The sequence below is a fragment of the Salvelinus namaycush genome, chromosome 30, assembly GCF_016432855.1.
Source record: "Salvelinus namaycush isolate Seneca chromosome 30, SaNama_1.0, whole genome shotgun sequence".
Lineage (NCBI taxonomy): Eukaryota > Metazoa > Chordata > Actinopteri > Salmoniformes > Salmonidae > Salvelinus > Salvelinus namaycush.
Window position 1 is genome coordinate 13,360,661 of NC_052336.1, and position 60,094 is coordinate 13,420,754.

Below are 60,094 nucleotides of genomic sequence, written 5' to 3' on the forward strand. Positions count from 1 at the left end.
TTTTCGTCCAGATTAACTAGCCATAGAGATGGTGTTCTTCTTCACATGCGCCCAGGTGTACTGCCTTGTGCCTCCATGTTGGCTCCACCAATATCACATAGTTCACTGTGTTAAAATAAGGCGTTTTTAAAAAAGTCCTTGAAGCTATATGAGGTTCTTGGTGATTTCTATCTAAATCGCTGACTGTGCAGTTGAAATCCCCAGCAATAAATAAATAATCCTCTTTATTACATTTCTCAATGGTATTTGATAATGTCTCTAAAAAACATACCCTCTCAACTGTCACCACTGGGGCATATACATTTATCATACACATAGTGATGTTTTCATACCTTGCTTGATTTAATAACCTCCCCTCAACTATCTCCTCAACCTCATAAGACAAAGGCAAAAACCCTTTTGAGAACAAAATAGCCACACCCCCACTTTTTGAGTTTTTATGACTACACACCACTGTCCCCCCCACTCCTGTTGCCACAAACTTCATTTTCCAAATTACTATGCGTTTCTTGTAAAAAAATTATGTCACTTCCCTTTCCCCTAATTAACTCATACACCATGGCTCTTTTTTTACCATCTCTTCCCCCATTTACGTTTAAAGAAGAAATCTAAAACTGCTCATGTATGAAAAAAATATACAGAGGATGATACCGCCACCACATCTCTTTACAGAGTTAAAACTGCAACTAAACTCTTTAATTTTCTTTCGAATTTACATCACTTATCACTCTCGTGACCACTTTCTTTAGTCTAGCAATTTCAGGGCTTTCAACCCTCCTCCTGTAATTTTTGACATCAGAAACTTGCTGATTCAATAAACAATTCACTTTCAGGGAAAAAATCAGTTACATTGTAATCCTGCATATATTTCTTCCCTTTTGTCACCTTCAGAAAATGACGTATCTTCTCAATTCCATATCTCCCTTCCACCCCATTTGTCTCGCTATATTGTTGTGACGCGTCAGATGACTCACTCTCGCTATCCTCCCCAGAAGAAAACTCCACCATCTCTACCACTGTTCATCTTCAACTGTCTTATCACTCTCTACCTTCTCTTAGAACTAGACCCTTCACCCCCCCTACATTCTCTTCCTTTTACTCCTCGGTATTTTGAAAACATCTGCTTTTTTTCCGTTATTTCAACCTCCTCTTGCCCTCCAATTTCATTCTCCAGCACCACCTCAGCGACGGCAGTCGCAATCTCACCACCTGTTTCCCCTCCCTCTTTTTTCTGATCTACCACAATTTCCACCTTATCCACAATGCCTTCTTCTCCTACTTTTCCAACCACATCTGCCCACCTTCTCCCTTCCCCTGCACCCTTAGCATTTTCATCCCTTCGCGTTGGTGCGTTATTTGCACCAGCACTATAACTACTACCGGTCTCAGCGCGCTCATTCTCGGGACAACTGCGCACCAAATGCCCCTCTCTTCCACAACCAAAACATTTCATTGATTCAGTCGAAGCGTAAAATACGTAATCAAATCCATCAATCTTAAAACTGAACGCTAAATTCAGTTCATCAACGTCCTTTTTTAAGATCATATGCACTTGCCTCCTATGAGACACGACATGTTTCAGCAACGGAGATTTGCATCCAAAAAGAACCTTCTTTATTGTAGATACGATTTGACCATGACGAGATAACTCTCGCTGCAACACTTCATCTCTAACAAAAGGTGGCACGTTAGAAAGTATCACTTTTTTCGCCGGATTCATAAGCGGAAACACCTGCGTCTGTGTCTCCCGTAACACAACACCCGTCTCAACTATTTTATTCACCTTTTCAATAGAATCTAAGAAGATCACTACTGCGCTATTCATCCTTGAGGCTGATTTTATGCTATCATACCCAATGATAGCACCCACAGCAAGACTACATTCTTCTACTGAACACCCGGCCGCGGCTGGAATCTTCACTCCATGCCTCCGACTAAGTTTTTCAAACTCTACACTTCCGCGAGTGGCCATTTCAACCAGCCCCACCCGCTGGTTGTGCCCTCGCGAAAAAACACACAAACAACCTCAACGATCCCACCACCCTTATACGTGCTTAATGATAGTTAAACAATATACCCTTAAAACAACTAAACTAATCAATATATATATATATACATACCAAAACCCAATAGAGTGAAAAGAATTTCCATTCGCTCTCACAAACACTCCTGCTTGACGACTCACTCCCAGCATGCACTCCGAAGAGAGAGAGAGAGAGAGAGAGAGAGAGAGAGAGAGAGAGAGAGAGAGAGAGAGAGAGAGAGAGAGAGAGAGAGAGAGAGAGAGAGAGAGAGAGACAGAGACAGAGACAGAGAGAGAGAGAGAGAGAGAGAGAAAGAGAGAGAGTGGAGGGGGGGAGTCAGAGAGAGAGAGAGAGAGAGAGAGAGTGGAGGGGGGAGTCAGAGAGAGAGAGAGAGAGTGGAGGGGGGGAGTCAGAGAGAGAGAGAGAGAGAGAGAGAGAGAGAGAGAGAGAGAGAGAGGAGGGGGGGAGTCAGAGAGAGAGAGAGCTAAAAAAAGAGAGACGTCTACTTTAGGCCAGATGTTTAATTTAAAACATTCCATTGTGACTGTGGCCGGGAAACCAGTAAGAGATCAAATAAAACAATGGGAGCAATTCAAACAGGCACATCTGCCATTTACTGAGAAGAGAGAGGGAGGAGACTGGGATGACACTTAAAAGAAAGAGAGATGATCAGTAGGAGTAAGAGGAGGAAACAGAGACAGAAAGAGACAGGAGGGAGAAATGATAAGAGTGAGGAAGCAGAAAGGATATATAAAGAGAAAGGTATGGAAAATGTATCCAAAAATAGTAAGGGAGAGAGAGTGAGCAGGAGAGATAGAGAGATAACGTTAGAGAGAGTGATCTCTCCCTAGCCCCCTGTGTTCCACTCCATCCAGTGTGTGTGTGTGTGTGTGTGTGTGTGTGTGTGTGTGTGTGTGTGTGTGTGTGTGCGTGCGTGCGTGCGTGCGTGCGTGCGTGCGTGCGTGCGTGCGTGCGTGCGTGCGTGCGTGCGTGTGTGTGTGTGAGACTGCGTGCCTGCCCTGCTGCCACCTCCACATCCTGTCAGGCAGGAAGTCAGGCTGTACGTGCCAGTGCAGGAAGGTGACAGGAAGTACACCAACCATTAGGTCAAAGGTTACATCCCAGATGGGCAGTCAACACTGGGGTTGAGAGTGGAGGGAACTGTCTTAGTATGTACATACACAGCTCTAGAAGAGAGTGATACTGTGGGAACTGTCTTAGTATGTACATACACAGCTCTAGAAGAGAGTGATACTGTGGGAACTGTCTTAGTATGTACATACACAGCTCTAGAAGAGAGTGATACTGTGGGAACTGTCTTAGTATGTACATACACAGCTCTAGAAGAGAGTGATACTGTGGGAACTGTGTGACACTGTTTTTTTAAACATTGGACGAAGATAATGAATGCCAAATATTTTTTTTTAAATGAACAAATGTGTTCCTTTGGAGCAAATGCTATCAACAGGAGAAAAATGTCAACACACACCACGGGTTGAGAGAAAGAGAGAGAGAGAGAAACCCGTTGGCTGAGGAGGCCAGACTTTCTTCTAATCATTTATTGATTTGTTTATTTTCCAGGATCTCTTGGCAGGGGTGAAAGGTTGTGTGGAGGAATGTGTTCCCTAGAATAAAAAACACAAACATTCAAACTCCAGCTGATGCAATGCCAGTTAGGGAGAACAGAGAGAGATCCAGCAGCCTTGTATAACTGTCCTGAGCCTACATTACTGTTATACTGCAGGATTGCTGACTGGGATAACTAGAGAGAGGGGGTTACAGAACAGGTCATTACTGATAAACAAAGACTACAGTGTTTTAGACCGTCCAAGAACAAATTGTATCAATGCATTGCATAAAAACAGAACTTGTACAAATCTGTCAAATGAACAGCATAGGCCATAGGAAAGCTAGTATGGTATTGGTAGTACATAGTGGTGATATCAGTGCAGTGATGCAAGTGTGTGAGGTTGCTTCCCTCGCTCCCCCTTCTCTACAGCTGTGTTTGACCTCTAACCCCTAAACCCCTGAGAAGCCTAGCCCTGTGTGTGTGTGTGTGTGTGTGTGTGTGTGTGTGTGTGTGTGTGTGTGTGTGTGTGTGTGTGTGTGTGTGTGTGTGTGTGTGTGTGTGTGTGTGTGTGTGTGTGTGTGTGTGTGTGTGTGTGTGTGTGTGCGCGTGCGTGCGTGCGTGCGTGCGTGCGTGCGTGCGTGCGTGCGTGCGTGCGTGCGTGCGTGGGTGTGTGTGTGTGTGTGTGTGTGTGCATGCGCGCACATGTGCGTGTGTGTTAGCGGATAATTTGCACAAGCATTACCCAGCCCACCACTCCGGCCCTCATTCCCCTGTACCTGTCACTCATCAGACCCCTCCTAAACCCTGGGACATTCCCCCTTCCAAGACCTTGAAACCCTGACATGCCTCTACAGCATTCCTCCATCCACAGGTCACCATCAGAGAGGAGAGCAGAAGGAGAGACGGGGGAGGAAAAGAGAGAGAGACAAATAAAGAAAGGTGGGAAAACAAGAGGGGGTGAGAGTAGGTAAGAGAAAGAAAGACAGAAAGAGGGGAAAGTGCAAGAGAGCGAGAGAGAGAGAGAGAGAGTAGTAGGGAGAAGGGGAGGGGGGGTGGAAGACAACCAATAAAAGCCTCTGCAGGTGTTCCTCTGCTGGGCCATCAGACAGCGGTGCGGTGCCTGGGGAGCTGGAGGTCTGGAACACCTGTTCACTACAGCAGATGTTGTACAGAAGAGGAGGAGAGACACAGAACAGAAACACCTCTCTCTCTCTCTCTCTCTCTCTCTCTCTCTCTCTATTTCTCCCCCCCCTCTCTCTCCCTCCCTCCCTCCCCCTCTCTCTCTCTCTCTCTCTCTCTCTCTCTATTTCTCCCTCCCCCCCCCTCTCTCTCTCTCTCTCTCTATTTCTCCCTCCCCCTCTCTCTCTCACTCTCACACATTCTCCTTTCTGCAGATATCTGTCACTGAGAAACTGCAACCAAAGAGTTTTGCACACCTGGATTGTACAATATTTGCCCATTATTCTTTTAAAAATTCTTCAATCTCTGTCTAGTTGGTTGTTGATCATTAATAGACAGACATTTTCAAGTCTTGCCATAGATTTTCAAGCTGATTTAAGTCAAAACTGTAACTAGAAAACTTAGCCCTATTCTTTTTACCCCCAAAAACTCTCTAGTCCTTGCCAATAACAAGCATACCCATAACATGATGCAGCCACCACCATGCTTGAAATATGAAGAGTGGTATTCAGTGATATGTTGTGTTGTATTTGCCCCAAACATAACACTTTGTATTCAGGACAAACATGCATTTCTTTGTCATTTTTTTTCAGTATTACTTTAATGTCTTATTGCAAACAGGATACATGTTTTGGAATATTTTTCTTCGGTACAGGCTTCCTTACTTCACTCTGTCATACAGGTTTGTTAATTACAATGTTGTTGATCCATCCTCATTCTCCTATCACAGCCATTACACGCTGTAACTGTTTTAAAATCCCCATTGGCCTCATGGCGAAATCCCTGAGCGGTTTCATTCCTCTCCGGCAACTGAGTTAGGAAGGAGACCTGTATCTTGATAGTGACTGGGTGTATTGATACACAATCCAAAGCTTAATTGATAACTTCACCATGCTCAAAGAGATATTCAGTATCTGCTTCTTATTATTTTACCCATCTACCAATAGGTGCCCTTCATTGTGAGGCATTGGAAAACCTCTCTGGTCTTTGTGGTTCAATCTGTGCTTGGAGTTCACTACTCGACTGAGGGACCTAACTGTATGTGTGGAGTACAGAGATGAGGTAGTCATTCAAAAATCATGTTAACCAATATTATTGACGCAATACATTTCAGCTTTTCATCTTGAAATCATTTGTAAAAATGTCTCAAAACAAATCTCCCCTCTGACATTATGAGGTATTGTGTGTCGATCAGTGACACAAAATCTAAATTTTAAATTCAGACTGTAACACAATAAAATGTGGAAAAGGTCAAGGGGTGTGAATACTTTCTGAAGGCCCTGTACACAAAGTATTCAGACCCCTTGACTTTTTACACATTTTGATACGTTACAGCCTTTAAAAAAAATGTGATTACATTATTTTTCCCCTCATCAATCTACACACAATACCTCATAATGACAAAGTGTAAACAGGTTTAAAAAACAGAAATACCTTATTTACATAAGTATTCAGACCCTTTGCTATCAGACTCGAAATTGAGCTCAGGTGCATCCTGTTTCCATTGATTATCCTTGAGATGTTTCTACAACTTGACTGGAGTCCATCTGTGGTAAATTCAATTGATTTAACATGATTTGGAAAGGCACACACCTGTCTATATAAGGTCCCACAGTTGACAGTGCATGTCAGAGCAAAACCAAGCCTTGAGGTCGAAGGAATTGTCCGTAGAGCTCCGAGACAGGATTGTGTTGAGGCACAGATCTGGGGAAGAGTACCAAAAAATGTCTGCAGCATTGAAGGTCCGCAAGAACACAGTGGCCTACACTTAAATGGAAAAAGTTTGGAACCACCAAGATTCTTCCTAGAACTGTCCGCCCGGTCAAACTGAGCAATCGGGGGAGAAGGGCCTTGGTCAGAGAGGTGAACCAGAACCCGATGGTTACTCTGACAGAGCTCAGAGTTCCTCTGTGGAGATGGGAGGACCTTCCAGAAGGACAACCATCTCTGCAGCACTCCACCATTCAGGCCTTTATGGTAGAGTGGCCAGACGGAAGCCACTCCTCAGTATAAGGCACATGACAGCCCGCTTGGAGTTTGCCAAAAGGTACGTAAAGGACTCTCAGACCATGCGAAACAAGATTTTCTGGTCTGATGAAACCAAGACTGAACTCTTTAGCCTGAATGCCAAGCGTCGCGTCTGGAGGAAACCTGGCATCATCCCTACGCTGAAGCATAGTGGTGGCAGCATCATGCTGTGGGGATATTTTTCAGCGACAGGGACTGGAGTACTAGTCAAGATCGATGGAAAGATGAACGGAGCAAAGTACAGAGAGATCCTTAATGAAACTCCAGAGGGCTCAGGAACTCAGACTGGGGTGAAGGTTCACCTTCCAACAGGACAATGACCCTAAGCACACAGCCAACACAATGCAGGAGTGGCTTCGGAAAAAGTCTCTGAATGTCTTTGAGTGGCCCAGCCAGAGCCCGGACTTGACCATGATCAAACATCTCTGGAGAGACCTGAAAATAGCTGTGCAGCAACGCTCCCCATCCAACCTGACAGAGATTGAGGGGATCTGCAAAGAAGAATGGGAGAAACTCCCCAAATACAGGTGTGCCAAGCTTGTAGCGTCATACCCAAGAAGATTCGAGGCTGTAATCGCTGCCAAAGGTGCTTCAACAAAGTACTGAGTAAAGGGTCTGAATACTTTTGTAAATTTGTTATTTCAGTTGGGGGTTTTTTCTATACATTTTCTTAAATGTCTAAAAATCTGTTTTTGTTTTGTCATTATGGGGTATCGTGTGTAGATTGATGAGGGGGAAAACAATGTAATCCATTTTAGAATAAGGCTGTAACATAACAACATGTGGAAAACGTCTAGGGGTCTGAATGCGTTTAGAATGCACTCTATTAAATCACTCTGCAATTTACTGGTTGATACAATTCCAATAGTTCTTCTAATTTCAGTTAATCTGACAAAACAAGGAAGTATAGTGTAGAGAATTAGTTTATGATCTAAACCTCTGTGAAATATATTTTCAAAACCCCAAAATATTGTATTTTCAGCTGTGTGAAGCTGGTGTTCAAAACTGAAAGTAAAAGACACAAAAACGAAACGTAAGCACAGGAAGCATAGAAATAGCACTCATAGAACAGATCTATGGCTTCTTAGACTTGTTTTAAATGAGAATGACAGATCTATAACTCACATTTCTATGTGAATTTGGTCAGAACACCCAAAAAGTTACATATTGCAGCTTTAATACACAGATACAAACATGCACACATATCACCCCACACCCAAAAAACTCACACTTCCAATCACATTAGAGTTAAAGACATGAGAACATTATGAATATGATCAGGCTGTAAAAGATCTGTGTGGCATTAACATGGCAGAGATAAGGCATTACTGATGTGGTCTCTAAGGAAACACTTTACTCTCTATAACAGCTGTGAGTCACAGAACAGTGAGCTGGGAGAGAGGAAATGACTGTTCACTGACACGCACGCACGCACGCGCACACGCACACGCACACGTACACGCACACGCACACGCACACGCACACGCACACGCACACGCACACGCACACGCACACGCACACGCACACGCACACGCACACGCACACGCACACGCACACGCACACACACACACACACACACACACACACACTCACTCCAGCCCTAAAACTCAGCACACTCATTCACAAAATGCAGAGAAGTTAAAGATAATTCATCTTTGTTAAAATCTCGTCATGTTGGACCCAGGCCAGGTGAGCTGTTTTAAAAGGACTGAAACTTTAGCAGACCTGTTGTCACACACACACACACACACACACACACACACACACACACACACACACACACACACACACACACACACACACACACACACACACACACACACACACACACACGATGTCTAATAATACAGAATAATAATGAGGATGATCTGTAAAAGGTAAATCCTGGGATGGCGCTGCTGGTGAAGGGGATTGTGGAATAATGGGAATGGAATGTGTTTTAATGACTCCTGGGGGACCAGCGCCTACTGAAGGCCCTCTGGCTCAGGAACAACAGACGGGAACGCTCCGGAGCGCCAGGCACACACATCAGCCTCCCTCTCTCTCCTCTCTCTCACCCCCTCACCTCTCTTCCTGTACCGACCTACTGGAGTCCACTGTTGTTGTTGGCTGCCTGCCCCCTTCGGAAGAAGCGTTCCCCCCCTCCACCTCCCCTCCCTCTTTCCCTCCCTTGTTCCTTCCCTCCCTGCGAGCTGCTGGGGAAATGCTGATGACATGACATGCTCGGAGACGTCCCTGGAAAAAGTGATCACCCTCCCCCTCCTCCTCCACTCCCCCACCTCCAATAATCCATCCACCCCCAGACCTCAATGCAGCCCTCCTCTCCAAACCCACACATAAACCCAACCAGAATCCCACCCACACACACACACACACACACACACACACACACACACACACACACACACACACACACACACACACACACACACACACACACACACACACACACACACACACACCCACACACACACTCCCATACCCTTGAATCATCCCTCCCTCACTGATCTCTCATCATGGGACAGTTACCACACAGCAGCAGCTAGAAGCCAAAGTGTGTGTGTGTACAGGAGGTACAGTGGGGCAAAAAAGTATTTAGTCAGCCACCAATTGTGCAAGTTCTCCCACTTAAAAAGATGAGAGAGGCCTGTAATTTTCATCATAGGTACACTTCAACTCTGACAGACAAAATGAGAAAAAGAAATCCAGAAAATCACACTGTAGGATTTTTTATGAATTTATTTGCAAATTATGGTGGAAAATAAGTATTTGGTCACGTACAAACAAGCAAGATTTCTGGCTCTCACAGACCTGTAACTTCTTCTTTAAGAGGCTCCTCTGTCCTCCACTCTTTACCTCTCTCATCTTTTTAAGTGGGAGAACTTGCACAATTGGTGGCTGACTAAATACTTTTTTGCCCCACTGTATGTGTGTTTCAGATGTTATACTATATGCCCTCTGCCCTAAAATGCTTTGCTCAGCTTCATGCAAAAACACACACACGCACTTCTAAAGCCTGACCCGACCCTACTGAACCATAAACAATATGCAATGCCTAACACTCTACACAGTCAGACTGGCTACAACAATACTGTCCATGTGTTCAACACTGTGTCTAGCATCTATTTCCCTGTCTCTTCACCATCTGGCAATATACCTCCTGTCTTCTGAAAATCAATGGTGCTGGAGATTTCTTTGTGTGTGTGTGTGTGTGTGTGTGTGTGTGTGTGTGTGTGTGTGTGTGTGTGTGTGTGTGTGTGTGTGTGTGTGTGTGTGTGTGTGTGTGTGTGTGTGTGTGTGTGTGTGGTGGTCTTGAGCATGGGCTGGCTCATTTCCCTTGGGTGGAGGAGCTGCTGGCTGATACATGAGGTGTCTGACATACACACACACACGCACACAGACACACAGACACACACATGATCCAGCATGGTCCACACGCAAAGTAGTTTGACCACAGAGTACCATCCACACACGAAGAGAGGTTTGAACACATATTCAATCCCAAAAGTGATAACCACAGGGTTGGCTGCAATACAATGCAGAATAGAACACTCTGAGGCTGTGTTCTGGCAGAGCACATTACTGACGTCTACTGATGAGGTGCTTAGAGAGGGGAAAGGAAGACAGACAGAGAGAGACAGAGAGAGAAGAGGTCAGAGGAAAGGACAGAGAGATAGATAGTCTTCTTGACATCCACTATTACAGCCCCAGCCTCACTTCCTATTTCTCCTACATATCACTACTGTCTCTGCCTCTACCTCGTCCTCCAGCCAGGTCACCCGTGATACAAGTCAGTATTCAACGTCCATCCATGTCTGAGGACGTCGGGAGATGATGTTGAAATCGGCCACCAGGGGCAACAGTGAGTGCTGTTACCTTCAAGTAGGTTTCAGTTATGCAATGATGTTGTGGACAGGGATGGTGGATGGACGTTAGCATCTGCCTCCGATTCCAAAGTTCAAATCCAGCGATATAAAGTTGTTTTTGATACTTTTGTTTTAAGCCTATCCCAAACCTTAACCCTTACCTTAACCACTCAGAGTTAACACCTAACCTTAGAACTATGGAGTTTATGCTTACAATCAACCTTAAACACTTCGAAATTTGACGTTTGAGAAACATGGATGAACGTCTAATTCTGACATGTGACTGTGAGAGCTGGTAGCAGCCTCTACCTCCCCTCCTCTCTCCTCTCATCTTCTCTCCTCTTATCCCCCTCCCCTCCTCTCTCCTCTCATCTTCTCTCCTTTTATCCCCCTCCCCTCCTCTCATCTTCTCTCCTTTTATCCCCCTCCCCTCCTCTCATCTTCTCTCCTTTTATCCCCCCTCCCCTCCCCTTCTCCAAACATCTTTGGGAGACCCAGAGACAGAGTGACTGGGTCGGAGCCTGCGTTAGATTCAGCCTCTTGGTGCTAGCTTGCTACGCTACAACCCCCGGCCTCCCGCTGCCAAGGTCATTAAACTATAATGTGCACCATGCAGTCCCAGGAGCTGGCTAAGAGGAACACAGTTGGGAAGCAGTTGTGTTGTGCGTTTTACAGCCTTCTGGATATGAGGAAGCTGAGTTATGTCCCACTCTAACAGTAGTTAGATATTGTTGTAAATATTATTCGACACACTGCTTAGCAGGCCATATGAATTCATGATATAAAAAAGACTATGCATCTTTCCTTCCTTACTCCCTCTCTCTCCTTCCTCCTCGCCTTTCCCCAGTCCTGGCCAGTGCCACTGGCTGAGCCTATAAAAGCGAGCTTATAGAGCAGAGAGATAAAACTAACAGCAGTAGGTTTCTCTAGAGAGCAGCACCGCTCTCATCTTTCCCTCCCCCCGTTCCTCTGCACTCCTCCGAAACGACCTATTTCACAATCCCGCTCTCCCTCTGACTGTGGGCCATAGGCCAGGGTCCTGGTTTAAACCCCTATATATTTTTTTCTCTCTCTCTCTCTCTCTCTCTCTCTCTCTCTCTCTCTCTCTCTCTCTCTCTCCATCTTCCTCTCTCTGCCTTCATGTTTCTCTCTCTCTCTCCCTCTCTTTCACTGTTGCCCCTAGTGACCCCCCCTGTTTGTCACCCACATCTCTCTCGCTCTCTCTCTTTCTCTCTCTCCCCATCTCTCTCTCTGCCTCCATGTCTCTCTCTCTCTTTCTCTCTCTCCCCATCTCTCTCTCTGCCTCCATGTCTCTCTCTCTTCCCATCTCTCTCTGCCTCCATGTCTCTCTCTCTCTCTCTCTCGCTTTCTCTCTTTCTGAAGGGACCACACCATTCCAGAGTATGGAAACTATGGGATCACATGTCCTCTCTATCATTCTTCTGTTCTTCTTGTGCAGACTGCAGCTTTTTCTGGTCCGCTTGTGTTCCTGGCTCAATTGAGCATCAGTAGACGGTTGTACCTTCACTACAGGCAAATAGCCCATAGTATGAGGGTTATGAAGGGATGGGAAGAGGGGCATTTAAACCTTCTCCTCTGTCCCTCGGTCAGCCCCCAAAACTGCTTGAAGTAGATGACAGTCAATCACCACCATATCCTCAAGAACATCTCCCAGAGTTCTCCAAGTTCAAATATCTCTCTGCCTCTGAGATGTCCTCTGCCAATGTTTCCATGTCATAGCTATATATCTAACCTTGTCATATATATCTTACCTGCGCCACTCCTCCCGGGTGGCGCAGTGGTCTAGGGCACTGCATCGCAGTGCTAGCTGCGCCACCAGAGTCTCTGGGTTCGCGCCCAGGCTGGGCTGGGTTCGCGCCCAGGCTCTGTCGCAGCCGGCCGCAACCGGGAGGTCCGTGGGGCGACGCACAATTGGCATAGCGTCGTCCGGGTTAGGGAGGGTTTGGCCGGTAGGGATATCCTTGTCTCAGTATGTAAAAATGTAATGAAATGTAAAAATGTAATAAAAATGTATGCACTCTACTGTAAGTCGCTCTGGATAAGAGCGTCTGCTAAATGACATAAAAAAATAAAAAAATAAAAAATAGCTATATATCTAACCTTGGTGACACCTACAACTCAACACACAGTATGCAGTCAAAGTCCACGTGGGGATATGACTTCATCTGATCTACATAGCTTCTGATGTATGGCAGCGGAAAAAGTGAATCTGTGGCCAAACTGCTATCTTCTCCTATGTGTTGTACTGCACAATACAGAGTGAAAGGCTGAACAAGTCATTATACTGTCTGTCTGTCTGTCTGTCTGTCTGTCTGTCTGTCTGTCTGTCTGTCTGTCTGTCTGTCTGTCTGTCTGTCTGTCTGGGAGTGTCTCTTTCACCCCTATCCTCTTTCTGTATCTTTCTGTCTGTCTCTCTCAGGTTGGCATGGCTCTGCTGCTGGTCTGGCAGGGGATTGTTTTCATTTTATTTCTCTATGTCTGTCTGTCTGTCTGTCTGTCTGTCTGTCTGTCTGTCTGTCCTCACACACATAGGCTAATCACATAAACATACAAATACATACCACTTTCTCAGAGGTCAAGGACAGTGACTGAGACACCGTGCAGTTCAGCATGTCGCCACTGTATGTCCTCTGTTATATTAGCTGTAATAGATATCAAATGGGAAACACTGATTTGATGGAAGTGATGTGTTCAGCAGACAAATAGGGTTGTATTTCACAAGGTAGGATCATTCAGGCAGCCAGCGACCTTGGTAAATACTGGAGTTGTGTATGGCCAGAGGAAGGTATCAAGTTCTAGCATGACTGCTGCAAGCCTTCAGTGGACTGTGTGATGCTCTGGAGGACGTTGTCTGTTAAAATGTCTCATGTGTGTTTGTAGTCCCAGGCCGTAACATAACTCCATTCACCATGAGCTTGACTCATCCTGTATCCTCATCTATGAGGGTGGGAGGATGGGGGAGTTGGAGCCAGGTTGTTTTAATCCATTTAGATTGCTCTGCAGTAGGTTGTCTGAGTGTCTGATGAATGAACATATGCATGTGTGTGTGTTCGTCTGCTTGTGTGTGTGTGAGTGCACATGCATGTGCGTGTCTGTGTGTGTGTGAGGCTCGGTCGAGTAGTACCCTGTTGGATATGACTCCTAAATCTCTAAGTGTGTGTGCATGTGCTGCATTTGCTGCATGAATGTGTGTGTGTGTGTGTGTGTGTGTGCATGTGCGTGTGCGTGTGCGTGTGTGTTTGTGTGTTGTGTGTGTGTGTGTGAATGCATGTGTGAATATCACGGTGTATGTGCATATGTGTATATGTGTGTGTGTTCTGTGTGTGTGACTGTGTAGAAAGGTGCCTCACCTCAGCTCTCCCACAGCTTCCCGTTGGCCTTCCCAGGATGAAAGACTGTGAAACCCCAGACTGGTGGGGCTCCACAGCCAATTAGGAATGTTTATTTAGCCAGCCACCGCTGCCTGCCTGCCTGCCTGCCTGCCTGCCTGCCTGCCTGCCTGCCTGCCTGCCTGCCTGCCTGCCTGCCTGCCTGCCTGCCTGCCTGCCTGCCTGCCTGCCTGCCTGCCTGTCTGTCTGTCTGTCTGTCTGTCTGTCTGTCTGTCTGTCTGTCTGCCAGGGAGTTTGCCTCGATCTCCTCACTCTCCATCCTCTCTTCCTTCTACTCCCTTTACTCCCCCACCCCTCCCTTCTCCTAATGCCTCCACTCCTCCTGCCTCTCCACTCCTCCTGCCTCTCCACTCCTCCTGCCTCTCCACTCCTCCTGCCTCTCCACTCCTCCTGCCTCTCCACTCCTCCTGCCAATCCTCTCCTCACTTTCTCTCTTTTCTTCTCTTTTCCGCTGCTCTAATCTGATCATTTCTTCCTTCTCTCCACCCTCTACTCTCTTTATCCTTCTTCTCTCCTTTCCCTTCTCTTTGCCCTGTCCTCCTGCTTCTTCCCTCCTGTCTTTCCTCTCCTGTCTTTCCTCTCCTGTCTTTCCTGTATCTCAGCCACTAATGAAGTGTTAACGAGGAGTTAGGTTTGGAGGTTCTTGTTTTAATGGTTGTTTGTTTGTCTGTTGTTCTTTTTGTTTACACTGGTGGCCATGGTTACTTCTGAACCCTCCGTCACCTTCTCTGAGAATGTGCGGTCATAGACAGATCTACCTCCTTCTCTATCTATCTAACACACATTTATTCTACACATTGCACTATCAAGATGTCTCACAGACACAGAAACACTCACAAAGATGTACTATACTCAGACACACACACACATTCATGTGCACACATTCTCGCACACATGCAAAAACACAAAACATGTACTCTAACTCTCTCCTTTGACTTTCCTTCTAGTTTTCTCTCTTTTTCTCTATCTTTCTCTCTTTCTGTCTGTTTCTCTCAGTCTCTGGTAACATAATAGGTCAGTTGTGGCCAGGCCTGTCAAAAACTGTTACGTTTTCACCCAGACCAGACTCCGCTCTGGTCCACACTCCTATTGTTCAGCGCTAACTCAAGACAGTATTGCGGTTTATACTTTTACTGATCTTGGACCAGCGTAAATTCTTCAGCTTTTCTCCTGTTTTTACTACACAACACTGACATGGTGAGTTATGTCTGTACCTGGATTCTCACGCATACTGGCCCAAACCCAGCTAGGGTCACGATGTACTCTCTGTTACATTTACATAGCAACAGGCATACACATGTACATACACACGAGCGCACTGACACACACATGAAAGCGCACATGCACACACACAAACACACGTATGTGCACACACACACACATGCATGCATGCATGTGCACACACACACACACACACACACACACACACACACACACACACACACACACACACACACACACACACACACACACACACACACACACACACACACACACACACACACACAACACAATACCTGTCATAAGAAGGCATCCTTTCCTCTTCCTTTATTCCTACTGTTTCTCACTAGGAGGTATGTGTGTCCTTATCCTTGGAGACCCACACCCCACTCACTCATGGAAGGGCAGTGTGAGGGTCAGCTCAGAGTCCCAGCCATCGATCACCAGACCCCCCTGTCCACACCCCTAACATCCCCTCTCACCCCCACCCACCCCTCATCCCATCCAGGTTTCATGTTTTGGTTGAAAGATTTTTGGGGGAGAAAGGAAAATAAGTGTCACATAGCGTTCTCTCTCCCATTCATCACAACGATCAGTTCTGTACTCCACTACCGGCTCCACTAGTGAGGACACAGTCAGACTGATGGATCTGCTCAACCCCTGATGACTGAGGGGACATGGGTGGTGGAGGGAAGGGGCAAATTGGGGAGGGAGGGGGCAAATTGGGGAGGGAAGTGGCAGTGGGGAGTGAGGGGCAGTTGTAGGGAGGGGGAAAATTGGACAGGGAAGGGGCAGTGGGGAGGGAGGGGCAGTGGGAGGGAGGGGGCAAATTGGGGAGGGAAGGGGCAGTGGAGAGGGAGGGGCAGTGGGACGGGGGCAAAGGTGGAAGGGAAGGGGCAAAGGTGGGCTTATATAATGTCCCACACAGTTACAGTATGTCTCTCTCCTACCACCTAGGAGACATCCATACTCTCATATATCCCCATTGTAAACCTTGTAACTCTACACTGTAAACCTTCTAACTCTACACTGTAAACTTTATAACTCTACACTGTAAACCTTCTAACTCTACACTGTAAACCTTCTAAATCTACACTGTAAACGTTATAACTCTACACTGTAAAACTTCTAACTCTACACTACAGGGAATAATTTAATGCATCTCTCTAATGAATGAACCAACCCTCCTCCACCCAGTCACAACACACACACACACACACACACACACACACACACACACACACACACACACACACACACACACACACACACACACACACACACACACACACACACACACACACACACACACACACACACACACAGGCTGTTTGTTGACACTGCCTCTGAGGTGCGTGCTCTGGCATTAATCACAGGTATGAGAGAGGGGTCGCCTTGCTGGCAAACAGAGAAAACCCCCTCACAACGGGAAACTCTGTCCTGGGTTACATCCCAGACCTTTCCACTGAACTGGCTGTGGAACACACACACACACACTGGCGCCTGTGGGCCAGCACTTCCAGAGTAGAGTAAAATAAAAATGATATTTGTACACCTCTATGTCAGCTAGGCCAGGGCCAGACTACACTCAAAAGGGTTCTTTGGCTGTCCCCACAGGAGAACCCTTTTTGGTTCCAGGTAGAACCCTTTCTACAGAGGGTTCTACATGAAACCCAAACGGGTTCTACCTGGAACCAAAAAGGGTTATTCAAAGGGACTACACTCTTTGGCTGTCCACTACACTGTGGACAGCCAAAGAACCATTTTAGAATCTAGATAGCACCTTTTTTTCTAAGAGTGTAGGAGGTAACCATGTATAGTTAGAGTCATGCCCAGACATACACACAGTGATTAGTCCAATGACTTTCATCAACAGGTAGATCCCACTAAGGTTGGCATCCTCTCACTAGACAACAGGTTAACCTAGTCAGAGTCCGTCCTTGCCTCATATTTTTCAGTAATAGTGTTCCTGCCTCATAGCGCTCAACATATTCATACAGCAAGTCCCACAGCAATAAAATACAGTTTTCTGACTCAGTCAAAAAGGCTGCCTGTGGTTTTGGCTTGTCGTACCAAGAGCTTGTGATTTTAGTAACAGCCTGGGGGGAAACTCATTAAGCTGGTTTACCTCGTCTGTGTCGCCTCATCTCCTCAATCACACTCCTAGGCTGTGACATCAGTATGAGACAAACTGGCTCCTCAGAACAGGAAGTGGGATGATGTCATTTCCCACATAGGAATTAACGATGAGAATATAAGGATCTATACAGATCTGAATGAATGGAAGCTTCAATGAATATGACTGGAACTCCAGCCCACAGTCTATGTGTGTTTTGCATGTGTGTGTGTGTGTGTTTTTGTTAGCAAGTGTGTGTCGCAAAGTGAGTCTGCCCTGTTCTTTGATTCTGCCTCTGGGTGACATGTGGACTTCCTTCCTCTGTCAGCCCTACAGACCTGCTCTGGGGGATGCAATTGGCCATCACCCTGTGGCTATTGTGTGGTGTTTATAGAGACATCCGATAATTATTTTTGGTGTGCGTCTGTCTGTCTGTCTCTGTGAGTTTAATTCAGACTATGTCTCTTTCACCCCTATTCTCTTTCTGTCTGTCTCTCTCAGGTTGGCATGGCTCTGCTACTGGACTGGCAGGGACATTGTTTAATTTCCCTTCACTAACTAACGCCTGAGGGGAGAGGAGGGGAGAGGTTGAAAGAAAGAGAGAGAGGGGGGGCAAAGTGAGACGGAGAGAGGGAGGGAGAGAGAGGGAGCGAAAGACAGAGAGAGAGGGGGGGGACAAAGATAGACAGAGACATGGAGAGAGAGAGAAAGATAGAGAGACAGAGAGAGAGGAGGGGTGTGGAACCATCTTGGGAGGATCTGTTGCTGCTAGACAGCGTGTTTATCACAACAGCTGCTATCCACAGGGGAAACTTGGCAGGCTACATCAAAGCCCTATTCACAGCCCACCTCTGCTGGCTGACACATACGCCCACACACACACTATATTAAGTGCAGCATACAATAAAACGTTTATTCTCAGGTAGGAAGAGGCTGTGTTACACTTTACAGCTGTGAGCTGCCAGCAGTGAGGTCTGTTTTTTGAATTGTTTGAGTTTTTGTGTAAATGAATTAAAGTTCCATTTGAGTGGCGCCCCTTGTATATGCCAACACATTCTTCCCAGAGAGAGTTGAGAGCTGGCCTCTCTTCAACACTTCTCTTACAGCCACTCGTTAACAGGCTGGACCTCTTACAATCCCTTCTGAGAGCACCGTGTGTGTGTGTGTGTGTGTGTGTGTGTGTGTGTGTGTGTGTGTGTGTGTGTGTGTGTGTGTGTGTGTGTGTGTGTGTGTGTGTGTGTGTGTGTGTGTGTGTGTGTGTGTGTGTGTGTGTGTGTGTGTGTGTGTGTGTGTGTAAGTCCGTAAGTACGTGCGTAAGTGCGTGCGATGAAGCGTATGAGTGAGTGAGTCAGAGAGAGAGCAGAGAGAGAAAGAGAGAAAGAAAGGGTGAGAGTGAGTTTTTAAAACATCAGTTTTACCACGCTCTTTAAATAGACCTGAGGGATGGGGTTACGTTTTATTATTCTGTAAGGCTGCCTTGTAAAGCCTGTCTCGTCTCCTGTCTGGGTTTATGTTGCCAATGAGACGCTGCTGCCACCATGTGGCCATAACCATCACTTACACACCAAACCTCACTCCTCGGTGTTGTCGTTTCTATAGCAACAAACTAGCTCGTAACCTAGGGCAGGCGAGAGCTTGGCTTTGGCAAATAACGCAGCTAAACAGTGAGGTGAAGTGACGCTTGAGCAAATTCAACATGAACACCATCTTCTCAAGGTAGGTGCCCTCGTTACATGTGTAACCGATGTGAAATGGCTAACTAGTTAGCGGTGGTGCGCGCTAATAGCGGTGACGTCACTCACTTTGAGACCTTGAAGTAGTGGTTCCCCTTGCACTGCAAGGGCCGCGGCTTTTGTGGAGCGATGGGTAACGATGCTTCCTGGGTGTCAGTTGTTGATGTGTGCAGAGGGTCCCTGGTTCGCGCCCGGGTTGGGGCGAGGGGACGGACTAAAGTTATACTGTTACACATGCATATATGGTACCTCTAACGCCTCACAAACCCGGATCCGGGATCCCCCCCATCAAAAAAGCTGACTAGCATAGCCTAGCCTAAAGCCACAGGGATATCATATAATAAAATGTTCATGAAATCACAAGTCCAAGACACCAAATGAAAGATACACATCTTGTGAATCCAGCCATCATTTCTGATTTTTAAAATGTTTTACAGGGAAGACACAATATGTAAATCTATTAGCTAACCACGTTAGCAAAAGACACCACTTCTTTTACTCCACCAGTTTTTTTACTCCATCAGTAGCTATCACAAATTCGACCAAATAAAGATATAAATAGCCACTAACCAAGAAACAACTTCATCAGATGACAGTCTGATAACATATTTATTGTATATGTTTTGTTAGAAAAATTTGCATATTTCAGGTATAAATCATAGTTTACCATTGCAGCCACCATCACAACTCTCACCAAAGCGACTAGAATAACTACAGAGAGCAACGTGTATTACCTAATTACTCATCATAAAACATTTCTTAAAAATACACAGCGTACAGCAAATGAAAGACACAGATCTTGTGAATCCAGCCAATATTTCAGATTTTCTAAGTGTTTTACAGCGAAAACACAATATAGCGTTATATTAGCTTACCACAATAGCAAACATCACAACAGCATTGATTCAAGCCAAACATAGCGATAACGTATAAACCACCAAAATATATAAATTTTTTCACTAACCTTCTCAGAATTCTTCAGATGACAGTCCTATAACATCATATTACACAATGCATATAGAGTTTGTTCGAAAATGTGCATATTTAGCGGCACAAATCGTGGTTATACAATGTGATTAGTGGCCAAAACTTCAAGCAATCTGTCCGGCGCCATCTTGGAGAGGCACCTAATCTAATCGAAAACTATTCATAAACTTGACTAAAAAATACAGATTGGACAGCAAATGAAAGATAAATTAGTTCTTAATGCAATCGCTGTGTTAGATTTTTTAAATTAACGTTACTGCGCAATACAGCGTGCGCTAAAGCGAGACCGCACCATAATTCATGGCGGAATTATTATTTGACATTTGTCAACATAAGTACGAATTAACAGCATAAAGACTGCTTACTATTTGCTGAGCTTCCATCAGAATCTTGGGCAAGGTGTCCTTTCTCCAGAACAATCGTCTTTTGGTTGAAAGATGTCCTCTTGTCCTGTCGAAATAGCCGCTAACGTTAGCCACCCACTGGAGAGGTGTCCAACTCGTGAAAGCGCATCACAAAGAAATCCAGGAAAATCGCAATAAACTGATATAAACTGCTATAAGTCGGTTTAAATGAACTACCTTATGATGTCTTTAACAACTATAACGAATAAAAACATGACCGGAGATACAGAACTGCTAAAACGAAAGCTTTGCAGGAGGCCATTGGGATGTCCCTGATGCGCCAGGCGCACCGTTGAAAAGAACGGTACTTCCGTTCCACGGTCTTATATAGGGCCCCAGATTGCGCAATCCACTCCATTCAAATTCTCCCCGCTTACTGACATCTAGAGGAAGGCGTATGCAGTGCATGTAGCCCGATGGCTTACATGGGGACTTATAAACTGACCTCAGAACAGGGACCTCGATTTCTGAAATCTCACTCCCTGACAGGAAATGTGCTGCAGAATGAGTTCTGTTTCACTCAGAGAAATAATTCAAACGGTTTTAGAAACTAGAGAGTGTTTTCTATCCAATAGTAATAATAATATGCATATTGTACGAGCAAGAATTGAGTACGAGGCAGTTTAATTTGGGAACGAATTTTTACAAGTGTCGAAATGGCGCCCCCCTAGTGTCAAGAAGTTAATGTACCAATATTACTTGGTAACACCTGTGTTGGTTAGCTATACTGCTATAATAAACCACAGTACTGTAGCAGGAAAAGCTAGCATGGACCAAATGGCTCTACATAGTCAAGATCTAGCCAATCGGGTGACTCTTCATTTGATGCAGGGTGTGTTTGATGCAGTACTAGTTCTATAGCTAACCATATAATGTTTCACTATATACTGCCACCCCACAATTATGTGTGGAAACCACGGCTAAAGTGGTAAATGGGCCTAGATTATGTATGGAGAAGATTGCGCTATGGGAATACTTTATGTCATGTGAGTGACTGAAGTAGGCAATCATTTCCTTTATTTTTCAGCATCAGACTTACCTAATTGTCACTTGAAAGAGTTTTTGTGTATAGGCTTAATTACACATTCTGTTAATCTGACTCCAGAGTGGTCTGTTATTGATTTGATTTTTATTGCAATTTGTAATCTATGACATTTCAGGTTTATTTATGATAATTTCTAAGTAGTTTGGATGTAGTGAGCTACTTGGTCAAAGAAACGTTAGGTCAGTAAACTCTATTTTTAGAGTAGCTTCCCCGCCACTGGTATTAGTGGTAGAGGATGTGGGTGGCCATGGTGCATCTACTAGGTTAGTGTAAGGGTTAACTAAACTTCATAACAGTAAATAAAGGCATTATGGGAGTTACTCAGAACTTTATATAGTGGGAAAAGACAGTGTTGGTTTCGAGCCATTTTTACCCATCAAAAACACAACAATTTGTTTCTCACACCTTGAAATACTGTTGTTTTGAAGATGAAAGTCTGTTTACTGTGTCTACCCCTAACAGGTAGAGAGGCTGGAGAGCAAAGTTGTCACTCCCCTCGAAGCCTACGGAGATATTGTTGAAAACAAGAGAGTAAGTCCTCATACGTGGAAACGAACACACTGTAGATTTCATACAGTAATTACCAGACAAAATACAGATCCCTCCCTCCCTCCCTCCCTCCCTCCCTCCCTCCCTCCCTCCCTCCCTCCCTCCCTCCCTCCCTCCCTCCCCCCCACACACACACACACACACACACACACACACACACACACACACACACACACACACACACACACACACACACACACACACACACACACACACACACTATCTTTGTCTCTTACTCTCTGTCTCTCTCTGTCTCATTGTCACTTCACACACTCTTCATGGCAGTGAATGAATAGGCAGTCTCTTCTGAGCCAGTGTGTTTGAAGCTTCATGGACTGGTCATATCTCTGACATACAGGCGGATCTGAAGAGGTTCAATGCTGATCGGGACAGAGCGCTGAAAGAGCTGCAGAAACTGGAGAAACTCCAACAGAAGAATCCCTCTGATAGACAAAGAATTGTATCCTTTATCCCAGTCTATTCATATCTACATATAACTCGACAAGAGTGGCAGAATTCCAGCATGATTATAGTATTTACGTCAACAATCCTTATGTCAAGACACAGAATTGAAAAATACGACGTATTGCCTGTGACTAACGATTGTTTGTCAGCCATATTTACTCTATGAGTGGTACGTTGAGTGACAGGTTCAAATCAGCTAACCTGGTCTCTGAGATGTTTTAGAAACGTAGATGTTCTGTTCTAGTCATGCTTCAATACCTTATCCAATGTTTTCAGTCACAGGTAACATGATTTCTCTGGAACCTCCCCTGTCACATCAACAACACCTTCAACACTGCAACGATGCAGATATCTGACCATTGATGAGATCTTGTTATGTGGTGGACCACCAGAGGTTTTGGTAGCTGTCATAAAAAAATATATATATCTCGTTCAAGTTTCTAGTACAGTTGTAGTATTCCTTTGCTGTTTGACTTTCAGGCAGAGGTGAATGCTCAGAAGGCGACCAATAACGCTCACCGCAGCACTAGACAACTGGAGGAGACCATCAGTGACTTCCACAGACAGAAACTGGAGGACATCAAGGTTGGTCTTAAACCACAACACACACATAAACACAACACAAACACACACAAGCACACATACAAACACGGACACACGCACACACATGAACATGAACACACGAACACACACACAAATATACACAAATAAACCAGAACATACACAAACACACACACGAAAACACACGAACACACACAGACTCACTCACTTGCACGTGTTCCAGTCATCCCCAGGCATATCCATCCTCTTACAGGGACAATAATACTAGGTCTTCTTCCAGAGGATCTTCACAGACTTCATCACAGTGGAGATGGTGTTTCATGCCGAGGCTCTTGAGGTCTACACACACACCTTCCAGAACCTGGACAGCATGGACATAGACAAGGACCTGGAGGTTAGACACACACACACACACACACACACACACACACACACACACACACACACACACACACACACACACACACACACACACACACACACACACACACACACAATAGACATTTAAAGATCTAGAAGTTGACTGAGAGGTGAGAGTTCCAGTTATGGAGCTACAGGGCTGATCATCTCCCCGGTCTCTACAGCTGTTCACTGAGAGGATCAGGGTGTCTGAAGGCCCTCTGGACAACCAGACCCTGCTGCCCTCCTCTATGGCCCACCAGCCTAGTCCCACCCTGGGCTCCAGCCTCAAACACACTGGTGAATCAGCCAAGAAGGTAAGATTGCATCTGCTGCTAGCATTACAGACAAAAACATAGACCCCCACAATAATGAATGAAAGAAAGAAACATACACTGATAAAGTTAACAGTTATTACTGTCCTGTACAGACAGGTATATTTAGTTTCCTTTACAAGACTGTTCCAAGTCTTTAACCCCAACTCCTGTTCACAGTCCAGTAGCAGCATCCTACAGCGCCAGAGGGTTGTAGAGGAGGAGGAGGAGGATGAAGAGGAGGATTATGAGTCAGAGATAGAGGCTCAGCAGATCAATACGCCCAAATACTCAGACAGAAGAACTGATAGATTGGGGGTACACACACAAATACACCCACAAAGACACCCACAAAGACACACACACACACACAAAGACACACACACACACACACACACACACACACACACACACACACACACACACACACACACACACACACACACACACACACACACACACACACACACACACACACACACACAGAGAGAGAGAAAGACACTGCATCTCTTCACACACATGTACACACACATTCAGATAGCCGTATAGATCTGCTGACAGATGAGAATATGTAGTCAGTGTCAGTTGTCAGGTAAAGTCAATACTCAGGGTATGTACTGTACTGCAATAGATCTGTTGATGACTGTGCAGATGTGTTCCTATACAGGGTTTGCAGTAAATTGTTCTGCAAATAATGCTTTGTCAATGGAGGCATTTGGCACTTAAGACAGACTGCAATCATTTATAATCAGCCATATCTGAGGTATAGCTGAGGAGTGATAATGTGTTCACATTTTATAATGAAAAACACATCCATGTTCAGTAATGGTTGTTATTTCCGTTGTGTTAGAAAGGGAAAGTGAAGAATACATTCTATTCCTAGATATACCGGTAAATGTAAACATATCAAATAAATTGACCCATTTGCATTAAACCTGAATGAGAACTCTCATCATCATCTTGTTTCCATGGAAATGAACTCATTGGTAATAGCCTACTGACTTCCATTGACTGTGAACAATATTGTTTTCTCAGATGAATGCAATAACAGCTTGGCAGTGGGATCACACTCTGCAAGCCCAATGAAGGATTACTGCTGTGCACCCTGCAGCTAAACCACTGACATGCTAGATAGGATAACACTGTTGGGCTTTCACCAATGGGTTTCTTTATCACACTCAGGCATTCAGGCTGTTGAGTTTGTCATAAAGCATGGCCCTGGTTCATTTACCTCTGTGCTGACTGAGATTGACTCTCACAGGAGTTATACGCTTGATAAACTGTTGGGGGGTGAATATAGTTGGAAGCAACCAATCATTGGGCTTGGTTGGTTGGATAACAGACATGAATGCTTGAGATATCAATGTCGCCTGGGTAGTTTGCCTGTGGAATCAGGAAGATGGTGAAACTACGTTTAGAGAGCTGCAGTTGTGAAAGAGCAGCTGTTTGGTGATGTTGAGGTTATTCACTGTAAGCTAAAGGGTCAAACAGGGAGTGGGGGAGAAGACATGGTTTTTCCATTTGCAGATGTACAGTAACTCAGAGTCTCTGTTTCACAACAGTGTGACAGAGCAGCATGCCGGGCAATGAGCTCAGGGTGAAACCTCCCCTTATCTCCCCCAGAAATATCTGATGCAGTCCATTGTACACTATACTCAAACACACATGAGGACAGGGCAGAGGCATCACCTGCACCTCCTCGTGAGCTTTGTGCAGCTTGGGCATCACTCTGAGATGCACACACTCTATCATATTCTTTGGAGGAAATTGGCATCATGAAGCACATTGATGCCACTGTTGCAATATTGCTACGGAAGTAAGCATCTACTTCTGGACACAGCATACTCGCCACTTATCAAGTTTATAGTCATGCTGTCACAGCAACTTCAATTATTACTGCCACTGACAGTTCTCTGCTATACCGCAGAACAGTTATCAGATGTAACATTCGTAAACATCAAAGATCTGCAGTTACCACCATTAACACTCACTGTTCTAAGATCAGTGGTACTCTGCAAAGAGCTAGACCAAGGCTGTGGTGTTCTGTCACTCTCTACACCATGATATATCTGGAGCCCCCTGTCTGCCAGTCTGGTAGCCAGTCTTAGCCTCTGGGCTCAGGTGCTGGGTGTGATTACAGAGATATCCTCCTGTCTGATCTGTCTGTTCCCTCCCTAGGGCAGGCCAGCTGAAATAACACTGCACACAGACCACGCTATAGCCATCCTGTATCCCCATAAAGACACCGGGGCCAAAACCAGAAGCTCAGCATTCATCTCTAGCCAAAGACCATTCCTAAGTGCTTCTAGCTCACATATAAGGTTCTAGGGACTAAATATTGTATTTTGTGAATTTGATAAGGCTATGCGTATAAGTAATACCATGCACATAATACTCTCACTGGCTAAAAGTGTAGCATTGCATGTGCTATTTAAAATGCCCAGGCTGTATCCCATCTGCTCCTTATGATGGAGAGGTGACGGGCATTACATAACCAGATAGTATGAGAACTAAGCTGCCAGCATGACCCTCCATTGACCCTCTTACTGAATATAGATTCACCTACTATGGAGGAGGTTACCGTAGCAACGGTGGCATGCATTTAGCGAGAGAGAGCGAGAGAGGGAGATTATCTGTGTGTGTTCGCGTGTGCGTTCATGTATGACCTGAGTGGGTATGTGTATTGGTATCAAAGATGTGACACAACTGTGGCTGTTGCCATTGGAGATGCACCTGGGGACCTCTGGGGTTCAGTCCCCACAGTGAGAGGGAGAGGCAGCAGTGCTCTGATTGTAAAAGACACCTGACCTGTGGACATCTGTGTGATCTCTCCATGTACTGTGAATATCAGAGGACTAATCATCATATCTCTGACCTCTAGCAGGTAAGTGTCTCTGCAGCATTGCTATTATGGTCATCATGGCCTACTGTTCATTGCTGCTCAATTTATTTTTTATTTAACTAGGCAAGTCAGTGAAGAACAAATTCTTATTTTCAATGATGGCCTAGGAACAGTGGCAGAACAACAGAATTTCACCTTGTCAGCTCAGGGATTTGATCTTACGACCTTTCGGTTACTAGTCCAACGCTCTAACCACTAGGCTACCTGCCAATCAAGGACAAATAAGCAGTGAAATGTTTACCAAAAACAAATACGTAAATGGGTTTTATCGTATGCTTGGTAAGTACTCATATACAAGGGAAACTGACCAGGGAAACTAACCAGGGAAACTGACCAGGGAAACTAACCAGGGAAACTGACCAGGGAAACTAACCAGGGAAACTGACCAGGGAAACCACAGTGATCTGGTGGCTCAGGTGTTGTACAGTAAGCGTGAAGTTGGATGTGTGATGTGTTCAGGGACATAGACCTATCTCTATGGTGATGTCACCACCGTTCACAGCCCTTCCCCACATGCCTTGTTAAATTTGGAGAGAACAGAGAGCAGATGGAGCCACAGTAGGCAGGGAGAGAGAGGAGAGAGAGAGAGAGAGAGAGAGAGAGAGAGAGAGAGAGAGAGAGAGAGAGAGAGAAAGGGGGGGGGTTCAGAGGTTCAGTGAATACATTTGGAGGCAGTGATGCTGTGTCTGATGACTAAACTCAGGAGACCAGGGCTCTCGCCTGCTCCTCTCTCCCGCCCTCAGGCACACATTCCTGGCTATAGTGTTCTCCAATCCACTGACTGCTTAAGCATCTGAGACCCAAGGTACATTACCACACTGTTGTGACATACAGTCCCTTCAGAATGTGTTCACAACCCTTCACTTTTTCCACATTTTGTTGTGTTACATTCTGAATTAAAAATGGATTAAATTGAGATTTTTGGGGTCACTGGCCTGCACACGATACCTCAATGTCAAAGTGGAATTATGTTTTTCGCAATTTTTACAAATTAATAAAACATTTTAAGTTGAAATTTCTTGAGTCAATAAGTATTCAACCCCTTTGTTATGGCAAGCCTAAATAAGTTCAGGAGTAAAAATGTGCTTAACAAGTCACGTAATAAGTTGCATGGACTCACTCTGTGTGCAATAATAGTGTTTAACATGATTTTTGAATGACTACCTCATCTCTGTAACCCATACATATCTGGGTCCCTCAGTCGAGCAGTGAATTTCAAACACAGATTCAACCACAAAGACGAGGGAGGTTTTCCAATGCCTCATAAAGAAGGGCACCTATTGGTAGATGGGTAAAAAAGAAAAGAAATCACTACAAAGATACAGGCATCCCTCCTAATGTTGCAGGAGAGGAAGGGAACCGCTGAGGGATTTCATCATGAAACAGTTACAGAGTTTAATGGCTGTGAAAGGAGAAAACTGAGGATGGATCAACAACATTGCAGTTACTCAACAATACAAACATAATTGACAGAGTGAAAAGAAGGAAGGCTGTACAGAAGAAAAAATATTCCAAAGCATGCATCCAGTTTGCAAAAAGACACTAAAGTAATACTGCAAAAAATGTGGCAAAGCTTTTTGTGCTGAATACAAAGTGTTATGTTTGGGGCAAATCTAATACAACACATTACTGAGTACCACTCTCCATATTTTCAAGCATACTGTAATCTTGTAATCGTTAAGAACTGTTTTTTCAGGATAAAAATGAAACGGATTGGCACTAAGCAAAGGCTATGTCCTAGAGGAAAACCTGGTTCAGTCTGCTTTCCACCAGACACTGGGAGATGAATTCAGGACAATAACCTAAAACACAAGGCCAAATCTACACTGGAGTTGCTTACCAAGAAGACAGTGAATGTTCCTGAGTGTCCGAGTTCTATTTCAACTTAAATCTACTGACAATCTATGTCAAGACTTGAAATGGTTGTCTAGCAATGATTGACAACCAATTTGATAGAGCTTGAAGAATTCTGAAAAGAATAATGTGCAAATATTGTAGAAACCAAGTGTGCAAAGCTCTTACAGACATACCTAGAAAGACTCACAGCTGTAGTCACTGCTAAAGGTGATTCTAACATGTATTGTTCAGGGGTGTGAATACTTACTTAAATTGGATATTTATGTATTTCATTTTTAAATACATTTGCTAAAATTTCTAAAAACTAATTTTCACGTTGTCATTATGGGCTGTAGATGGGCGACAAAAACATATATTTAATCTGTCTTGAATTCAGGCTTTAACACAACAAAATGTGGAATAAGTCAAGGGGTATGAATACTTTCTGAAGGCATTATATGGACAAGGGTGAAATATGCTAGCATTCTTAGGCTAACAAGAGTCATCCACAGGAGGTTGCTGGCACTTTAATTGGGGAGGACGGGCTCGTGGTAATGGCTGCAGCGGAATAAGTTAAATGGTATCAGACACATGGTTTTTATATGTTTGATGCCATTCCATTTGCTCCATTACAACTACTATTATGAGCCGACCCCCACTGGAGTCATCACAGGAACCTTAGAAGGACAGGGTCTACATCCGAATGACATTTGACACATTAAAAAGAAAGACGTTTAAGTTGTTTGCCACTCTAATACTGTATATTTGGTTTGTCTTTGAATCAGGTAAACAACATCTACTAGCCATTCACGTTGAACCCCAGTGAAAGGAGTGGATTGTGAATGAAGAGATTTTACCAGGAGAGGGCAGCAGAGAGTGAACATCAGCATGATTACCCTGAAGAATACTGTGACACATTGTCATGCCCTGACCTTAGAGATCCTTTTTATGTCTCTATTTTGGTTGGTCAGGGCTTGAGTTGGGGTGGGCATTCTATGTTTTTGTTCTATGTATTCTTTTTCTATGTGTTTGGCAGGGTGTGGTTCTAAATCAGAGGCAGCTGTCTATCGTTGTCTCTGATTGAGAACCATACTTAGGTAGGCTTTTCCCACCTGTGTTTTGTGGGTAGTTGTTTTCTGTTTTTGTGTCTGCACCAGACAGAACTGTTTCGCTTTCGTTCTCCTGTTTGTTGTTTTTGTTCGATTAGTTTTTTTGGGATTAAATCATGAACACTTTAAAAGCTGCACCTTGGTCCACTCTTCCTTCAGCCCACGAGAAGCGTTACACACATGCTGGAACACCCACTCACATTGACATACGTTGCATACTCAGGCAGACTTGCACTCACACACACCTAAAACAACAGAGAGTCTCAGACCAATGAGTCGCTCTGTCCCTTTAAATAGATCACATCCTTTACCTGAACAGATGGCATCAGGTTAACCATCTGAATAGTCAGCAGTACCCTCGGTCACGTCAGAGTTAATGGACACACACATGCACACATTCTCTCTCTCTCTCACCCACCCACCCACCCACCCACACACACACACACACACACACACACACACACACACACACACACACACACACACACACACACACACACACACACACACACACACACACATACACACACACACACACACACACACACACACACACACACACACACACACACACACACTGGGGAGTGTGTGCCAGTTGTGAGGTATGTGTTAAGATCCCCTCTTTTTAAATCTTATGAATGAATCATGCAGACTGGCTGTGATATGTGCAGCAGTGGGCCACAGGCCAGAGCAACACTGTGTGTGGGCCACAGGCCAGAGCAACACTGGTCACACTCACACTGCACGTGACCCAATCTGTGTGATAGGAGAGGGGAGAGAGGGAGGGAGAGATAGAGAGGGAGACAGAGAATGAGAGAAATGTGGGTGACAAACAGGGGGGAGGGGGGCAGAACAGGGGTGAGAGGAGGGAGGGGGGATATCGAGAGAAGAGATGGAGAGGTGTACTGTATATCTGCAGCCAGGCCGTGATACAAGTCAGTATTCACCATCCATGTCTGAGGACGTCGGGAGATGATGTTGAAACCGGTCACTAGGGGCAACATTGAGCGCTGTTACCTTCAAGTAGGTTTCGGGTTTGCTAGGGCGTTGTGGACGGGGATGGGGGATGGGGTTAGCATCTGCCGCTGATTCCAAAGGTTGCAAGTTTGAATGTAGAGATAAAAAGTTGACGTTTGGAATAACTTCGTAATGTTAGATTTGTGAAACAAGGATGACCGTCTAACTCTGACGTGAGTCTATGAGAGCTGGTAGCTGTTTCATTACTATTTCATGAGAACTGTCAGTGTGGAAGAGGTGAAAAAATTATTGTTGTCTATCAACAATGACAAGCCACCAGGGTTTGACAATCTGGATGGAAAATTACTGAGGATAATAGCAGATAATATTGCCACTCCTATTTGCCACATCTTCAATTTAAGCATACTAGAGAGCGTGTGCCCTCAGGCCTGGAGGGAAACTAAAGTCATTCCGTTACCCAAGAATAGTAAAGCCCCCTTTACTGGCTCAAATAGCTGACCAATCAGCCTGTTACATACCCTTAGTAAACTTCTGGAAAAAAATGGTGTTTGACTAGATACAATGCTATTTCACAGTAAACAAATTGACAACAGAATTTCAGCATGCTTATAGGAAAGGACATTCAACAAGCACAACACTTATACAAATGATTGATGATTGGCAGAGAAATTGATGATAAAATGATTGTGGGAGCTGTCTTGTTAGACTTCAGTGCAGCTTTTAACATTATCGATCATAGTCTGCTGCTGGAAAAACATATGTGTTATGGCTTTACACCCCCTGCTATAATGTGGATAAAGAGTTACTTGTCTAACAGAACACAGAGGGTGTTCTTTAATGGAAGTCTCTCAAATATAATCCAGTTAGAATCAGGAATTCTCCAGGGTAGCTGTTTAGGCCCCTTTCTTTTTTCAATTTTACTAACGACATGTCACTGACTTTGAGTAAAGCCAGAGTGTCTATGTATGCGGATGACTCAACACTATACACGTCAGCTACTACAGTGACTGAAATGACTGCAACACTCAACAAAGAGCTGCAGTTAGTTTCAGAGTGGGTGGCAAGGAATAAGTTAGCCCTAAATATTTCCAAAACTAAAAGCATTGTATTTGGAACAAAACCCTAAACCTCAACTAAATCTTGTAATAAATAATGTGTAAACTGAGCAAGATGAGATGACTAAACTGCTTGGAGTAACCCTAGATTGTAAACTGTCATGGTCAGAACATATTAATGCAGTAGTAGCTAAGATGGGGAGAAGTCTGTCTATAATAAAGCGATGCTCTGCCTTCTTAACAACACTATCAACAAGGCAAGTCCTACAGGCACTAGTTTTGTCACACCTTGACTACTGTTCAGTCGTGTGGTCAGGTGCCCCAAAAAAGGACTTAGGAAAATTGCAATTGGCTCAGAACAGGGCAGCACGGCTGGCCTTTGGATGTACACCGAGAGCTGATATTAATAATATGCATGTCAATCTCTCCTCGCTGAAAGTGGAGGAGAGATTGACTTCATCACTACTTTTATTTATGAGAGGTATTGACATGTTGAATGCACCGAGCTGTCTGTCTAAACTACTGGCACACAGCTTGGACACCCATGCATACCCCACAAGACATGCCACAAGAGGTCTCTTCACAGTCCCCAAGTCCAGAACAGACTATGGGAGGCACACAGTAAAATAGAGCCATGACTACATGGAACCCTATTCCACATCAAGTAACTCATGCAAGCAGTACAATTTGATTTAAAAAACAGATTAAAAAACACCTTATGGAACAGCGGGGACTGTGAAGCAACACAAACATAGGCACAGACACATGCATACACACACACACACACACACACACACACACACACACACACACACACACACACACACACACACACACACACACACACACACACACACACACACACACACACACACACACACACACACACAATAACATACACATGGATTTAGTACTGTAGATATGTGGTAGTGGTGGAGTAGGGGCCTGAGGGCACACAGTGTGTTCTGAAATCTGTGAACGTATTGTAATGTTTTAAAAATTGTATAAACTGCCTTAATTTTGCTGGACCCCAAGAAGAGTAGCTGCTGCATCAGCTAATGCGGATCCATAATAAATACAAATACAAACTGTTCTGAGTGCTCTGGACCTCAAGGCAACATGGGTCTCCCATATCACTGCCTTCCAGCATAGGAGTGATACCAATAACACATGCAAACACACAAACACACACACAATGCAATGAAATGCATGCATACACAAGCACACACACATGCGCACCGTGAAACATTCTCACACGCTAAGTCACACCAAGTACTTTCCATGTTCTTCACGCACTGTTGGTGATCAGCGCATGATGAATAATTTCATGAGCATCAAGATGGAGGAAGGAATAAAGAAAAGAGTGTCCGTGGTGACAGCAGTCACGTTTTGCTGAGTCACTCACGCCTCATGCCCCAGACAGCAGATTGGGGGGGGGGGGCACTGGAGATTATGTCATCAACAAGATCTAGACTAAAGCAGACGTCTCAGACTCAAACGCACACTCACACACACTCACACGTGCGCACACACACAGACACGAGCACACACACACAAAACACACCAAAAAAACCACAAGGGACGTATAGCGTCAGTCCAGATGGTGTGCTCTGTTACAGTATGCAGAATACAGCAGGCGACGCCAACACAGCAAGCAGAGAACTGGAACACCCCAGAGCCCAATGCCTAGTCTGCAACATCAGCACAGAGAGGGAGAGCAAGGTTATCTGTGTGATCTGTCATACTCACACACTCAGACAAACATGGTCACACTGTCTCACCTTCACACCAACACACACCTATGCCTTGACCTTAGTGACATTTCATCACAGCACAGCAACTGAGGAGTCAGAGTAACACACCGAAACACATGATGATGAACTGTTGTTGTTGTACACTTTCAAATCAAATCAACCAAATCAAATTTTATTTGTCACTTGCCCCGAATACAACAGGATTTCTTACAAACCTTTAACCAACAATGCAGTTCAATAAACATAGTTAAGAAAATATTTACTAAATAAACTAAAGTAAAAAATAAAATAACAATAACAATGCTACGGGTACCGAGTCAATGTGCAGGGATACAGGTTAGTCGAGGTAATTTGTACATGTAGGTAGGAGTAAAGTGACTATGCAGTGTAAAAACAAAGGGGGGCGAAATGTAAATTGTCCGGGTGGCCATTTGATTAATTGTTCAGGAGTCTTAAGGCTTGTTAAGAAGCTGTTAAGAAGCCGTACCAGGCGGTGATGCAACTGGTCAGGATGCTTTCGATGGTCCAGCTGTAGAACTTTTTGAGGATCTGGGGACCCATGACAACTCTTTTCAGTCTCCTGAGGGGGAATAGGTGTTGTCGTGCCCTCTTCATGACTGTCTTGGTGTGTTTGGACCATGATAGTTTGCTGGTGATGTGGACACCAAGGAACTTGAAACTCTCGACCCGCTCCACTACAGCCCCGTCGATGTGAATGGGGACGTGTTCGGCCTTCATTTTCCTGTAGTCCACGATCAGCTCCTTTGTCTTGCTCACGTTGCGGGAGAGGTTGTTTTCCTGGCACCACCCGGCCAGGTCTCTGACTTCCTCCCTATAGGCTGTCTCATCATTGTCGGTGATCAAGCCTACCACTGCTGTGTCGTCAGCAAACTTAATGATGGTGTTGGAGTCGTGCTTGGCCACACAGTCGTGGGTGAACAGGGAGTACAAAAGGGTACTAATTACGCACCCTGAGGGGCCCCCGTGTTGAGGATCAGCATGGCGGATGTGTTGTTGCCTACCCTTACCACCTGGGGGCGACCCGTCAGGAAGTCCAGGATCCAGTTGCAGAGGGAGGTATTTAGTCCCAGGGTCCTTAGCTTAGTGATGAACTTTGAGGGCACTATGGTGTTGAACGCTGAACTGTAGTCAATGAACAGCATTCTCACATACAGTACCAGTCAAAAGTTTGGACACACCTACTCATTCAAGGGTTTTTCTTTACTTTACTATTTTCTACATTTTAGAATAATAGTGGAAAAATCAAAACTATGGAATAACACATATGGAATCATGTAGTAACTAAAAAAGTATTAAACAAATCTAAATATATTTTATATTTGAGATTCTTCAAAGTAGCCACCCTTTGCCTTGATGACAGCTTTGCACACTCTTGGCATTCTCTCTCTCTCTCTCTCTCTCTTACTCGCTCTCTCTCTTTCTCTCTCTTTCTCTCTCTGTGCTTCTGTGTTGGTAGAACTCTCCAGTGCGTCTGTATATCCAGACATCAGCAGACGTTGTAAATAACTGGGCCTGGCACACTGCACTGGAGGAACAGTGCTGGAGTCATACTCATGAATAATGAATTGATCCAGACTATTCTCACATCCTCCTGGTCCTTCCAGACACATGTACGCCAGCACATAGGTACGTAGTTGAGTGCACTTATACACGTACTGACCACTTCCCTATTGAGCGAGTCACTAGTACTTTCTGCTTTAGTTTTTGCTTGTAAGCAGGAACCAGGAGGATATAATTGTGGTCAGATTTGCCAAATGGAGGGTGAAGGAGAGCTCTGGTTGCACATGTGACATGCTGGTAGAAATGAGGTAAAACGGATGTTTGCGGTCCCCGGCCGCTAGGAGGTCCGCTTCTGGATGAACATTTTCTTGTTTGCTTATGGCCTTAAACAGCTCGTTGAGTGTGGTCTTAGTGCCAGCATCGGTTTGCGGTGGTAAATAGACGGCAATGAAAAATATAGATGAAAACTCTCTTGGTAGATAGTGTGGTCTACAGCTTATCATGAGGTACTCTACCTCAGGCGACCAATACCTCAAGACTTCCTTAATATTAGACATCTCACACCAGCTGCCATTGACAAATAGACACACACCCCGTCTTACCAGACGTAGCTGTTCTGTCCTGCCGATGCACAGAAAACACAGCCAAATGTATATTATCCATATTGTCGTTCAGCCACGACTCAGTGAAACATAAGATATTACAGTTTTTAATGTCCTGTTGGTAGGATAGTCTTGAACAGATATCATCCAGTTTATTCTCCAGTGCTTGCACGTTGGCCAATAGAACGGATGGTAGAGGCGGGTTACCCACTTGCCGACCAATTCTATCTCCGGCCCATGTATTTCCATCTTTTCTTCACGCGAATGACGGGGATTTGGGCCTGGTCTCGGAGAAGCAGTATATCCTTCGCGTCGGACTCATTAAAGAAACAATCTTCTTCCAGTTGGAGGTGAGTAATCGCTGTTCTGATGTCCAGAAGCTCCTTTTGGTCATAAGAGACGGTGGCAGCAACATTACGTACAAAATAAGTTACAAACAATGCGAAAAAACACACAAAATAGCACAGTTGGTTAGGAGCCCGTAAAACAGCAGCCATCCCCTCCGGCGCCATGTAATCCTTTTGGCAGTCTAAGAAAGCGCTGGTCTTCACATCCATCTGAATAAGTAATACAATATTCTCCTTGGGGTATTCTATTGGGGTGCCTGTGGCTGAAGGATAATTCTAGGTATAGAGATAACCTTTGCCAGCCTGGGTGAGGGATGATGACGTCACTGATCTCTCCTCTGATTAACTTATCCTCTGATTAACTCCTCATGGTCTCGCTCTGGATAGGAGTGGGTGTTTGTGTGTGTGTGTACAGTCATATGTGCATGTACGTGTGTGCATGTGTATGTGCATGCATCATGCACCCGTGTATACGTGCACTCAACTACGTACCTATGTGCTGGCGTACGTGTGTCTGGAAGGACCAGGAGGATGTGAGAATAGTCTGGATCAGTTCATTATTTATGAGTGTGACTCCAGCACTGTTCCTCCAGTGCAGTGTGCCAGGCCCAGTTATTTACAACGTCTGCTGATGTCTGGATACACAGTCGCACTGGAGAGTTCTACCAACACTGAGGGATAGAAAGAGAGAGAGAGAGAGAGTAAGAGAGAGAGGGTGGGGAGAGAGAGAGCTGTAACAAAGAACAAAGCAAAAATATATACATGATCAATTACAAATCTTAGAATCAGCTATTAAAGACTACCAGAACCCAGTGGATTCTCCAATTACCTTGAATGAACTACAGGACAAAATACAGACCCTCCAACCCAAAAAGGCCTGTGGTGTTGATGGTATCCTACATGAAGATATACACTGCTCAAAAAAATAAAGGGAACACTAAAATAACACATCCTAGATCTGAATGAATTAAATATTCTTATTAAATAATTTTTTCTTTACATAGTTGAATGTGCTGACAACAAAATCACACAAAAATTATCAATGGAAATCAAATGTATCAACCCATGGAGGTCTGGATTTGGAGTCACACTCAAAATTAAAGTGGAAAACCACACTACAGGCTGATCCAACTTTGATGTAATGTCCTTAAAACAAGTCAAAATGAGGCTCAGTAGTGTGTGTGGCCTCCACGTGCCTGTATGACCTCCCTACATCGCCTGGGCATGCTCCTGATGAGGTGGCGGATGGTCTCCTGAGGGATCTCCCAGACCTGGACTAAAGCATCCGCCAACTCCTGGACAGTCTGTGGTGCAACGTGGCGTTGGTGGATGGAGCGAGACATGATGTCCCAGATGTGCTCAATTGGATTCAGGTCTGGGGAACGGGCGGGCCAGTCCATAGCATGAATGCCTTCCTCTTGCAGGAACTGCTGACACACTCCAGCCACATGAGGTCTAGCATTGTCTTGCATTAGGAGGAACCCAGGGCCAACCGCACCAGCATATGGTCTCACAAGGGGTCTGAGGATCTCATCTCGGTACCTAATGGCAGTCAGGCTACCTCTGGCGAGCACATGGAGGGCTGTGCGGCCCCCCAAAGAAATGCCACCCCACACCATGACTGACCCACCGCCAAACCGGTCATGCTGGAGGATGTTGCAGGCAGCAGAACGTTCTCCACGGCGTCTCCAGACTCTGTCACGTCTGTCACATGTGCTCAGTGTGAACCTGCTTTCATCTGTGAAGAGCACAGGGCGCCAGTGGCGAATTTGCCAATCTTGGTGTTCTCTGGCAAATGCCAAACGTCCTGCACGGTGTTGGGCTGTAAGTACAACCCCCACCTGTGGACGTCGGGCCCTCATACCACCCTCATGGAGTCTGTTTCTGACCGTTTGAGCAGACACATGCACATTTGTGGCCTGCTGGAGGTCATTTTGCAGGGCTCTGGCAGTGCTCCTCCTTGCACAAAGGCGGAAGTAGCGGTCCTGCTGCTGGGTTGTTGCCCTCCTACGGCCTCCTCCACGTCTCCTGATGTACTGGCCTGTCTCCTGGTAGCGCCTCCATGCTCTGGACACTACGCTGACAGACACAGCAAACCTTCTTGCCACAGCTCGCATTGATGTGCCATCCTGGATGAGCTGCACTACCTGAGCCACTTGTGTGGGTTGTAGACTCCGTCTCATGCTACCACTAGAGTTAAAGCACCGCCAGCATTCAAAAGTGACCAAAACATCAGCCAGGAAGCATAGGAACTGAGAAGTGGTCTGTGGTCACCACCTGCAGAACCACTCCTTTATTGGGGGTGTCTTGCTAATTGCCTATAATTTCCACCTTTTGTCTATTCCATTTGCACAACAGCATGTGAAATTTATTGTCAATCAGTGTTGCTTCCTAAGTGGACAGTTTGATTTCACAGAAGTGTGATTGACTTGGAGTTACATTGTGTTGTTTAAGTGTTCCCTTTATTTTTTTGAGCAGTGTATAATATACAGACCACAAATTTAAATTGGCTATATTTAAACTCTTTAACATCATCCTCAGTCCTGGCATATTCTCCGATATTTGTAACTAAGGACTGATAACCCCAATCCACAAATTTGACCCCAAGAACTACCGTGGGATATGCGTCAACAGCAACCTTGGGAAAATCCTCTGCATTATCATTAACAGCAGACTTGTACATTTCCTCAGTGAAAACAATGTACTGAGAAAATGCCAAATTGGCTTTTTACCAAATTACCATACAACAGACCACGTATTCGCTCTTCACACCCTAATTGACAAACAAACACACCAAAACAAAGGCAAAGTCTTCTCATGCTTTGTTGACTTTAAAAAAGCTTTTGAATCAATTTGGCATGATGGTCTGGTATAAATTGATGGAAAGTGGTGTTGGGGGAAAAACATACGACATTATAAAATCCATGTACAGAAACAACAAGTGTGCGGTTAAAATTGGCAAAAGACACACATTTCTTTCCACAGAGCCGTGGGGTGAGACAGGGATGCAGCTTAAGCCCCACCCTCTTCAACCTATATTGGCGAGAGCACTAGAACAGTCTGCAGCACCTGGCCTCACCCTGCTAGAATCTGAAGTCAAATGTCTACTATCTGCTGATGATCTGGTGCTTCTACCAAGGAGGGCCTAGAGCAGCACCTAGATCTTCTGCACAGATTCTGTCAGACCAGATCTCAGTAAGAAAAAAATAGGTCCAGTTTCCAGACCACAAATACAAATTCCACACAAAAAAACTATACATATCTCGCCGTAAACATCAGTGCCACAGGTAACTTCCACAAATCTCTTAGAGCCAAGGCAAGAAGGGCCTTCTATGCCATCAAAAGGAACATCAAATTCGACATATCAATTAGGATCTGGCTAAAAATACTACCCATTGCCCTTTATGGATGTGAGGTCTGAGGTCTGGGGTCTGCTCACCAAACAATAATTCACAAAATGGGAAAAACACCAAATTGAGACTCTGCATGCAGAATTCTGCAAAGATATCCTCCGTGTACAACATAAAACAACAAATAATGCATGCAGAGCAGAATTAGGCCGATACCCGCTAATTATGAAAATCCAGAAAAGAGCAGTTAAATTCTACAATCACCTAAAAGGAAGCGATTCCCAAACCTTCCATAACAAAGCCATCACCTACAGAGAGAGGAGTCCCCTAAGCAAGCTGGTCCATGGGGCTCTGTTCACAAACACAAACAGACCCCACAGAGCCCCAGAACAGCAACAGAATTAGACCCAACCAAATCATGAGAAAACAAAAAGATAATTACGTGACACATTGGAAAGAATCAATAAAAAAACTGAGCAAAATAGAATGCTATTTGGCCCGGAACAGAGAGCACACAGTGGCAGAATACCTTACCACTGTTACTGACCCAAAATGAAGGAAAGCTTTGACTATGTACAGTGAGCATAGCCTTGCTATTGAGAAAGGCCGCCGTAGGCAGTCCTGGCTCTCAAGAGAAGACAGGCTATGTGCACACTTCCAACAAAATGAGGTGGAAACTGAGCTGCACTTCCTAACCTCCTGCCAAATGTATGACCATATCAGAGACACATACTTCCCTCAGATTACACAGACCAACAAAGAATTCGAAAACAATTCCAATTTTGATAAACTCCCATATTTATCGGGTGAAATCCCACAGCAGCACGATTTGTGACCTGTTGCCACAAGAAAAGGGCAACCTGTGAAGAACAAACGCCATTAAAAATACAGCCCATATTGATGTCTATTTATTTTCCCTTTAGTACTTTAACTATTGCACATCTTTACAACACTGTATATAGATACACAACACTCAGTATAAGACCCAGATGCAGACAGTTCAAATCACAGATGTTTATTTCAAAACAGGGGGCAGGCAAACAACAGGTCAAGGGAAGGCAGAGGTCAGTAATCCAGGGCAGTGTCAGAAAGGTACAGAACGGCAGGCAGGCTCAGGGAAGGCAGAGGTCAGTAATCCAGGGCAGTGTCAGAAAGGTACAGAATGGCAGGCAGGGTAAGGACAGGTAGAATGGTCAAAACCGGAAGAACTAGAAAACAGGGACAAGCGCGAACAGGAGTATTGGGAAAAACACATTGGTAGGATTTACGAGACAAGATGAACTGGCAACAGACAAACAGAAAACACAGGTATAAATGCACAGGGGATAATGGGGAAAATGGGCGACACCTAGAGCAGGGTGGGGAGACAAGCACAAGACAGGTGAAACAGACTTCACTTTTGTTTATCCATTTCACTTGCTTTGGCAATGTAAACATATTTTTTCCCATGCCAATAAAGCCCCTTGAATTCAAATGAATTGATAGAGAGAGAGAGAGAGAGAGAGAGAGAGAGAGAGAGAGAGAGAGAGAGAGAGAGAGAGAGAGAGAGAGAGAGGTTGGGAGTCCCGAATAGAGAAAAAGAGGGGTAAAAAAAACATGCAGCCGATTAAAAAGAAAGCGGGATAGAGAAAAACAAATAAAAGTTATAAGATACACAGGGGGAAGAACTAACTGTCCAGAATGAAAATAACTGACCTGTAACGTCCTGACCAGAGTTCTTATGTGTTTTGCTTGTTTAGTGTTGGTCAGGACGTGAGCTGGGTGGGAATTCTATGTTGTGTGTCTAGTTCGTCTGTTTCTGTGTTCAGCCTAATATGGTTCTCAATCAGAGACAGCTGTCAATCGTTGTCCCTGATTGAGAATCATATATAGGTGGCTTGTTTTGTGTTGGGGATTGTGGGTGGTTGTTTCCTGTCTCTGTGTTTGTATTCTGCACCAGATAGGTCTGTATCGGTTTGCCACTTTTGTTATTTTGTATTTGTTTAGTGTTCACTGTAGTTTTTGTTAATTAAACATGTTGAGCACTGGCTACGCTGCGTGTTGGTCCGATCCCTGTTTCACCCCCTCTTCTAGTGAAGAGAGGGAAGGCCGCCGTTACAGAACCACCCACCAATCTCGGACCAAGCAGCGTAGCAACGGGCAGCAGTGGCAGCAGCAGCAGCAGCGGGACCAGGAGAAATGGACATGGGAGGACGAGCTGGACGGAAAAGGACCCTGGGCAGAGCCAGAGGAGTATCGCCGCCCCAAAGCAGAGCTGGAGGCAGCAAAAGCAGAGAGGCGGCGTTTCGAGGAGCTAGCTCGGCAGCAGGAGCCGGATCTGGGTTACACCACTTGGGAGGAAATAGACAGGTGGTCGGTTGACCCAGGGAGAGTGCCGGAGCCCGCCTGGGATTCGATGGAGCAATGTGCAGAGGGATACCGGCGAATGAGGTTAGCACGACGATGCGGTAAGAAGCCCGTGAAGAAACCCCAAAAATGTCTTGGGGGGGGGGGGGGGGGGGGCTAAAGGATAGTGTGGCGAAGTCAGGTAGGAGACCTGCGCCCACTTCCCATGCTTACCGTGGAGAGCGGGAGTACGGGCAGACACCGTGTTATGCGGAAGAGCGCACGGTGTCTCCTATACGTGTGCATAGCCCGGTGCGGGTTATTCCACCTCCCCGCACTGGCCGGGCTAGATTGAGCATTGAGCCAAGTGCCATGAAGCCGGCTCTACATATCTGGCCTCCAGTACGTCTCCTCGGGCCGGTGTACATGGCACCAACCTTACGCATGGTGTCCCCGGTTCGCCAACACAGCCCAGTGAGGGTTATTCCACCTCCCCGCACTGGACGGGCTACGGGGAGCATTCAACCAGGTAAGGTTGGGCAGGCTCGGTGCTCAAGGGAGCCAGTACGCCTGCACGGTCCGGTATATCCGGCGCCACCTTCCCGCCCCAGCCCATTTCCTCCAGTTCCAGCACCCCGCACTCGCCTTATGGTGCGTGGCTCCAGCCCAGTACCACCAGTGCCTACACCACGCACCAGGCTTCCAGTGCGTCTCCAGAGGCCTGTTCCTCCTCCACGCACTCTCCCTATGGTGCGTGTCTCCAGCCCAGTACCTCCAGTTCCGGCACCACGCACCAAGCCTCCTGTGCGTCTCCAGAGCCCTGTACGCACTGTTCCTTCTCCCCGCACTCGCCCTGAGGTGCGTGCCCTCAGCCCGGTACCTCCAGTTCCGGTACCACGCACCAGGCCTATAGTGCGCCTCGAGAGTCCAGTGTGCCCTGTTCCTGTTCCCCGCACTAGCCTTGAGGTGCGTGTCTCCAGTCCGGTACCACCAGTTCCGGCACCACGCACCAGGCCTACTGTGCGCCTCAGCAGGTCAGAGTCGGCCGTCTGCCCAACGCCACCTGCACTGCTCGTCTGCCCAGCGCCGTCTGAGCTGCCTGCCTGCCCAGCACCATCTGAGCCATCCGTCTGCCCAGCGCCATCTGAGCCATCCGTCTGCCCAGCGCCATCTGAGCCATCCGTCTGCCCAGCGCCATCTGAGCCATCCGTCTGCCCAGCGCCATCTGAGCCATCCGTCTGCCCAGCGCCATCTGAGCCATCCGTCTGCCACGAGCCTTCAGAGCCATCCGTCTGCCACGAGCCTTCAGAGCCGCCTGTCTGTCCCGAGCCATTAGAGCCGTTCGCCAGTCAGGAGCCGCTAGAGCCGTCCGCCAGTCAGGAGCCGCCAGAGCCGCCAGCCAGTCAGGAGCCGCCAGCCAGTCAGGAGCCGCCAGAGCCGCCAGCCAGTCAGGAGCCGCCAGAGCCGCCAGCCAGTCAGGAGCCGCCAGAGCCGCCAGCCAGTCAGGAGCCGCCAGAGCCGCCAGCCAGTCAGGAGCCGCCAGAGCCGCCAGCCAGTCAGGAGCCGCAAGAGCCGCCAGCCAGTCAGGAGCTGCCAGAGCCGCCAGCCAGTCAGGAGCTGCCAGAGCCGCCAGCCAGTCAGGAGCTGCCAGAGCCGCCCTCCAGTCATGAGCCGCCCTCCAGTCATGAGCCGCCCTCCAGTCATGAGCCGCCCTCCAGTCATGAGCTGCCACTCAGTCATGAGCTGCCACTCAGTCATGAGCTGCCACTCAGTCATGAGCTGCCCTCCAGTCATGAGCTGCCTTCCAGTCATGAGCTGCACTCCAGTCATGAGCTGCCTTCCAGTCATGAGCTGCCCTACAGTCATGAGCTGCCCTACAGTCATGAGCTGCCCTACAGTCATGAGCTGCCCTACAGTCTTGAGCTGCCCTACAGTCATGAGCTGCCCTACAGTCCGGAGCTGCCATTCAGTCCGGAGCTGCCATTCAGTCCGGAGCTGCCATTCAGTCCGGAGCTGCCATTCAGTCCGGAGCTGCCTCTCTGTCCGGAGTTGCCCCTCTGTCCTGAGCTACCTCTCTGTCCTGAGCTACCTCTCTGTCCTGAGCTACCTCTCTGTCCTGAGCTACCTCTCTGTCCTGAGCTACCTCCTAAATCATGTGGGGGCCTTGGGGAGGATTCTTAGGCCAAGGTCGTGGGCGAGGGTCGCCACTCAAAGGACGCTAAGGAGGGGGACAAAGACAGTGGTGGAGTGGTGTCCTCGTCCACCGCCGGAGCCGCCACCACGGACAGATGCCCACCCAGACCCTCCCCTTGAGTTTTAGGGGTGCGTTCGGAGTCCGCACCTCAGGGGGGGGGGGGTACTGTAACGTCCTGACCAGAGTTCTTATGTGTTTTGCTTGTTTAGTGTTGGTCAGGACGTGAGCTGGGTGGGAATTCTATGTTGTGTGTCTAGTTCGTCTGTTTCTGTGTTCAGCCTAATATGGTTCTCAATCAGAGACAGCTGTCAATCGTTGTCCCTGATTGAGAATCATATATAGGTGGCTTGTTTTGTGTTGGGGATTGTGGGTGGTTGTTTCCTGTCTCTGTGTTTGTATTCTGCACCAGATAGGTCTGTATCGGTTTGCCACTTTTGTTATTTTGTATTTGTTTAGTGTTCACTGTAGTTTTTTGTTAATTAAACATGTTGAGCACTGGCTACGCTGCGTGTTGGTCCGATCCCTGTTTCACCCCCTCTTCTAGTTGTGACGACCCTCCCACTCTGTCTACCGTTTTCTCTCTCTTTGCTCTTGTTTCCTTATTAGGATGCCGGTGGGCGGAGTTGGGAGGGTCGTCAGCTACATGGGAAACACCTGGGCCCACTCTCCCAGGATAAATACACCACTTCCCCATTCATGGAGGAGACTCTCTCCATGTAGACACCTTGATAGATTCGGTTATGTTTCATGGTGCTTTTTGGTTGTTTGTTTTAGCATCTTTCAACACCCTGCATTATCACATTCATGCATGCAAAACATTCACTTACACTACTGATTACTGATTACACACCCCATTGTATATTATACCTAGTTTCGTTATTTAATAAATATATTTTGTTACTCCTTTTCTCCACGTTGTCTCCCTTTTGTTACGGGCTTTGAGCCGGTTCGTGACAAGTGGGGGCTCGTCCGGGATCTATTGAACGTATTTGTTTGGGAGAACTTGGAGGTACGTGTTTGGTTTAAATATTTTGTTTGAGTTGTTAGGCCCAGTATTGGTTGCCTTAGTTGGTTGGTTGGTGTGCTGCGTTGGAGAGAGTACATTGGTTAGTTTCCAGGCCCTGCCCAGCCTGGAAACTCTTGTTCTACTTTCTGTTGGGACATCGGTCTGAGGTGAGTAATCGGCTGTGTACCTCAGTGGGAGATTTGGATAGGGTAGTACTATTTACTACCCGGAGCTATAGCCTTTTACCCCTGATAGGTTTAGCGACGTGTTTCATTTTTGGAATAGGTTGGGCATGGTTAATGTTTGTTATTTTTGTGTGGTGTCTGTGGACTGAGCAGTTGTCTCGGGGGCACATCCGTGGCTTGGTGGAATCTGCCAGCGTGCTGGGGGGTTTATTTCCTTGCCAGCGGGCTACAGTGCGTAAATACCCACCGCAAATCCGCATGAAGACTAGGGTTGAGTTAATGTAGGTTTGGGGAAGCTCCGTATCTCATCTCTCTTCTGTGGTGCTCAGGGTGATTGTCATTTCTTGAGTTGTGGTCTGGTGTGCTCAGCAGAGGGGAAGAGTGAGAATTTTTTTTTTGTAACTATGGCGTCTTTTGTAGATGAGTTCATTCGCTTTCCATCAGAGGAATTGTTAGAATTAGGTACTAAAGAACAGCTGTTGAAAATCGCCGAATACTACAAGGTTGAAATTAGTGATAAACGTCTAAAGAATTCTATTAGGTTGATATTGAAGGCCAATCTGATGGAGAGTGGTATTCTTGAAGTTATCACTGGGCCAGTCTCTGCTGAGGGGTCATCTCCCCGTAACGTTACAATGGCCATTCCATCGGTTAGTCCTAGTAGTCTTCTTTTTGAACAGCAGAAAGAACTGCTTCTGTTACAGCTGCAGCATGATCGTGAGAAGCTAGAGCATGATCGTGTAAAGTATGAAAAGGAATTAGATATGGAGCATGATCGTGAGAAGCTAGAGCATGATCGTGTAAAGTATGAAAAGGAATTAGATATGCAGCATGATCGTGAGAAGCTAGAGCATGATCGTGTAAAGTATGAAAAGGAATTAGCATTTAAACAAGATATGGAGATGGCTAAAATCAAGTTGCAACAAGAACGGATAGAGTTGATTAGGGAAGGAAAGATTTCAGGGGAGAGTTTGTTCTGGGAAGGTGACCCAGATTTACCTAGGGGTCGTTCCTCTTTTGGTCGTGCCCCGGACACATTTGATATTGTTGGGAACTTACGGTTATTGCCTCAGTTTAATGAAAAGGACCCTGAGACATTCTTTTCGTTGTTTGAGCGTGTTGCTGACGCTAGGAGTTGGCCTGATTCTGACCGCACCTTAATGTTGCAGTGTGTGCTGACTGGTAAAGCGCAGGAAGCATATTCAGCTCTTAGTGTACACGACAGTGCTAGTTATGATAAGGTTAAAACGGCTGTGTTACAGATTTATGAATTGGTCCCTGAGGCTTACCGCCAACGATTTAGAACTTTAAAAAGGGATGATAAACAGACTCATGTTGAGTTTGCGCGACAATTATCTATACAGTTTAATCGCTGGTGTTCTGCCTCTGCAGTTGTGACTTTCCAAGGGCTGTGTGATCTGATTATGTTAGAGCAATTTAAGGACACAATCCCTGAACGTATTGCCACATATATTAACGAACGAAAAGTAAAGAATGTCTCTGAAGCTGCGGTTTTGGCGGATGAGTATGTGTTGACTCACAAAAGTGTCTTTGCAGAGCCCCGTATTCGGAATGAGTGGGGGCGTTCGGATAGATTTGGGCTTCGCTCACCGAGATACTTTGGTTCACGGGCAGAGTTCAATTCAACTAGGGTTGAGCCTGAATCCCGTGGAAAAGCTGACTTTGGGCAAGAGTGTCATTACTGTCATGATTCAGGTCATTGGAAAAACGAATGTCCGGTTCTCAGGGAAAAGGACAAATTCAGTACGCGTGATTACGTTAAATCTAAGCCTACGGCGTTAGCTGCGCCTGTTTCACATCAGTTCACTCATGACACATGGTCTCAGGCGCAGGTGAAAGTCCATATTCACCCAGGCTATTTACCTTTCATTACGGAAGGTTTTGTGTCTATATTAGGGAGTAAGGAATTGGTGCCAGTGAAGATCTTGAGAGACACAGGTGCCTCCGAATCGTTTGTGTTGGAGTCTGTGTTACCCTTTTCAGCTGAGACTGATTCGGGGAAGAGTGTTCTAATTAGGGGAATAGGTTTGAACACTCTTTCAGTTCCATTACATAAAATGATGTTGGATTGTGGGCTGGTAAAAGGTGAGGTTGTTGTGGGGGTGCGTCCTTCGTTGCCTATTGAGGGTGTTGACGTTGTTCTTGGGAATAACTTGGCTGGTGATCGTGTATGGCCTGTCGTGTTTCCATCTCGAGTTGTTTCCATAAAGCCGTCAGTTGTTGAGATTCCAGATGAGAGTGTACAGAGCTCCCCAGGGATGTTCCGTGCGTGTGCAGTGACGCGTTCTATGAGCCGTGGCGAACTGGTCACTGTGCCGACTGATGAGAATACCACAAAGAAGTATGACACTGCTTTCCCTGTTATTCCGTTGTCTGTTACCCACTCAGATCTAGTCAGTGCGCAGCGGACTGACCCCACATTGGAAGAGTTGCGTGACCAAATTGTGCCTGTGGAACAGTTGGGAGATGTCGCCCATTGCTATTTTTTCCAAGAGGATGTCCTGATGAGAAAGTGGGTGTCTCATGGTAGTCGTTTTCTGGGGGAGGCGATTAGTCAGGTTGTGGTACCAGTAAAGCTTCGTGAGTTGGTTTTGACAACTTCTCACAATGGTGTTGCGGGACATATGGGTGTGAGGAAAACATACCATCGCATATTAAGACATTTCTTTTGGCCTAGATTAAAGAGGGATGTCTCTGATTTCATCAAAACTTGTCACACCTGTCAATTAACTGGTAAACCTAATCAAGCTATTAAGCCGGTACCACGGTTTCCTACTCCTGTACTCAGCCAACCTTTTGAGTATTTGATCATTGACTGTGTGGGTCCTTTGCCTCGTACAAAAAAGGGTAGATTGAAATGAGTAGTCTGTTACGTTGGGAAGTGGCTATGAATCGTTGGGAATTAAAAAATTAAGGACTTTGTTCTTTTCGTTGGAGTTTGTAGCTGATGTGGTCTCGTGCGCCCTCTTCCTGAATGTTTGTATGGTCAGGTTCTGTCTTTCCTGTCTATTCCGTCCTGGTCTGGGGAGTCTTCTTTCCTCTTAAAAGTTGCTTCCTATGCACTAATGTTGCTGAGGTCTGGGGAGTCTTCTTTCCTCTTAAAGGTTGCTTCCCGTGCACAAAGGTTGCTGAGGTCTGGAGAGGAGGTTGGCTGGGGCAAATTTGGAAGTGGGAACACGTACCCCTCATAAATTTGGGACGCAAGTGCTGTGTCAGTTTGGGACGCAGAGGGCGGTATGTTGTTCCGGGGTCCTTGTTGGTCCCCGGTTTTATGGGGGGGAATGTGACGACCCTCCCACTCTGTCTACCGTTTTCTCTCTCTTTGCTCTTGTTTCCTTATTAGGATGCCGGTGGGCGGAGTTGGGAGGGTCGTCAGCTACATGGGAAACACCTGGGCCCACTCTCCCAGGATAAATACACCACTTCCCCATTCATGGAGGAGACTCTCTCCATGTAGACACCTTGATAGATTCGGTTATGTTTCATGGTGCTTTTTGGTTGTTTGTTTTAGCATCTTTCAACACCCTGCATTATCACATTCATGCATGCAAAACATTCACTTACACTACTGATTACTGATTACACACCCCATTGTATATTATACCTAGTTTCGTTATTTAATAAATATATTTTGTTACTCCTTTTCTCCACGTTGTCTCCCTTTTGTTACGGGCTTTGAGCCGGTTCGTGACATAGTGAAGAGAGGGAAGGCCGCCGTTACATGACCACTCCCTTCCAGACTGTGTCATAACGCATGCCAGTATTTACTGACGAGGGAGAGGGAGATAGTCAGCGCAATATATCCTGGTGCAATATTTACAGCCAGGCTGCTGGGGTCAGAGGTGAAGACAGCATAATTACTTGAGGCTAAACAGGTCCCAGACTGTCGCAGTGAACTGTGTGTGTGTGTGTGTGTGTGTGTGTGTACGTGCGTCCATACATGCGTGCATGTTGGTCGAGACAGGAGGAATACCAGGTAGTGGTAAAGTCATGGTACCACAATGTCTACTGCTCTAATCCAGTTCTCCACAACAACAGTCTGCATAGTTAACCGTCTACACACAGTGCCAAGCAAACTTTGACATTAGCAGATGACAGAGGATTCATAGCCACACCACAGACCTAAGATGATTGGACCTGTTACGTGTCCTGACTTTGCAAGTGTTTGCGTTATATTAGTAGAATTGCGTCTCGTTATTATTGCTTGAACGAGAGAGTATTACTGACACACACAAATCACACAAGGACAGTTATCGGAGGCATTTCCTCTGGTATGAAACCATTTCCTTTCCTCTGGTATGAAACCACATCCTTTCCATCTCACAACACTGACCCTGAATTTCACACTAACGGACATTCTGTAATTTTTACCTCAATGTGGGGTTGACAATACCAGAGTTGTGAGTTTGGAGCTCCACACAGAGGGCAGGCAGACACTCCCACTCCCCAAATTAACACCCTGACTCACTCCTCGTGATACACTTGCCTTTACAGTAGAATTATAGGAATATACAATTACTTTCAGCACCATTCTACATATTGCTTAGTTGACATTCATAAATAAAGAGTGTGCTTGTTCACATCCGGCAGCTATGAAACTAAAGATAGTGAGTCACCTCTTGCACCTTGAATAACTGTGGTAAACTGATGAGGTTTACTGTAAACACTTTGGGGTATTAAAACAAATACTACATTTAACAATGAAGGAAAATACTTAATTGAGATGTCAGAGGCTGAGCAATAGCACAACCGATCACAATTACCAAGCTGTGAACCTAGAGGGGAGCGATGCAGAGAAGGAGGGATGACGAGACCAGACGGAGAGGGGGTGTGAGAATGATTCAGTTTGACTGCCGTCAATCCTTAAACCCGTGTGTGTGTGTGTGTGTGTGTGTGTGTGTGGTTGCGGTGAGATGACGAGACAGAGAGGGGGCATCATTAGGAATGGTTAGAGAACAGCTGAGGATACCTAGTCAGTTGTACAACTGAATGCATTCAACTGAAATGTGTTTTCTGCATTTAACACAACCCCTCTGAATCAGGAGATAAACATGCAAAGCTACTGAGAGATACTGAGCACGAAGAGGTTGAATGAGACATACAGTACATAATTGCAGTCTATTTAAAGATGGTCAGCTAGCTCAACGAGCACTCTGTAAAACAATATGTGCTACCAAGATCCTCTACGGACCAACTAACACATGAATGAACATCTGCTAGAGTAGCTACCATATGCACCATTCACTGTGCCTGACAAGCTTGCATGACTCATAAATAACCAAAATGATACGAACTGAATAAGATTACCTAGACAAAACTGTGTGTGTCCAAATCATGTCTTGAACAGCAGACTGCCAACATACACTATACAAACAAAAGTATGTGGACACCCCTTCAAATGAGTGGATCCGGCTATTTCAGCCACACCCGTTGCTGACAGGTGTAGAAAATCGAGCACACAGCCATGCAATCTCCATAGACAAACATTGGCAGTAGAATGGCATTACTGAAGTGCTCAGTGACTTTCAACGTGGCACCGTCATAGGATGCCATCTTTCCAACAAGTTTCTGCCTTGCTAGAGTTGCCCCGGTCAACTGTAAGTGCTTTTATTGTGAAGTGGAAATGTCTAGAAGCCACAACGGCTCAGCCACCAAGTGGTAGACCACACAAGCTCACAGAACGGGACTGCCGGGTGCTGAAGCGCGTAGCACACAAAAATCATCTGTACTCAGTTGCGACACTCACTACCGAGTTCCAAACTGCCTCTAGAAGCAACGTCAGCACAAGAACTGTTCGTCGGGAGCTTCATGAACTGGGTTTCCATGGCCGAGCATCCGCACACAAGCCTAAGATCACCTTGCGCAATGCCAAGCGTCGGCTGGAGTGGTGTAAAGCTCGCCGCCATTGGAGCAGTGGAAACGTATTCTCTGGATTGATGAATCACGCTTCATCATCTGGCAGTCTGATGGACAAATCTGGGTTTGGCAGATGCCAGGAGAACGCTACCTGCCAGAATGCATAGTGCCAACTGTAAAGTTTGGTGGAGGAGGAATAAAGCTCTGGGGGTGTTTTTCATGGTTCGGGCTAGTCCCCTTAGTTCCAGTGAAGGGAAATTTTAACGCTACAGCATTCAATGACATTCTGTCACGTATACTCCCTCTCCGGCCTCTAGGTCATCAGGCTGCTGATTATCCCGCACACCTGTCACATCGTCTCGCGCACCAGCGCCTCATGACACTCACCTGGACTCCATCACCTCCTTGATTATCTTCCCAATATCTGTCACTCCCCTTGGTTCTTTCCTCGTGTGTTATTGACTCTGTTTCATGTCGGTGCATTGTTTGTGTTTCGTGTTTATTGTTTTGTTTATTTATTAAAACACTCACTCCCTGTACTTGCTTCACGACTCTCAGCGCACTCGTTATACATTCTAGACAATTCTGTGCTTCCAACTTTGTGGCAACAGTTTGGGGAAGGCCCTTTCCTGTTTCAGCATGACAATGCCCCCGTGCACAAAGCGAGGTCCATACAGAAATGGTTTGTTGAGATCAGTGTGGAAGAACTTGATTGGCATGCACAGAGCCCTGACCTCAACCCCATCGAACACCTTTGGGATGAATTGGAACGCCGACTGCGAGTCAGGCCTTACCGCCCAACATCAGTGCCTGACCTCACTAATGCTCTTGTGGCTGAATGGAAGCAAGTCCCGCAGCAATGTTCCAACATCTAGTGGAAAGCCTTCCTAGAAGAGTGAGTGGGGACCAACTCCAACATATGGTCATGTAGTGTACTATGACCACCTAACATGCACATACTTCTGGAGTGTGGGAGGAATCTTGACTCGGTAGTGAATCTTGACTGGGTAGCAAATGTCTCTTGTGATGCAGTTGCTAAGGCTTGATGATGAGTTGATTATTTGAATCAGGTGTGTAGTGCTAGGACAAAAACTCAAATGTGCACCCATTTGGGTCCCCAGGACCAGGACTGCATTAGTGATAGAGGTACACTCTAGATCTAGCTGTAGTGGGTTGGCCCAGTGTGCTGTAAGCAGCAGAGGTACTGAAGCTAGCGCTGAGTCAGCCATAATAACATGGGATCTCAATATATACTAAGCATGAATAATTCAACCAGGAGTCATGTGTTGCCATGGGCCTGGCTTGGCAGGATCATTAAACATTCACATGGATGAAAAAACACCTATTCCTGCAGTAATCGCTCCTATTCAGGTGGCTGGGGTGTAGGGTCTATGCATATTACAGTGTATTGACATCCTGGTTAAAGATGAGCAAAAATGACCGTATAAAATACATCATATAAATACTGAGCTATATTGTATGCTTATAAAAAAATGGGAAAACGACATTATTTTATACTATTACAATTCCTCAGAGAAATATTTTTTGTATCAATCGACGCCAAACCCAGCACTGGTGTGCGTGCAAAGCACCACATCCAATCCAAGTGTTAATCCCGTTTAGCAAACTCCAGGCGTTTACATTTGTTCAATGACATGAAAATAGAGCTCTTTGGCCACGCACACCAGTGGTGTGAGAGAGAGATTATATTTCTCTGAGGAATTGTAATAGTATAAAATAATGTGGTTTTCCCCTTTTTTTATAAGCATACAATATAGCTCAGTATTTATATGATGTATTTTATACGGTGGAGTCGAAATGAGAATGCATGAGCAGAAAATAACCCAGTACCTACTGTAAAATATGGTGGTGGATCTTTGATGTTATGGGGCTGTTTTGATTCCACTGTTGCTGGGGCCCTTGTTAAGGTCAACGGCATCATGAACTTTACCCAGTACCAGGACATTTTTGCCAAAAACCTAGTTGCCTCTGCCAAGAGGCTGAAACCGCAAGTGGATGTTGCAGCAAGACAATAACCCCAAGCACACATCAAAATCCACAAAGAAACGTTTAATTGGCTACAAAATCCACATTTTGCAATGGCCATCTTAGTCTCCAGACTTGAAATCAATTGAAAACCTGTGGTTTACATTTACATTTACATTTGCATAACCATCTTTCAAGACAAACACTGAGAAAACCTTCCTAATTAAGAGTTGCATGAAATGTATGAGCTTGACGATCATATCTTTTCACATATCTGTCTATTCAACTGTCTAGCATCTAAATATAGCACTGAGGCTGTGGTGGTGTGATAACGTCACACTGCAGGGAGGCACAAACATTAGATGGGCACATTAACACAGTGGTTATGTCACACAGCACATTACTTTACGTCTGATTACCGCCCCATGATGAGAGACTGATAAATGAGCGCACATGCATGCAAGCATGAACGTACACACACGGTCATACACACATGCGTCACACAACCACACACACACGTGTCACACGTCCATACACCCACCCACCCACGCACGCACGCACACACACACACACACACACGCACGCACGCACGCACGAACGCACACACACACACACACACACACACACACACACACACACACACACACACACACACACACACACACACACACACACACACACACACACACACGTGTCACACACGGGGGAAGCACAGCCTAACTAAGCATGGGGGGGAAGCACAGCCTAACTAAGCATGGGGGGGAAGCACAGCCTAACTAAGCATGGGGGAGAAGCACAGCCTAACCAAGCATGGGGGGGAAGCACAGACTAACTAAGCATGGGGGAGAAGCACAGCCTAACTAAGCATGGGGGAGAAGCACAGCCTAACTAAGCATGGGGGAGAAGCACAAGGTGACATGACATGAACGTGACACATACATGATACACCAACATACAGTACCGTTACAGACCAGGCCTAGATAATGTGTCACACTGTAGGATTACACAGGATTATCTTCTTCTGACACCCTGAAGGTTCAATAACAACAGTCACTATACAGTGTATACCAACACAATCCAATAGTGCACATTCACACATTCAAATAGTTATGTTTAATTAAGAATGATAGATGTTGACATTGAGGTTTTGGATTGAACCAATATTGTCAATCAATGGTTCAATTGTTTTAATGAAATCCTTGGGCTCCCGAGTGGTGCAGCGGTCTAAGGCACTGCTTGTCAGTGCAAGAGGTGTCACTACAGACCCTGGTTTGATTCCAGGCTGTATCACAACCGGCTGTGATTGGGAGTCCCACAGTGTGGCACACAATTGGCCCAGCGTCGTTAGGGTTTCGCTGGGGTAGGCTGTCGTTGTAAATAAGAATTTGTTCTTATCTGACCTGCCTAGTTAAATAAAAAATAGAACATATTGATCCCATCTCCTTCTGATATGATTAACCACATAAAACTATGACTGTAGCACTGCCAGGGTTAGAGGTAGGGTTAGGATCAACCCATTTTGTCATATCCATGTAGTGGAAAGACACCTTACTGTACTTCATGCTCTGGTTCTACATCAGCTCTCTAAAAAGCTTGTTGCCAAGATTTTTGAAAGAAGAACTTGAATCTGTAATGACATCGTGTCCATGAAGTGAATGGGTGATTTTGGACGGCAGGCTCCCTGCTGCTGACTCAATGTGATTTTTTTGTGATTTCTATTCGGATTCCCATTAGATGTTGAATAAGCAGCAGCTATTCTTCCTGAGGTCCACACAAAACATAGACCATGTCCCATCTGCTCCTGCTCCTCCCCTCCAGCGTATGATGTCGCCAGAGTACTAACCACCAACCCTGGGATTCATCATTACGCACACCTGGCACTCATTACACGCACTTGTTCATCATTGATTCACACCTGGACTTCATTACCTTCATCTCCTCCCCTTTATATGTCACTCTCTCATGTTCACTCACCAGTTGGTATTGTTCTTGTGTATCAGCATTCTGCCTTATGTTAGTGTCGTGTTCTTGGTTTTATTAAAACATTTCACCTGCTTCTGACTCACCGCCCCAACCTTACAGGCCATGACAAAATACAGAACACTAATGGACAAGAACAGCAACACACATTTCAACTAAGAACACTACGACTAACGAACGTAACTCATTTAAAAAAAGGATAAATACATGATTAATCTTAAACATTCAAGTGCTTTGCCATGTAGACACTTTTAGGCTGTTGCAGCTAAAGAATAATGTATTTGTCTCTTCACAGTCCTCGTTGTTCCTTGAGGTGTTTTATTGTATTTTTATAGATTGTACTTCTTGCCTGAGGTAGAAGAGAATAACATATAGTCATTGCTCTATACAGTATTGTCTCCCAGCCTCTGTTTTGGACTTGGACTATGCAGAGACGCCTGATTGCTTTTCTTGTGGGTATATATGGGTTTTTGAGCTGTGTTAACAGGCTGAACAGATAATTTCATTACTTTCAGCACATCAATACATCTTACAAAGAGCAGCACTGATGCAGTCACTGTCACCCACCCTGAGCCAGCTCCCCTCTGGAATACACCTCTACATGTTTAACATCAGAAGCTTCCATTAAAGAACTGTCTATCCATGATATGGCAGATATATATTTTTTCAATAACATGATGGTCAATATCAAAGGATGCACTGAAATATAACAGTACAGCTCCCACAATCTTGTTATTATCAATTTCTTTCAGCCAATCATCAGTAATTTGTGTCAGTGCAGAACATGTTGAGTGTTCTTCCCTATAAGTGTGCTGAAAGTCAGTTAAATTGTTCAGAGAAACAGCATTGTATCTGGTCAACAAAAACATTCCATAAGTTTGCTAAGAACTGGCAGCAAGCTGATTGGTCGGCTGTTAGAACCAGCAAAGGGAGCTTTACCATTTTTGGGTAGCAGAATGACTTTTACTTCCCTCCAGGTCTGTGGAAAAACACTCTCCAGACTCAGATTATAGAAGTGGCAATATACAGTAGTCTGCTACCATCCTCTGTCGCTTTAATCTAGGTTGTCAATGTAGCCCCAATTATTTGGCTGCTCTGTTTGTCTGGTTCTCTGACTACTTGTGTTCCGATGTGGTCCACCAGACACTGCTGACTGATACACACTGAGTCAGAGCAGGCTAGGTTGGAGTATAATAACATCATCAATCATATTCACTAGTGATGAATGTTTGGCTTGGTGGACGATTGCCATAAAACAACGGTCTAAACTCAGTTTATTCACATCAACTCAAAGGGGTGAGCTGGAGGTTACCTGTGACAAATTAAACTAATGTGTTTTTTAAGCTATTTCAAAAAGGGACTATGTACCCAAAACGACCTCTACATCCATTCCACACACTCTTGGATGTCATCTAGAATCAGAACTGAGCTTTTCTAACTGCCCTTTTACATTTAGGAGAGAGGAGACTGCACGCACACACACACACAGGTAGAGTTGTTGTCTGGCGAGAAGTAAGACAGCTTGACTGTTTCCTCAGTGTATACCCCTTCTACCACCATTCTCCCTCTCTTCTCTCGCGTCCTCCCTCTACCCTCATCATTAGTTTGTGATTAGCAAAAATGACAGGGGCTGAGGCCTCAGTTCAATGTGTTCTCATTCCTATCTAACTGGGTCAGAGTCAAGGGAATCAAGGATGGATATGGTAGCTTATTTTATGGCATAATTACTACTGTATTAACTACAGTAAAGATTGGACTTAGTCTTTCACTATTAAGATTCCATCCTATAGTCTTTCACTACTAATATTCCATCTTATAGAGTCTTTTACTATTAAGATTTCATCCCTTAGAGTCTTTTACTATTAAGATTCCACTCTATAGAGTCTTTCACTATTAAGATTCCATCCTATAGAGTCTTTCACTATTAAGATTCCACCCTATAAAGTCTTTCACTATTAAGATTCCACTCTATAGAGTCTTTCACTATTAAGATTCCACCCTATAAAGTCTTTCACTATTAAGATTCCACCCTATAAAGTCTTTCACTATTAAGATTCCATCCTATAAAGTCTTTCACTATTAAGATTCCACCCTATAAAGTCTTTCACTATTAAGATTCCATCCTATAAAGTCTTTCACTATTAAGATTCCATCCTATAAAGTCTTTCACTATTAAGATTCCATCCTATAAAGTCTTTCACTATTAAGATTCCATCCTATAAAGTCTTTCACTATTAAGATTCCATCCTATAAAGTCTTTCACTATTAAGATTCCATCCTATAAAGTCTTTCACTATTAAGATTCCATCCTATAAAGTCTTTCACTATTAAGATTCCATCCTATAGAGTCTTTCACCATTAAGATTCGGTCCCATAGAATTGTGCTCCAGAGCAATCAATCTTTTGAGAGGAAACTAGTCAATGGAGAGCTCAATGCAATCTATTGAACAGATCAATGACTAGCTAATGAAATGTCATGGTAATATCATACGGATGTAACTGGAACTCTGTGTGCCCTTGCATATCAAATAGATACCCTATACCATGAAGACATTATAAGAATATGCCCATCCATCAGAATGGAAAAAGTCAAGGACACCAAGAGTACCTGTTCTCTGTTATACAGCCTACATGTCAGAGACAAAATTGTGCCTGAAGCCAACCCTCCTGATGACAAGAGATCCCTCAGCATGTCCTCCTGCCCTCGAAAACCACCCATGCAACCCCACTCCCACCGAGAACACTGAGGGGCATGCCAACAGAGCTGATCAATTCACAAGGACATGTGTCTCGTCATGACTGCGGCGAGGGGCTGGGTGGCTGACCACCGCAGCACAGCAAGAAATGTTATGGCCTACAGGACTAGGGCCCTGTGTGGATTACATGGTCATCTGATAAATGAGCCAGTCAGCTCAGAGCAGACAGACAGCAGTGGAACATTCAGAGGAGAAAATGAGATCTCTCATAATACAATCAAAATCACACCCTGCAGGGAAATTAATCTGTAGAGTTTTGTATTAAACCTGTTTCATCTCAGAGGATACTGTGACATTGATTCTAGTTGAGTTAATAAAGCTATTGTAATGAAACGTTAAGGTAAAGGTTATTATAAACTGGGTGGTTCGAGCACTGATTGCTGATTGGCTGACAGCCGTGGTATATCAGACCGTATACCACGGGTATGACAAAACATGTATTTTTACTACTCTAATTACGTTGGTAACTAGTTTATAATAGCAATAAGGCACCTTGGGGGTTTGTGGTATATGGCCAATATACGATGGCTAAGGGCTGTGTCCAGGCACTCCGCGATGCGTCGTGCGTAATAACAGCCCTTAGCCGTGGTATATTGGCCATATACCACACCCCCTCGTGTTTTATTGCTTAATTATACCATACTGCTGACTGTAGTGTGATGAAGGAAATGGACAAAACTACAACATATTTTAATTTCCCATCACAAAGGCCTTTATTGCCGTTGTTTTAGTAAAATATAGGCTACATTACAAACTCACCATAAAAATAACAGGGGTACTTCCGCCGTGCATGCAAACAGCCAGAATACAGTGATAAATATTAGCTCCAAACAATACGTCAGACACCAAGACACATCAACACAGACAGATGATGGATTGCAGTACTAAGGTTTGCATAGGTTCAAAAGAAGAATACTGATAACTATATAAGTCAAACCAAGGGAAATTCACTTCCTCCACTCCACATATGAGTAAAGTGAACTTGATTTGAACTATTTCAGATGTATAACATTTCACAGTGAGAGAGAAGGCTGTGTATGAAACATGGAGAACATCTTGGTTAGGAGCAATTCACAGGAATACGTGTAAAGTCGGAAGAGGCATACCAAACCAAACCATGCCTCTTTTCCTAGCTTTTCTACTTTCCTACTCAAAGTGCGCTATGAACTTTGAGTAGCTCAATATTACAATCATTAGTCACTCCTTTCAGACGTTTCAGATACTCAAAAGTGTATGTCGTCTTTAGTGGCATGTATGCAACTCTTTAACCTAAAGACCCCCTCAGCTTAGCCCCAGTACATACTGTCCAGTATGATTTGACTGCTCGAGACTGTTAGCACATGTTGATCAACCTACCATAACATCCCTTCACAGCTTAGACCTCTTATGTGTTCATTTCAGTATGAACTTTAAACATAAGGCAATGGAACCATCTTTAGTTACACCTTATACAATAACCCTATCATTCCTGGGACCCCGCCCGCATTTTGGCATAAGGTTCAGTGGCGTATCGCAGTTTTAAAGGACGTTTCCTGAAATTCTATTTTGTTCAGATCATTTTTTGATTTGATTACTATTGTACATGTATATTTGGAGTTACTTTGTAGTTCTGAGTTGGGTATGCATCCACCGCTTGCAATCCTGTTTTGAAATGCTATTACACTACATAATATGGTAGCAGAAAGACATTCAATACGCGACACATAAAAACAGATAAACATCAGCTAGTGATCATAAAACGTGGTTACATTGTGTTAACAAACCCTATACTGTCTGCTTCTGGAAGCCTTTCATCCTTCCCCTATAAAACATCTTTACCTCCATGACATATTTACAAAGTGAAATGTTATGATTGAAACAATTCATGAGTGAAATCATACTGTACTACATGTACACTTATTGAGAGAATATTTACAGTTAACAGAAATCATAAGCAAAAGCTAAATGAGGAAAAATAACCATTATATTTGGTCAGACTTAAGAACATAAAACAATCTCTGACAAGGCGTGACATCTTGTTAACCACAGTAGTGTTTGTGGAGATACAGCTGCCGTGTGTGGAACTCACTGACTGCACAGACTAGCATGCTTCTGAACACAGTGAGGCCAACCAGTGTCAACCAATGGTCATGTCTTAACTCAAGAGTGGGCTGCACAATTAATCAAATTCACATCAAAATCACATATTGACATGTGCAATATCCATATCGTAAAAGATCCATATCATAAGCAATATTTTTGAAACGCATCTCAGCCTTGAGTAACTTTAGGTTTTAGAGTTAACTCCGTTTTTTTCTCCTCTTGCGGCTGCTTCGCACACACACTAAGCCTCGCCCCCTGTCACTCAAGCAGCGCAGTTCCTCCCCCTCGCTGTTAGATGATTGACTATACATGTGCATGTTGTTCCGTCAGGTCAATGCAGTCAACAAATTGTTCCAAACAAGAACGATGCTGCTTTCC

General features: G+C 45.2%; 1 protein-coding gene across 1 annotated transcript; it reads left to right on the plus strand.

Annotated features, from left to right (window-relative positions):
- Positions 1 to 8,472: 8,472 nt before the first annotated feature.
- Positions 8,473 to 24,550, plus strand: LOC120024808 (protein FAM92A-like). Its single transcript, XM_038969137.1, has 9 exons — positions 8,473 to 8,490; positions 22,046 to 22,114; positions 22,491 to 22,592; positions 22,874 to 22,879; positions 23,078 to 23,182; positions 23,439 to 23,552; positions 23,743 to 23,874; positions 24,052 to 24,189; positions 24,539 to 24,550. The coding sequence occupies exons 1-9, from the start codon at positions 8,473 to 8,475 to the stop codon at positions 24,548 to 24,550; spliced, it is 696 nt and encodes a 231-aa protein (XP_038825065.1).
- Positions 24,551 to 60,094: the final 35,544 nt, after the last annotated feature.

Coding starts and splice junctions, on each gene's coding strand:
- LOC120024808 (XM_038969137.1), top strand. Junction 23,183..23,438: donor AGAAACTGGAGGACATCAAG/GTTGGTCTTAAA, acceptor GTCTTCTTCCAG/AGGATCTTCACAGACTTCAT. Junction 23,875..24,051: donor CTGGTGAATCAGCCAAGAAG/GTAAGATTGCAT, acceptor TCCTGTTCACAG/TCCAGTAGCAGCATCCTACA.